This window comes from Adiantum capillus-veneris, chromosome 1 (genome assembly GCF_014529385.1).
Source record: "Adiantum capillus-veneris isolate H3 chromosome 1, ASM1452938v2, whole genome shotgun sequence".
NCBI classification, from domain to species: Eukaryota; Viridiplantae; Streptophyta; class Polypodiopsida; order Polypodiales; family Pteridaceae; genus Adiantum; species Adiantum capillus-veneris.
In genome coordinates this window covers 67,359,679-67,431,767 of record NC_140931.1, presented here as the reverse complement: position 1 = coordinate 67,431,767, position 72,089 = coordinate 67,359,679, and the positions used below count along the sequence as shown (strand labels likewise).

General features: G+C 44.6%; 1 protein-coding gene across 2 annotated transcripts; it reads right to left on the bottom strand.

Moving 5' to 3' along the window:
- Nucleotides 1–16,037: 16,037 nt before the first annotated feature.
- On the bottom strand, nt 16,038–51,388 carry LOC147464924 (binding protein). Of its 2 annotated transcripts, XM_086517097.1 has the most exons (16): nt 51,231–51,388; nt 50,817–51,087; nt 50,451–50,532; nt 50,058–50,322; nt 49,816–49,973; nt 48,505–49,732; nt 48,166–48,357; nt 47,463–48,092; nt 47,173–47,349; nt 47,004–47,071; nt 46,609–46,931; nt 46,412–46,530; nt 46,180–46,237; nt 45,935–46,086; nt 45,152–45,841; nt 16,038–16,410 (listed from the first exon to the last, which is right to left on the bottom strand). In XM_086517097.1, the coding sequence occupies exons 2-16, from the start codon at nt 50,971–50,973 to the stop codon at nt 16,360–16,362; spliced, it is 4,350 nt and encodes a 1,449-aa protein (XP_086373223.1). In that variant the 5' UTR covers nt 50,974–51,087; nt 51,231–51,388; the 3' UTR covers nt 16,038–16,359. The 2 variants fall into 2 exon arrangements, with proteins under 2 accessions (XP_086373223.1, XP_086373225.1); XM_086517099.1 differs by lacking the exon at nt 51,231–51,388 and having other exon boundaries at nt 50,817–51,206.
- Nucleotides 51,389–72,089: the final 20,701 nt, after the last annotated feature.

The following is a 72,089-nucleotide window of genomic DNA, read 5'->3' as shown; positions in this document are numbered from 1 at the left end:
CTTCACCATAGATGGTTTGTAGATTTTGCGATCTTATCTTATACGTCTTCTCACAACCAGATATGACTATGCCTATTCTCGTCAACGGTTTTCCTTCTGAATATTGTTTTTTTCTTCCTTTCCAAGGCCAAGGATTTCCTGGTTGGAAAGCAATGATGCTGTTAATTCTTGAAGGCGATGAACTCTCTAATGTTCTCCTTCAAAATCGTGTATATTCGTCTCAGCCTACTGAAACGGATCATGACAACGTGATTATCACTGAAGGACCTGTATTTGAAGATTGACATGTTGTGTATACAGATCAGTAATGACGTGATAAAGTAGCTCTTCGGTATATTGTTTTGCTCTTTTTCATTTCCTTTTGATTGATGTGTATGAACTGCCTACTTTTCATGATGTATGAAAGTACCTTATTGTAAACTTTAAGAAGAAATGTGTTATATAAATACTTTATTTGAGAGGTTTTCTTAGCAAGTTACAATATGAAGTTGATACTACAACGACGGGACATATTGAGTCTTTCAAATCCATTATTAATCAACTTGTTGCTGCTGCGAGTAATCATGTTTCACGAAAAAAAATTGATTACACTTCTCCTTGATACGATGAAGGACTCTTTCTATGATAACATTGTTACCATTCTTTCTAACAAAGATGGTCTCGATTTGGACCGAGCCTGTATATCTTTAGTTGAATACTCTCAACGTCAAGAATGACGTAATGCTGGTCATGATACAGCTATGATTCCACAAGAGTAGACCAAGTCACAACAGATGGAACATGCTCTTTATGCTCAAAGGCGTCCATTTCAACGAGGAAACCGCATAGGTGGCCGTTGCGGTAATTTTTTTTTTGTCTCATATTTTCTAATAAGAACTGTTCTTACTCCAATAAAAATGGCCATACTGAAGATGATTGTTGGGGATGTCAATACGATGAAGGACACAAGATTATCTCTAAACTATCAAGTTTGTTTAGAGATTTTTCTTCTTCTTGTTAATACTATGGACGATCTGATCACTCCACTCATATGTGCTATAAGTGTCGAATTCGACACAGATCTTAATAGAGCATATGTTATTGAACATCGAAACAATATTGTACCAGAAACAAGTTGTGCCATACGTTCAATTGTACCAAATAGAATACTCCATGTACGTAATGAATCACTTTTTATTATCGATTCTGGTGCTACAAGAAATATGACATATCAATCTAAGTGGCTCCATAACTATCATCCACTACTAGTTCAACGTGTTTTTTATCTTGTTGATGATACAACTTGTCAAGTAAAGGGTATTGGAGATTTATATCTTGGTACCTTACCTTCTTCCACTTGAATTTTGCGAGGATTATTGCATGCACCAAATCTTTAACATAATCTTCTTTCAGTTGCTGGACTTGCTGATCTTGGTTTCTTTGTTGGATTTGATCATACCAAATGCCAAATTAAGAAAGATGAACAGACTATAGCGACTGCTTCTCAAAACGGTAATTTGTTTGAAATCTCTCTCAATGATGTTGTAGCAAATGTTATCACTGCTCCATGTGATCATGATTGCAAGGTATGGCATCAATGTTTTGTCCATGATGATTTCTCAAAACTCCTTCATCTTCAATGTCGTGATCTGTTTCATGGCATGGATCTGAAAGCCCATCCCCATATGGAAATCTGTGAGTCTTGTGCTCTTGGAAAACATAATTGTAAACACTTTCCTCTCTCAAATACATCTCATTCTCATGACATATTGACTCTTGTTCATACTGGTATATGTGGACCTCTACCTTCTTTGAGATCGCAATATCGCTACTTCATTACGTTCATTGATGATTTCTCACGGCGTACGGCTGTATTTCTACTTAGATAAAAAATTGAGGCCGTATCTGTTTTCAAACAATTCTACAAGATTGAGGAACTTCAAACTGGTCGTCACCTCAAGAAGCTGCATAGTGACAATGGAGGCGAATATGTTTCTCAAGAGTTTGTGAATTATTGTGTTGACAATGAAATTCATCATGAACACACTATCCTATATTCATCTCAACAGAACGGTGTTTTTGAACAAAATAATCGCACTATTCTCAATGATGTAAGATGTATGCTGATTCATTCTGGGTTATCCCGTGTTTTCTGTGTTGAAGCTACTTTGATAGAAATATTTATTCAGAATCGTCATCCTACTACTGTACCCTTAGTTGAGATACCCATCAGAGCATGATGTGACATTCCTTCTATATCTCATTTTCGAACCTTTTGATGTATTGCTTATATTCATGTTCTCAAAGAAACACGAACAAAGCTTGATGCTCGTGGTCTTAAAGTTATTTCCTCTTGACAACCATCCATTCCAAAAAAATTCAATGATGATATTGATATTATTGTTGATCTCCCTATTGATTTTGAACATGGTTCATGTCATGTTTATAATGACAATATTGTTGATAATGCTTTCTCTACTTCTAACAAGATCGTTACTTATAATGAAGCTATCTCTTCACCACAAAAGGATCAATGACAAGAGGCTATGGAAGAAGAGGACGATTCTTTTATCTCTAAAGGTACATTGACACTAACTAAACTACCTCCTGGTTGTACACATGTATGGAGTGCGTAACGAGAAGAAAAAGTTGAAATATGCGAAAAAAGGAACATATAGAGTATGCAAAATCACCCCACAAGGTACCATTCGCGTGGAAACTCTTGATGGAGTTGAAACCATGGGATTCCTCAATGGGAGTAAATTTAAAAGATACTATGATCCTTTAAGCCAAAAGAAGCTACGTGCCATCCATTAAAAAACAAAAGCAGCCAAGGCACAAGAAGAATTGAAAAAGATACAAGCTCAAGCCAGTGAGGCTAAGGAGCAACAACAAAATATAAAACGCCAGCAAGAGGCCAACCTTAGAATTACACATGCGTTGAAACAGAGGATGATTGTTTGGACTTTGACACACCTCTACGATACCCTATTGAGTTAAATAGTACCTATGGGAAAGTGCTATATAATGCCTTATTGGACATAGAAGCTAAATATAATTTGCTATCATGTGGAGTGTGGTGTAAGTTAGAAAAACCGTCTCTAGCTGAGAGTACTATCCAAGTCAAGGGTATCAACAAGAAAAAAACTACGATTTTTGGAATCTGGCACACTTCTGTCACTTATGACAACGGGGTTGTAGCTCAAGACTTTTTGGTCATGCCTATCGGAACTATGGAAGGTAATATCAACATAGGACGTGCGTGGATGATAGCCACCAAATCCACTATTGATTGGGAGACTGGGAGTGTCACAACACAGAAACCAACTCGTAGCCCTTCCACTCAAGCGATAGTCGCTGAGATATCACCTCGTGAGAAAATACAGCCCAAAATAGTGCATGTCCAAGAGGTTGAACCATCTGTAACTATAGCCCAACCCTCTAGAGCTTCAACTTCTGTTGCTGAAACAAAACATGCGAAAAACAAGACTCAGTATAATATAACAAAAACAACATACAAATGGGTCCCTAAAGCTTCTTTAGCGACCATTTCTGATGCATAAAAATAGAAGCCTTGTAAGAGACGCCCTACTCGCTCCAAGAAATATAAGAAAATGTTGCATTGGATTCCTATATGACTATTGGAAGCTCAAGGCTACTATCAAGGGAATGATCCAATATGGGTACCAAAATGTAAACTATGCTCTTATTGTCACCTATAGACCCGTGTGAGTCAAATCTTGTAACGATAAAGCCGATTGAAGATCATGGGAAGGGAAAGATCACAGAACACTATACACCTTATCCGGAGCTAGTTTGGATACCCAAGCAAGAAAGGCTTGTTTTGCTCAGCTCAATCATAGAAAAAACAAATGAAGCTTCTTGGTCTTCATGTACTTCTTCAACATAAATACAACCTTCAACACAACCTCCACCTATTATTGTAAATATCCATACAAACAAGAAAGAATTTTCACCTCCTGTTGTAAGTTCACCACCTACAACAACATTGCAAGTAAAATCATGGGAGAGTACCTTACCACCCTTGCAACTAGATGAAACGCCTAGGGCAGTCAAAAATTATTGATCAAAGTCTTCACCCATAATAACTTGGAACAATTGGTTTCAAAAGGTGACGACGTCGTTCCAAAAGGTATAATCTACCCAAGGAAGGGAGGAGTGTTTGCTAAATTCCATCATCTAATTGCTCCCTCTTAACCTTCCTCCTTGACCTCTCAATCTCCCAATCTTAGGGAATGTATATATATAGCCTATACTCAAGAAAACTAAAATAAAAAAGTAAAAGAGCCACCAAACAAAAATCTGGAAACCTACAAATTCATAATAACACGTTATGAACAAGGACATGACCTTTTGACATGACCCTTATAATATTTGCACTCTAACCAAAATCTATCCGTGTGTACAGATATGGCTAGTACAATAGAGTCATCCACTCCTACCTTGGGTGAGAGGTACCCTCTTTACTTTTCACAAGTGTTTCGCACTCTACTCGGCGCTTGTCTGTGAATGGGATTTGGTAGATACGCTAGCGTGTGAGAAGAATTTTGAGGAATTAGAATGGATAATACGTCTCTTGACCATGAATGATCCCTACTGAGTAGAGAACATCTCTTTGATTTCACACGCTTACCCTTTCAACCAAGATGACTATACATGTCTAGGGACATTCTTAGTGAACATTTGTGCCTCTAATAATGAGGAAGATTTATATGATTACACGGATTGCACGTATGGTCTGACGGATGATGACTTTGTTTTCCTCGACGATGATGAGGATAGGGGTTTAGACCTAGGGCTACTCCCATCTATTCAATGTATCATGTTCCCTTGACTCTCTAGGGGGTGCAAATAATTAGGTTAGGGTTCCTTATGTTGTTTGATTGTGTTCAATAAAGGTTGGTGCCTCTTACTGATCTGCCTCCTAGATATATTCCTTGTGTTTTCTAGTGTGTAGAGGAACGTGTTGCAATAGTTGGGATTTGAACTTCATGGAATCTTTGTCTCATTCACTCTTTGAATCGAGTGCGATCATCAACACGAACAGGTGTTTCTTGTCCATTAGCATTATCTCTTGTCTTTTTTTTAGCATCCATGTTTGTCTGCTTTAACTGTGATTGATAGCACAATATTCAACACAGTTTCTTAGTATTAAACATTAGATTCAATATAATTTTTTGTCATAGTCCCTTGTTCTAGGTTTAAGAATCAAAGAAGTCTGACTAAGCTAGTTTGACCCATATAGACATTAGAGATCTTCTATTAATACCATGGAAATGCCTTCCTAATTGTCAATGGTTAATTTAGGTTCTTAATCCAATTTAAGCAGCATTGTGTGCAATGTACTAGTGCTTTATAGAGGGCTTAATCTCTCTTGACCTTTAGTTTAGCTATTATAAAGGGAGTTTACTATTGTGATGAGCCTGGGGAGGGTAACAGTGTCAATATGACCCCCCAAAGTTACAAAATTGAAAGGCAATGATAAACAAACAAACAAAAAACAAAAGTACCAACAATGTAAAATCTTAATTTGGAACTTCACTCACATATATTGCCTATGGTACTAGAGCCCTAGAGGTTTCCAATGTGGGCGCTTTTCCTTGAAAATCAAAAAGCCCAAGGCATACAAAATAAGCACACACATCAAAAATTGAATCAATGTGAAAAAATATGTGCGTCAAAGAAAAGAGAATAATTTAGGCAATGATTTCATAAACAAATTCTTTTATCATAGCTTAACTAGAAGGTCTTCTAGGTATAGCCTCTAGTCAGTCCTTGGACATGAAATACTTTGCTCTCGTGATTAAACAACTTAATTGACCAGAGAGAATTGAGAAGCTTGCCCATGGTATTAATAGTTGACCTCTAGTGCCTCTCGACCGTTAAATTAGTGACCCCAGACTTATTTATTTTTTGACCTTTACAAGTGCTTATGCGTTTGATTATATTACACTTTAATGTTTATGTTGACAAATTGTTTATTATTCTGTTACCAATCAATTTGTGTGCCTACTCACTACATATGCTTTTTAATTGTATATGAAAATATAATTATTGTGCCAATTTTGGTTGATTTTTCAATGTTTGAAGAAGGCTAAGGACATTCAATCTCAGATGCTCTTCCACCTCAATGAATGGGCTACATCTCAATAGCTTCCGAGGATAGACTCTACATCAAGAAGGGGGACATGTTAACCCTCACGAACACCCTATCAGCTTCGACAAACGCCTTATCATTTATTTGAGTCATAGGTCGAGCTTGTCGATCCAATAGGTGTGTAGGTGATCGCCAATGAGAGGTGCACCACTTATCTTATTTTTATAGTATTTTTGTAACGACCGACCATTGTGGATACCCATGTGTGAACGGGTCATACTCTTATAAAAGGTCCATTTTGACCTAAAATCCTCATTCTTGGACGTGCATGCTAAGAAGTTCTCTTGCTCTGCCTCTATCTTCTTCTCCTTTGTGTACTCACCGGTGTGTGTGTGTGTGTGTGTGTGTGTGTGTGTGTGTGTGTGTGTGTGTGTGTGTGTGTGTGTGTGTGTGTGTGTGTGTGTGTGTGTGGCGACGAGGAGGTTGAGTGCGGTGGCAGTAGCTCCTCCTTCGCGGCACAGGATCCTTCACGATGAAAGCATTGAGTGGTGAGTGACACACCATTGCCCCTTCGAGATTGCTAGGACTGTTTAGTTGTGTGCTTGCAGCCATTTGTGGCTTCCACATGGTGTTTTGGCAAGTTCCCAATCTCCGACACGTGCGGCAAACCACACAACCCCAATTATCTACCAGCTTACAATGAGCATCACATGCCCCCATATAATTGAGCCATTTTGCGATAGATTTCTTTTCATTTATCCTAGCACGTACATTTGCTCGATATTTTCGCCTCTTATATTGCTTACTCCTCTTGTCTAATTTTTTATTATGGCCGGTCTCTAGTGCAAAGTTGCTAGATGAATTGCTACTCGTGTCTTCTCCTCTCCAAGGTAGATTGTCATCTAGGGTACCACTGTGTCTTGAATGGTTTTTCCCCACATTTGCACCAATATTTGACGCAGATTCTTCATCCTCATAGTCAATTTCAATTGATGATTCCAACTCCAAATCGTGTGGGCTATAGTCTTCTAAGACTCTACTGGTTCCAATGTTAGTCAAGCCTTCATCTCGTAGGTCATCAGAAGCTATATGCATTGCTCCTATCATTTTTAAAGGTACGAGTTGTGGCGCTTCGTCCCCCTCAAGTGTTACCCAAGTCATCCCTCTATTTTCCCAATTGTCTATGGTTGCCACTAGGTGGACCCAGTCCACGTTGTTAGACTCAGCCATTCCAAGTAGAACATCCATATAAGGGGAATCTTCCCCAACATCGGTGTTCCTCTTACATGTGTAACAATACTGCAATGGGGCCAAGAGAATTGTGGTGTCATATCAATGGCCAATTATAAATCTGTTTTTCCTAGAGGATGTGCTTAACCAGTCACAAGATCAACTCGAATGACAGAGTCTTGGAATTATAAGTAGACATGGTTTTTAGACCAGCCATGCACCATTTTTGCTTCCCTCATGAAAGGACATCCTAAGATCATTTCAGATGACATAGTGTGCTTGGAAAAATCCACAACAATGAAGGTGTGTCTTACCTTTTGCCCAAGGACCTTGATCTTGAGATCTTCTAGCATCCTAATAGGTTTCACAATGGTCCCATTGGCCATCTTTACCACTATGTTTGTAGTCCCAAGGTATAATTTTTATTTACAGTGCTAACCCCAGTGCCACCATCATGTATTCCCTTTACATTTAATCCTTTGATAGTGATTGGTAGGTCGCATTGGATTCATCGCCTTCAAAGTATTGTCCTAACTTGTTGATAGGTATTTCTCATTCTCATCCAGGTTGGGTTGTGGATCTAAGGTTTCCTCCTCTACTGGCACTTCATTAGACCTATCAATCGGTAAAAATTGTGGTACCCGACCTTCAGTTCTCCATTGAGGAATAGCTCGGGGTCTCCATATAATTTAGACATGATGGTGGTTCTAACTTATGAAGTCATGAAATCCATCAATTTGGTAATATTTACTGGAACTTTTTGGGCTTTAGTCCCTTGACATGGGAAAATTGGGATCTCCATTCCTTCAATAGGGTCAAGTAATCCCTTTGTAAACATTCTCCCCAACAAGAAGGGAGTGCGCCCACTTCTCGATGACTTAAAGTCACTTTATTCTTGGATGCACTAGGTATGGCTAGTGGTCTATGGTCTTTGTGAGGTTGATTTTGTTAGGAAACATTGTGTCTGTAACTTGGATCTTCCTAGGTGTTGGTTCTAGCTCCCTTTAAGTCTCATCTACCAAAATCCTTGATTGCTTGACCCGCTCGATCTCCTCTATAGGGTTTGGGTAAGTTCCAATCTTCTTCCTATGTTCCATGGGTCGTGTCCATTGCGGCTGATCATGATCCTCCTTGTTTTTTTCTTTTCTAATGGTCGTTTTAGTCTCCATGGTCTCACCTGAATCAAAATCATTTTCAGCGTTGTTCATATACACGGGATTGTCACCAGTCCCTATGCTAGTCTTTGAACTGGGGTTTGACTTTGTTACCTTTTGTGATCTCTTCCTTCGTGTTTTCTTCTTCTTCTTGGATTGGGCGATCGATGCCATGTCTCTTTCTTCAAGAATATAATTTTGGTTTTGGAGCATTGATCATGTGAGTACATTTACTGGTACCACCAGTGTACTTTGTGATGGCACCTTAGTAATCTCAATTAAGTTCAATGGCGTGATACTTGGTACATTCGAATTATTAGGACTACACATGAGTATCAGCATTGTAGATGTGCTCCCTTGATTGGTATGCACTAGTGTGGCATTCTTTTGTAGTCTAATAGGACACTCAACTACACGATGTGGACCTCCACACTCATAACATTGAAGAGGTGGTCTCTTGGCAGTGAGATTGATATTTTGGCCTCTTGCTGCAAGAGCAGCTACTAAATAAAAAAATTTGACTTGTTCCTAGTGGTCATCCATGTAGTATTGGAGACATTCTTCAAATGCATCCATCCCATAGGCGATAGTAGGGTCCATATCTTCCTCACAGCCTTCCAAACAAGCACTAGATGACTCGCAACCCATATGATTTACATGCGTGATTCTTGGATTTGGGGGTTGTGGTCCTAGCATTAGAGGTGGTAGTGGTGTAGCTTGAGCAACATTTTGGGCTCTAGGAACCATGTGTTGTGATAGTTGTTCAACAGGTGGGACAGGCATTGATAGCCGGTTTTTGGAAATCAAGAAAAAAAAAGAAAGAAGTCTATCTTTTCTCTGTCCAAAGCACAGTAACACCACCGGAGGGCTCGACAATTCCCCGGTCAATCGATGAGCCACGAATTCTCTCTCGTTTTCCCCCCCTCGCCACGGTCCATGCGCCCCAGCTCTAGCGGTACCCCTGGTCATGGCGCATCACTATCCACTCATTAGCTCCGTTTTTCGAAATCGCGGCCGCAAAAACCAACCCCGATCAAGGAGGAGCACATTACCGGAAAAAAACGATAAAAATTTGTTTTTAACAATCACCAACCCCCTTCTATGCTTGGCCACAGCGGGCCATTATCACCAGAAGACAAAGGTCTCTCTCTCTCTCCTGCTCGGCTCCACCAATCCACCATCTCTCTCTCTCCCTTCTCTCTCTCTCTCTCTCTCTCTCTCTCTCTCTCTCTCTCTCTCTCTCTCTCTCTCTCTCTCTCTCTCTCTCTCGTCCTTGAAACAAAACTAGCAAAACATGTCTTAATCCCAAAATCCACATATGTATCAAAAAAATTTATTGCAAGAAATTCTTAAAAAATTTTGACAAAGTCTTTCTTGTAAATTGAGCAAAATCTCAACCAGAAACCGTATCAAAGATGCCAAAGTGGGAGATCACCTCAACTGCCATACAGCCATAACCATGATCAATGCATCAACCTGATGCTTGCATATGCAACCTATAGCTCAATGTAGGCCACTAAACCAAGAAAAAACCACGCATAAGCAAGTGTAGAGGGATAACGTAAAGACAAGCGATATCATTGTAAGCAAGGAACACCAAAATCCGGATAAACAACTCCCATAAGAGCATAAAATTCATAACCATATGCATAAGTAGTGAGCACACATGATGTTGAATACGCATCTCAAAAGTCTATGTGCAAAGTCTAAAAATTGTGTATAAATTGTACTTGTAACTTGTAGAACCAAAACTTGTGACTACTTGTAACGTGTAGCCACTACGAGCATACAAAAATCTCACTCCTGGGAGAGTGGATACAAGAACACAAATCTATCTCCAAAACTCATAAAATGTGTCAAAAGTGAGAGTGAAACTGAATCACTGTCAAAGTTGGAGTCACACTCAGTCACTAAACCATCAAAGAGTAAGCTAAAACTATGTGGAAAGTATAGTGAGAATCTATGAAAAATTGGGCAAACATTCATTTGAAATTTAAGCAAAATATTAAAAAAGATCACCAAAGCCACATAGACTATAAACAGACACTCAATGTCTTAGTAGCAAATCCACATATGGTATACATAATTTGCCAAAATCTTGGCAATCTAACTCACTCCTAAACGAGCAGCTTTGTGGACGATTGTACCTATCCAAAATCCTTGTAAACCTATGAATCTGCCACCTACAAGTTGTCACTAGCTCACTCTCTATGCGCATATGCATACATAGCAAAAGATTGCACAAAATTGTGTTGGAACTAGTCTCTAAAGTAACCCACATAGTCATCCACATGAGCACAAAACCTGTGCATCATAATCCACACTGGAAACATGCAACCGATGAGCAGAAAACCTCGGTTGAAATGTCCATCGGCCAAGAAAACACATAGGTTGTAACATGTATTTGAGTAATCAACAATGGTTATGCACTAGCAAAACCACATATAGCATAATAATCTATAAATTAGTGCATGTGGCACATAAACCAATGCTCCATGTGAGCAAAAACTTTATAGATTTCTACATGTGCTATCAATGCCAAAATCTACACCTCGACCAAAAAGTGATCCTCGATCAAAACTCCAATTATCTCCACCTATGTTGTCGATGCTGACTCTCTGCCTCTGAGCAATGTGCTCCAAAAATCGGTCTCTCGAGAGTGTCGATCGTAGGCTAGAAAAGGTCACCAATGCCGAAGGAAGTTGATGATGAATTTGATGGCTTCTTCTGCCACCAAACGAAAATACCGTAGGAGAGCCCAAAAATCCACTCTCTCTTGCTCAAGGTTTAATATCAATCATGTGTTTTGATGCTGAGAGCTCTATGTGTCGAGTGCCCACAGTGAACCTAAAAAGTAAACCACCCTACAATCCAATGCAAATATTTCCCAAATTTGCTCAAAATTTGCAAAAACTTCTGTCTTTAGAGTTGAAGAGCACAAAAAATTATATTACGCTGGAGGAAATGAGCATGAAAAGCGGATTCTAAGTGGGAGAAATGTGAGTTGCAAAAATATTATATTGTATACCTATGACATGCAAATGGTATGAATAGTCTATAGCAAAATTGGTGAGGAATTTGGACAAAGTTGTAGCCCTCAAAATTCAATCAAAAAATTGCAAAGCCAAAATGAGATCTTTACACTTGGCAAACAGATCTACAAAGATGGGCTGAAGTTTAGGATGCAAATCTTTCTGCACATACACTCCCAAATGCTCTTGTGAACCAAATTCAAAGGTCATAAATTCTCCTATACTCATTGTGAGGTGAAATCAATCTCACCTAATGCTTCTCCACTCCAATCTACTCCTGATTTAAGTGATCTCACATGCACCAAGCTCCAATAATGAGCTCTGGAATGGCCACCTACTCATTGATGCACCAATGCACTCTACAATGAGATCTTTGCATAGAACCGTGCTTTGATACCAATTGAGAGAGAGAGAGAGAGAGAGAGAGAGAGAGGAGAAGAAAGAGATTGTGAGTGGTAGAGTTAGCATCTCAAGTAGAAGAGGAAGAGAGCCCCTTATTCTTGTATATGTACAAATAATAAGGGGAAAGTAAGTGGACAGCAGGACATTGTATCTGGCCCAGGGTAAGTCACACTACCTTTACCCTAACAACCATGAAAAATCCTCTCCAAAGGAACTTTGTTTCACCACCTTGGGGCCCCACTAGGGATAGAATTCTTGGATAAGCAAAATTTTCAATGGGTCATGGACAAAATTATGAGCCAGATGAGAAGATGGGAGTATGTGCTTCTCCCCTTCCACGGTATGGTGAAGATAGTCAACTCATTCATGATCTCGTACTATCGTTCTTCTCGTCAATCCTGAAAATGACCAAAGAAATTGGAAAGAGTTATTTAAACCAATGAAGCGGTTCGTATAGGGGGAAAAAAACCAACGATGTGTTATCGTGGCACTAAGGACATTGGGAGTGGGTTACTAGACCTAGGAAATTGGGATACTCAACCCGGTGGTGCATGCAGAGGCCCAATGTACCAAGCTTATGGTATAGCTAACAAGCCAAGATCAAGCATGGGCCATTATGGCATGGTATATGGAAGACAAAGTAAATCTAACTCTAGAATGGGAGGAATCAACCATACATTTCATCAAGAAATCCATTACCCACTAGTCCCCTTACCAAAGATTGGAGGAGGCTCTCTTAAGCCCTTATAAAGAAAAGTTGGTGGAAAGATTGATAACAAAGGTTTAGCACATCTAACTCAATTCTTGGACAGGAGGAGCCTAAGCTAGAAGCAAGCAAATCAATTGGATACCTTGCTCAACCTCAACAAAATTGAAAGTCCACTGGTCAACAGTGGTCAATAGTCTAAGATTTGTTCTAGCACCATTTATGAAGCCAAATTTGAATGGAATTTATGGCGCTGGCCCAAGAATATGAATTTCTCTCTACCACAAACCAAGGGACCATACAACAAACTTATCTACAGAGCGAATTGGTTCTCCTTGCTCAAAAAACAATGGAGACTGGTGTGGCCTAAGTCAAAATGGGTGCTAGTTGCAAGTAACATCTAGGATCCTCCATCACCTAGCATAATGAAGTTTTTCCTTTGGAAGATTCTATGGAGGGGAATACCTATTGGGATCAAAATAAAAGCAACACGGATAGGCATGAAACTCTACTCGAGATGCAAATGAAAATGCATCTCAAATTGTAATTGTGTAAATGTCTATCTAAAGGCCCAAATGTGTACCCTTGGGTATCGTTTGGCTCCTCAAGGTGTGGGCTTTGCTTGAGGTTTTATATACATTCTTTTATGAGATAATATAGTTCTTCTCTCACAATTGTGCGTATGGCACCAAAATCAAGAGGTAAAAAAAAGACAAAAGTATGGCATTTTGATCAAACTTACAACCTTCCTAGTTGTAGATATGCAACATTGTGAGCCAAAGTTCGGAAATTTATTATGATGGTGCCATTGTTTGAGCATTCTCTTGGTTCATTTGCCTTCGAGGTACTTGTCAAAAAATGGAAAACCTGAAGCTTGAAACTTTTGCCTTCGTGTGTGCAATACAAGTAGACCATTAGAAGTGCAAAAGAAATAAGTGCAAAAGTAAAGAGGATTGTCTTGGTTTTTTTAATCTCAAGATTTAACATTGAATAACAAACAATGATTTTGAAGGTCTCCGCTTACAACCATCATTGCCTTATCTCCAAAGCTTTAAGAAAACCTACCAAGGCCTTTGCCATTGGCATGCCAAAGAATAGTGAATTATAAAATTACTACTTAAAGATTCAAACCAACTTTACATTTTTATAACTGGAGAGTGTTCTATTGGTGACAATCAATATAATCAGTGTAGACTGACACTACCGCCTCCATAATATCAAATACACGCTAAAAACAAAAGTGGTTTCTGTCAAGTCTTATCTTCTCAACTTTTGATTGCCTACTACTATTGCAAAATACTTAATATGTCAACATGTATCTCATAAATCAGGGCACTTTGACAATGGCAACAACTATAACAAGTCCTCTTCTCTATGTCATAGCATAACTCTATAAGTAAGAGCTTAATGTTGCAATACACAATGTTGACTTAAGGCTCTTCCACAACTAGTGCATAAAGGCTTATCTCAATGCTGAATCTTCTTGTGCCTACTTAGCCTTGTCAACCTTCTTACTCAAAACTTTTCTTAAACACGACCCATTTTCAATGCATAAAGTATACACACATTTCAGCTCTTTGGCTCTTTGTTAAACACTTTCCCTACCACAATCACTAAACCTAGGAATCATAAGCCACCCCACATGCACTCAAATCTAGTGCACATAAGGAACAAATTGCAATGAACAAGAACAAGAGCTTAGCACACATCAATCAAACCCACAAACTAATTAGTACTTAAACCCACATGAACCACACTAGCAAGGGAACACTTAAAAAGAGGCAAAAATACAAGCATGCATGTTTCTATACTCAAGGCCACACACACATTAGTCAATGCTCAAGCCCACACCCACCTACAGCTTCACCACCACTCAAAACTATTGCCAATGAATCGATCAAAATTTCAAAGTTGATTCATCTTAGTGGATAATGCTTTCCTGAATCAAAAATGTGAAGCGCTACAAAATATAGCATTGTTATAATCTAAGTTCACATTTGACAGTCATATTTATCTCTATATATTGAATATTGTCATGATGCCCCATCCTTAACATTATAAAACAGTAAATGGCATATTATCAATCTTCAATCAACAATCAACAATCAAACACTATATCTTTGAGAGAAAAGACGTGGCATAACAATCAATCTTATATCCTATATCGCTTCCATTTACTAGCATTTTTATCTTGTCAACATTGAAGTGCACAAGTTGTTCCTTCTAAGCATAATGCAAACTATGTAAAAATGTGCTCCCCACAAACAACATTGTGGGCATCTAATTGGCATTCGTAAGAGTGGAGAATCTATGCAAATGATTAGTGATGTGTGGAACCAATTTTTTGAGTGTTTAAGTAGTTGGCACTATGTGGTTGGTGCTACAAAATGCCGCAATTATATTCATCATACCACATGGAGAATGAAAGATGCTAGTTTTGGCATAAGAGATCAAGGTGATGAAGGTAGTGATATGACTACTAGCTTGAGAGGAGAATTAAGTAGCAAACTATCCCGAGAGAGAGAGAGAGAGAGAGAGAGAGAGAGAGAGAGAGAGAGAGAGAGATTTTGCATCGGTGATAGTGTTTTAACAATTGCATCCCTAGGTAAATTCGAAAAGGCCAAGTGCAATATCAACCATAGCCATACTTTCTGCAAGGGTAAAAAGTGGGGTTCTTCTTGGAGCTAGTGTAGCTAGCAAAGCTTAATATGTTTGCTTCCTAACCTACCACTCACCCTAGTGGAGGTTCAACATTCAACACATAAAACACCCATATCCAAGGCTTATTGAATTGAGACATCCTCAATTGTAAGCCCCACTTTTGGATATTTTTCAGTATCCCTCAATGAGGAAGCCCCTTCTTGATAAAAGGATTTGTTCTGCAAATGGGATCCATGATCATTCCCCTTCTCAAGAGATTGTAGCATTTAGAGTGATAATATGGTGAGTTACTAGAGGGCAAAACTCGTCTTTGCAAATCATCAAATAACCTCAACACCTATTACCCACATCTGCACACTAAAAATAACCCTAAATTCAAACGGCAACTCTCACAAATGCAAAACTTCCATGCTTCCCTCTCCAGCACTAGATACATGGCTCTTGCATAATTGCCACCGCTGTGACCAAAATCCTCAAAGACATCCCACTGGCTCCAACACAATCCCTCAGACAAATGAAGGTTGGCAATCCCTTCTTGCAAACAATTCTCAGGGCACAAGTAAGTTGATTAACCCAACAATGAATGCGAGAGATGGATGAGTACCATGGAAATACGAGAGGCGGATGCAAATTCACAGAAATCTCCCTGTCCTTGATGAAGAGAGTCAGACAAAGAAGCAAGATGCTGACTACCATGAGTAAGCAAGAGCAAAGTTGATTGATTTCATAATGTCCTTTGAGCAGAGTCAAAAAGAAGCACGATATTAAACCACTATTAACGACATGTTACAAGGGAGCAATAGAATGGCCATTCTTATCAAAGGGATGAGCAGAAGCTCACCCATTTGTGCTTACATCTCCACCCAACCAATTAACACTTTTTCATAACTTGCAGTCCTAGAGCTAGCATCTTTGCTTGCTCTGTAAGTTAATCAACTGGGCATTCTCTCCTGTACAACAGATGTTACAACTTTGAAAGGATCTTCTGTCACCTTAATTGCACAAGAAGTGCAACTAGAGAAGGTCTATTTTTCACACAGCCCTTAGCTTATTGGTAGAAATCCCTCCGCTCCTTGTTCATTTCTCTGAGACGCACCGCCTCCTTGGCCTTGACGCTGGCTTTGAGACCTGCATAAGGGAAACCAACATACAAAACTAGGAGACTTAATATAGGCAGGCTCTCTCTCTCTCTCTCTCTCTCTCTCTCTCTCTCTCTCTCTCGACAGGCAGGTTTCAGGAGGGGTTTCTCAACTCTTGACCATATTCTGACACTCAGAGCTATCATTGAGGAGGGCAGGTCACATGGCATAGTTACCACGAACGGGAAAGTGGAACGGGAACGCGGAACGGGAACGCGAAACAAAATGCCATTCCTTGTTACGAGTACTCGCGTTTGAAACACGGAACGGGGATTCGGAACGGGAACTTGGAATGGGAACGGGGAACGGAGACCTGAAAACGGCCATTCCCTGTTACTATGTCACATGGGAGACGGATTTATTGTAGCTTTGTGGATTTCCGCAAAGCATTTGACATGGTACCGAGAGCTCGACTGATGCGCAGACTGCAGGAGATGGGGGTGCCCACAGTGTTGATTTGGGGGATTATGGCTTTATACAGATCAGTGATGGGACATGTACACACCCCAGAGGGGATATCTGACTTAGTTCACTCCACTATCGGGGTGAAACAGGGTTGCCCATTGTCTCCTACTCTATTTGGTATGTATGTTGATGAGGTGTCTGATTACATTGACAGAGAGGGTGATAGAGGTGCCCAGCTGGCAGGGACGTGGATCCCATTGTTGTTATATGCTGATGATATTGTCTTGATCTCTGACTCACCAGAGGGTATGCAGCGACAGTTGGATGCATTACACAGTTTTGCAGAGGATAGTGGATTGTCTGTAAACCTTGGTAAAACCAAGGTCATGGTGTTTAACACCACACCGCAGTGGATCAGGAGATCGGCACCGACCTTCACGTATGGTCAAGAGATTGTGGAGTATACAGATGCATACACTTACCTTGGGATAGTCTTCACTGGGCCGAGGTTTTCTTTGGGGAGAGCAGCAGAGACTAGACTGACCAAAGCTTATGCGGCCTTGGGAGGCTTGGAGAGGATGTGTTTGCAGGTTCAATTCCAGGAACCTCGGACAAAGTTATGGCTCTTTGATACTTTAGTAGCCTCAGCTATGATGTATGGGGAACAGGTATGGGGACCTTCTGTAGGCCAAGATGGTTGGAGACGTATGGAGAGGCCCTTGGTATCTATGATCTCCCGATTGATTAGAGCCAAGGCCTCCGTACCTCACGCGATCATTCGAGCAGAGCTAGCTGTCTCCACCATGGAGATTGAGGAGCTTACCAGATCAGTGTCCTTTGTGCACAGCCTATGGGATACTACTAGAGACAGATATGCTAGACTAGCCCTTGAGTCTTCCAGACAGTTAGCTCTACAGGGGGACACTTCATGCTGGTATGCACAGATGACTTCATGGTTTCAGACGCATGGCTTCACCATGGACAGGTTGCCCCCTTTCCAGTATTCTCTTCAGGCACCCTCGCTGTCTCTTACACGGGTGGAGATCACTAGACTCATTCGTCAGGACCTGATCCAGCTCGACACCAGGAGGACATGGATAGAGCCGCCTCAGGAGTTGAGCACGAAGATGGCTTTCTATAGAGAGCATCTTCTCCACCTCACAGGAGATGGGTTTGTGATTCGACCCAGCTACATGGACACACATATGTCTCATGGTTTGCGTTGTGCCATTGGTCAGATACGCACATCCTCACATCAGCTCGAGATTGAGACTGGTAGATTCAGAGGGATACCAGCAGACAGCAGGATATGCCGATTATGCCAGAGAGAGCCAGAGACTGAGTTGCACTATATATGTCATTGCACAGTGTTCTATGAGATACAGGGGCGTTTCCACTGCTTATTCAGAGAGGGTTTTGGTCCTCTATCTAGGGTCATGAGTTATGAGGATCAGAGATGTCTTGGACTATATCTACTTGAGTTACACAGGTGTAGAGACACTTTACTGGGGAGAGCTAGAGAGAGGCAGTCCCAGAGACACATTACAGATTTCTTTTCACTAGATATGGGACAGCCAGAGGAGCAGCCACCACTGCAGAGCTCGTCCCACACTCATTCGACCACTACTGGCACTCTCATCGACCGAGCATTGGAGCTACAGAGATACAGACGACCGCGACTGAGGAGAGGAGCTACACAGCATCGACGGAGACTACAACAGAAGATTCGAGCCATACTCTCTCGACATCCAGAGTGCAGATGAGGATGGATCCTCACCATTTCTTCCATCTTTGTTTCACACACTGTTACATCCAGTTTACCGGGTACCTATTGTATCAGCTGCTACACCCACGTAGTTTTAGATTGTAGTAGTAGTAGTAGTATTTTGTTCCACTTCTAGTTCTTTTCTAGTTCTTTTGTACCCAGACATGGTATTAGATTCACTATTTTGTAACTGATTGGTCTCATAGGTCATTTTGGCCTTTTGAAGACGTTAATATAACATTTCATTTCATTTTCATTTCTCTCTCTCTCTGTGTGTGTATGCAAATATGAGGAAAGAATTGGATAAAGCAATGCTTGGTAAGCATGATGAGATGTATCTATCTGTGAAAGGGGAGATGCCGGCTCTAATGCAGGCAGAAGTGAATGTAATGGAATGTATTATGCAGAAAAAGTTGGATGAGGCAATTGCAAGCTTTGAATCTTGGAAAACCAATGTGGAAAAGTGCATGAAGGAAAAGGATGCAGTGATTGAAGAGCTTAAAGGGGAACTTGCAACTTGCAAAATTATGCCCAAAATGGAGGGGGGAAATCAACCCTCGATATTAAAGGAGCTCGAAGAAATTAACGAGCAGGTGAAAACTTTGCGCGAAGGGGAAGAACAAAACTCGAAAGCGGCTTCCTCATGGGCGGAGCGCCTTTTTAAAACACACGAGAAGGTTGATGAAGCAGAAAAATGGATTGAGGGTGCAAAGAAAGGGAAGGCCCGAATGCCAGAAGCCGCACAGACTTCTACCATCATCAATATGGCCATTGAGGAGGAACATAAGAGGAGGAATAGAGCCCTCCATGTGCGTATTACAAGTATCAAAGACACCGAAAATGTAGAAGAAGAAGTGAAAGAACTCTTGCAACGCATGGGCATCACGGAACCTATGCACACAGGTGCCTTAGAGTAGGAAAGAAGGGAGTGGATGAGAAGGGAAACGTCAAAGAGAGAGCACTTATTTTGTGTTTCCCGACTTTGGAAACAAGGAAGGAATTCCTGAAGAAGAGACCAGCACTTAAGAAAACTGGGATATTTTTGGGGGATGACCTTACTTTAGCACAAATAGCACATATGCAAGAGTTGATGCCAGAGATTAAGGTAGCAAGGGAGAAGGGAAAAATTGCCTTTTACAGAGGAGGGAAAGTAGTGGTTTTGGAAAGACGCACAGCATGACGATGCGAGACATATGGGACCACACTCCGGATGGCGGCATGGAATTGTAATGGATCATATAGGCTGGATGTGGGTGCCTTTGAGGATAGCTTCAGAGATAGAGACATTGTCTTTTACTCAGAGACACATCAGAAATCTGGACAGTTGATGCCACGTGTGACTGGTTATTCATGGGAGACAACTTGTCGGCCAGACACTACATCCCAGCATGGGAGTCGAGGTTCAGGAGGGGTAGCAGTCTTATTCAGGGAGGAGTTGCAGCCGCTATTACAAATTGTCCGAAGAGATGACCAGGTGAGATACATGTGGGTGAGACTGAGAGCTGAGACGGGCAGATTCTTATACATTGCTATATGTTACTTTTCCCTAGCACATCAGTCTATACCTCACCTAGAGGGCAATCCCCTTTCTCTATACTTGATGATGACATATGGGAGTTCTCTAGAGATGGAGATATCATTCTCTTGGGAGACTTTAATGCCAGGACGGCCAACCTCAAACGGTATTTTATGATACCTCGGAGGAGATGCTTAGAGAGATGGATATATCGGAGATGGGGCTTGACAGACACTCACAGGATAGAGAGCACACAGAGTATGGGAGATATCTCATGGAGATGACGACTACGCATGGTTTGGCCACACTTAATGGTCTAGAGATTTTTCCTTCATCTGGGGGATTCCCATGCTTTCCACACAGACATGGGGCCAGTACAATGGACTATGTCATGACTTCACCGAGCTTCATCCCCAGTATTCAGGATCTCAATGTGGGACCTAGACCTATTGGAGTAGCAGTGGACCATGCTCTCTTAAATTTTTCAGTCTCTTTCCAGTACAGTGCCTCTCAGACACCACAGAGGATTGCACACACACGGTATACTTTTACACCATAGACGGACTCAGTTTATGTGGAGGAGATTTACAGTCAGATGTGGGCAGCCGAGCCTATATATACCGTGGAGGAGATCGCCACTCTATTGACGAAGATCTTGCATGGGGCAACAGCAGAGGCATACCCACACACTCAACCAGATCAGAGAAGACGTTCTGGGAACATGCCTCACAATAGTTGGTATGATGAGGAGTGCAAAGAGATGATAGTTCAGATTTAGAGCGAGCTTATACTTGGAGTCATTACATATAGACAGTCTCGGATTGCCCTTCGGCATTTAGTCCGACGGAAGAAGCGGGCCTTTTTAGGCCAGATGGAATGTGATTTGTATCAGCTCTTTTTGAGTCGAGATTCAGGTGAGGCCTGGCGTCTCTTCAATGAGCACTCACCTTCTCTAGTGATTACTTCTCCCGAGATTTGGGATCAGTATGCAACATCATTATATACAATACATGGGCAACCACCATTACCAGACCCTCTAGAGCCATGTCCAGCCACTAGTACCTTCTTTACCATTGAGATGGTGAAGAACGCCATTGACAGGATGAGGACTAGGAGAGCATATGATCATGATGGTTTGGTGGCAGAGCATTTGATACATGCTAGAGATTTACTGTCAAAGGTTCTTGCGCGGTTGTTTAACCTTTAACCGTGTCATGTGTGAGGGACTACCCGAGTCTTGGAGATTATCTACTATTGTACCTCTCTTCAAGGTAGGGGACCCCACGGTGCCAGGGAACTACCGTACTATTATGATAAGGCACACATTGGCACGGTTGTATGCATCCATTCTTGAACAGCAACTGAGTAAATGGGCAGAAAATGAGGGCATACGAGCAGCAAGACAGGCTGGATTCAAGAGGGGTTTCTCGACTTTGGACCATATTCTTACACTCAGAGCCATTATTGAGGAGGGTCAGGCACATGGGAGACGGATGTATTGTTGCTTTGTGGACTTCCCCAAAGCATTTGACATAGTGCCGAGGGCCAAATTGATGTGCAGGCTACCGAAGTTGGGAGTACCCACAAAGATCATATGGGGGATCATGGCTTTATACGGCTCAGTGACTGGCCAGGTACGCACTCTTGAGGGGATTTTTGACATTGTTCATTCGACTATTGGAGTGAAACAGGGGTGTCCTTTGTCCCCTACACTATTTGGTATGTATATAGATGAGGTCTCTGAATACATTGACAGAGAGGGCGACAAAGGAGCTCAGCTAGCAGGGACATGGATCCCTTTGTTATTATATACTGATGATATCGTGTTGATATCAGAGTCACCAGAGGGCATGCAGAGACAGTTGGATGCATTGCACAGCTTTGCAGAGGATAGTGGATTGTCTGTGAACCTTGGTAAAACCAAGGTTATGGTGTTTAACACCACACCATAGTGGGTCAAGAGATCGGCACCTAGACTCGTATATGGTCAAGACATTGTGGAGTACACAAAGGAACATACATATCTGGGGGTGGTATTCACGGGACCCAGGTTTACTCTGAGGAGAGCAACAGAGACTAGAATGTCCAGAGCCTATGCGGCATTGGGAGGGCTAGAGAGGATGTGTTCACAAGTTCAGTTTCAAGAATCACGAACAAAGCTATGGCTCTTTGATACTTTGGTTGCTTCAGCTATGCTTTATGGGGTCCAGGTTTGGGGACCATCTGTGAATCATGACAGTTGAAGGAGCATGGAGAGACCCTTGGTATTTATGATATCCCGGATGATTAGAGCCAAGGCCTCCGTACCACATGCGATTATTCAAGCGGAGGTAGCCGCCCCTCCTATAGAGATTGAGGCTCTTACCAGATCAGTGTCCTTTATGCACAGTCTATGGGATACACATAGAGGCAGATATACTAGATTGGCTCTTGAGTCCTCTAGACAGTTAGCGATACAGGGAGACACATCATGTTGGTATGCGCAAATGACCTCATGGTTTCAGAGGCATGGTTTCAGCATGGATAGACTGCCTCCTTTTCAGTATTCCCTGGATGCACCCTCACTGCCAGTCACACGGACGGAGATCACTAGACTCATTTGTCAGGATCTTATATAGTTGGACACCAAGAGGACATGGGTAGAGCCGATGCAGGAGTTGAGCACCGAAGATGGCTTTCTACAAAGAGCATCTTCTCCAACTTTCGGGAGATGGGTTTGTGATTCGTCCGAGCTACATGGACACTCATTTGTCTCATGGTCTGCGATGTGCTATTGGTCAGATTTGCACATCCTCACACCAGCTGGAGATTGAGACGGGTAGATTCAGAGGGATACCACCGGAGTCTAGGATATGCCAACTATGCGATAGAGAGCCAGAGACAAAGCTACACTACATATGCCACTGCGCTGTGTATTATGAGATACGAGGGCGCTTCCATTGCTTATTCAGGGAGGGTTTTGGACCCCTAGATAGAGTCATGAGGTATCAGGATCAAAGATGCCTTGGCTTATATCTACTTGAGCTACATCGACATAGAGATAGTCTGCTGAGGAGACATGGAGTATGACAGGCACAGGAACAGATCTTGCTGCATTGGCGATGCTACCAAGCCAGCACAAACAGCTTGCTTTTCAACACTCTAGTTACCCCCCTATGATCTGTGCAACAGCAATTTGGGCACCTGAATTTACAGCCTCTTGGTGGACCAGCTTTGGATCCCTTTTTGAGAAGGTGAAAGTCATTTCTGATAGGGAGAATTCTACATAAATTTGACTTTTGACATAAAATCTTGAAATTTGAATTGGCATTAAATCCTTCTTGCAAAGTCCACCATTTTTTGGTTTGAATTAGTTTTGGTGAAAGCAAACCTACCTTTCCCAGAGCCCTGTGGTGGACACAGATTGAGAAACCACAAGTTAGATTGCACTCATCTTATTCTCTGTCCCACATATATCATCAGGACAAATCTGGCCACACCTATGGCAGTGCAGGCGCTATTTCAGACAGTATGCTTCATTCAAAGACTCAGGTATCCAAAACGCTTCCTGCGGGTCTGAAGGTGTCGCTGTTCTCTTCAGACAGAAGTGGGGCAGAGCAAGATACAGGTTGAAGCACGAGATCTATAGGCCCGTTTCATTTGGATCCACTTTAAAGATTACTCAAGAACAGATAATATGCATCGCCCTTTGTTACTTTCCGCCTACAGGCTCCAAATTTGCTACCACTAACCAAGGGGAGCGAGGTGGGGGGAGTCATTGTACGCATGCTAGTAGAGGGGATTATGGAGTACTCTACATTCGGCAAAATTTTCCTCATAGGAGACTGCAACACTAGGACATGCAGCCACCAGTGTGAGACCTATGCTATCGAGGACCAAGAAGTACTACATGCTATAGAGGAGAAGAACCTCATCCGCGTCTCAACAGACAGCCCATCCCACTGCTTATCAATGCCATTTACTCACAGTGGGCTCCCAACATTATCTTGTTATATATAACAGGTTGCACTTCAGCCTACATTTGGAGGTCTGACATGCATGCCACATGGAGTCACAAACGGGAGGGGGGGGAGGGGGAGGGGGAGGGGGACAAGGGATTATATTATGGCACCTCAGGAGTCTATACATCTCATTGGCTCTTTCATCATCCCACCCATCCACATCGGAGCCAACCATGCATACCTCTCTCTTTCTCTCACTGGAGCCTATGTACAGCAGTCAGGCCAGGACTCTCAGTGGAGGAGATCACCACTTTGCTGACTGAGACATTACATGAGGCAGCGGCGGAGGGATACCCACACACTCAGCCTGATCAGAGACGTCGTATTGGAAGTATCCTCAGAACAGTTGGTATGACGAGGAATGCAGAGAGACAAGAACACAACTTCAGAGGGAGCTAGGGGTAATCGATCACAGACAAGCTCAGATAGCCTTCCGGCGCCTTGTGCGAAGGAAGAAGTGAGCGTTTCTAGCTCAAATGAGCAAGACTTATATCAATTGTTCTTGAGTAGAGACTCAAGAGGCATGGCGCCTCTTCCATGAGCACTCCCCTCTCCCAATGATTACTTCCCCTGATGACAAACACCACACCCCTTTCAGATCCTCAGGAACCATGCCCACCTATGAGTACCTTCTTTTTCGCTGAGATGGTAAAGACAGCCATTGATAGGAAGAAGAGCAGGAGGGCGTATGACCATGATGGTCTAGTAGCAGAGCACTTTACACATGCTAGAGATATGTTGGCAGAGGTTCTTGCAGTTTTGTTCAATCACGTCATGTGTGAGGGTCCGCCTGACACTTGAAGACTATCTTCTATTATGCCTATCTTCAAGGCAGGTGGAGCCTAGAAACTACCATACTATTATGATTGAACACACACTGGCACGGTTGTATGCATCTATCCTTGAGCAGCAGTTGAGCAGATGGGCAACAAGTGAGGGCATACGAGCAATGGGACAGGCTGGTTTCAGGCGAGGCTTCTCCACCCTCGACTGTAATCTGACACTCAGAGCCATCATTGAGGAGGTAGGGCACATGGGAGACGGATTTTTTGTGACTTTGTGGACTTCCGCAAAGCATTTAACATGATGCCCAAAGCCAGATTGATGCGCAAACCGCAGGAGATGGGAGCATAGTTACAGGGGACGGGGGGGACGGGCCCTAGGGCCGGGGAACGGCCGTAACCGGGCCGGGAACGGCTGGGAACGCCGAGGGACGGACGGAAAACGGGCCGAACGGGCGGGTCGCAAGGGGGACGGCCGGGGCCGGACCGGGGTCGGACGGGGACGGCAAGGGTCGGCCGGGGTCGGATTCAAAAAAGTGACCGTTTTTTACCGTTTGCAACGGCTCTGTGCAGCCCCAATTGCCATATTTTTTAAGCCTTGGCCCTTGGGAGGCTATAAAAGGCTCCCTTGGGCCTCTTAATACTCATAGTCTCAATGCTCAATGCTCATTCCATTTCCCTCAAGCTCAAGGCTCAAGGCTCAAGCTCATTCCATTTCCCTCAAGCTCAAGGCTCAAGTTTGAACTTTGAAGCTCTCCTCTCCCTCTTCTACCCACTTTGAAGCATTCCTTTACTCTCTCTCCACACAAGCTCTCCTCTAACCCTTCTAACTTCTAAGCTCTACTCTCTCGAGTCTCTCCACCATCACGTCATCTCAAGCCAACTCCGCTTCTCAAGCCGCTTCTTCTCGAAGGAGGCCCGCCGTGCAAACGTGGTCGTGGTGGGATGAAGTCGACTTTAGCTCGCGTGGCAAAGGTGGCGGTGCAAGACCATGGACGTGCAAGCTATGTCCATACAAGAGATCGGGTGGTTCAAACAAAGTGCGAGCCCATCTTCTTCATGAACCCGGTCACGAGGTGAAGTTTTGCCCTCATGTAGCTCCCGAGAAGAGGTTGGATCTTCTTGAGAAACTCACGGTGTATGAGGTTGCGGAAGCGGCCAAGAGGGGCCGTTTTGTTGCCGTTGATCCCTCCGCCACGGCGACACCGCGAGAGCAAAGGGAAGCCAACCTTGACGACATCTCTCGAACCTTCAAGAGCCATGGATCTACACCGTCCTCTTCCCTTCCGCATCGCCAAACCACTCTCAACGAAAATTGGAATCCTAAATTGAAGGAAGAGGTAGATAGGTCGGTTGCCCGATTCTTCTTCCACGACCACATTGCCTTCCATGCTTCGCGGTGAGTTTCCCTTGGCATATGCACATTGCAATCTTCCATTTTGTATTCATAATGGGTTATAATTTCTCGACTCTCCATACTAACGCAACATGCTCTATTTTGTGTGGATAGGTCTCCATACTTTCGAACCATGGTTACGAAAATAGGGGAATATGGCTCCTCTTATGTGCCACCTTCATCGGAGAGGCTTCGCACCACCCTCCTTGACAAAGAGAAGCTTGCCGTGGAGCAAGCGGCCCAAGCAACAAAGGATTTGTGGGGGACCAATGGCGTCTCTCTTCTTGTAGATGGATGGAGCGACACCCGCAAGCGGTCCATCCACGGGGTGGTGGCCTACTCTCGGGGGGAGATGTACTTTGTGGAGTCACATGATGCATCCGATAGTGGCAAGGCCGCCGAGATGCTTGCTGCAGAGTGGACAAGCACCATAGAGATCACCGGTCCGGAGAATGTCCTTTGTATGGTTGCAGATGGAGAGGCGTCAAATAGGGCAGCCGGAGCTATCATTGAGGGCATGTATCCCAGCATCCATGTCACATTTTGCATGGCGCATTGCCTCAATAACCTCCTCAAGGACATAGGGAACTTGTCATGGATTTCACCCACCATTGGTGACGCCTCTCGAATTGTCTCCTTTGTGCTCAACCATCAAAAAGTGCGCCATGAATTCTCAAAGAGGAGCCACTTGTCTTTGCTCAAATATTCAGAGACAAGATTTGCATTCAATTGGCTTATGCTAGGCCGCTTGTCTACATGTGGCGGAGCCTTAAGGGGCCTCTTTCTCAGTGATGAGTTCCAGGCCATGCCGGAGTCTACATCAGCAGTAGGATTGAAATGCCGAGAATGGGCCGACGACGCCGCTTGGTGGGAAGAGGTGAAGACTCTTGACGCCATGGTCAAGCCTATTCTACACCTACTTCGAGTGGTGGATGGCTTGCAGCCATGCATTGGCAAAGTCTACGAAGCCATGGATCGGATGATAGAGGCACTTGAGAAGCTTGTGCCTGACCCTGTTCAGTATGCGGAGATTCATGGCTTGTGTGAGTCGAGGTGGAATGGATACTACTCTCCACTTCATGCGGCAGCTTATGTGCTTGACCCTAAGTTTCAAGGAAGGCGTCAAGAGACCGACAAGGAGGTGAGCAAAGGATGGCGGCTTGCATTGGAGCGCCTTGAGCCTAGCAGTGACATTAGGCGCAAGATTAGAGACGAGCTACTCAACTACAGGCAAAAGAAGGGCTCCTATGGATGTGTAGATGCACAGCTTGATCGCAACAAGATTGGCTCGGTTTTGTGGTGGGAGGACTATGGAGGAGATGGCCCACATTTGCAGCGCTTGGCTGTTCGTGTCCTTAGCCAAGCATGTACCACTAGTTGCTTGGAGCAACTATGGAGTGTGTACAGCCACATTGCCTCTAAGAAGAGGAATCGCCTTGGCGTTCAGAGGGCCAATGATTTGGTGTTTGTGAGCGCTAACTTGCGCATGCTTGCCAAGAGCGTCACACACAAGGCAGATCCTTTCACTGAGTGGGAGATGGCACAAGAGAATCCATCTATGGCCGATACTCTTTTGGAGGAGCTAGAGGAGGATTTCGAGCCTCAATGCGAGCCTCCCGAGCCGGAGCCCTCATACGTTGTTGACGACCTCGACTACGACGACGATGTGGAGATTCAGCAGGCGAGCACTTCTTGAGTTTGATGATCATTGATCACTCGACTCTCGAGTCTACGACTCTACCTACTACATAGCCCTTTGTACTTTTTGTTATCCTTGAGGCCTCAGGCTTGTCCTAAGTCCTTTAGGCTTTTTGACTCTTGAGCCCTTGTGGCATGCACTTCTCATTTTGTATCCGTCGATCATCGATGTTTTATTAGCACATTTCAGCCTATATGACTCGTGTTCTTTGGTCTATTTAGTGTAAATTTATGGTCAAAGTGATGCTCTATGTGTGTGGCATGTGTGTAGGTCAAAAAATGCCAAAAAAACTCTCTTTTTTTTTTGCCGTTCCGACCCCCGTCCCCGTTTCCTGACTTTTGCCGTCTCGACCCCGTTCCCGACCCCGACCCGCCGTCCCATGTAACTATGGATGGGAGTGCCCAATGAGTTAATATGGAAAATCATGACTCTATACAGATAAGTGATGGGACATGTGCACACTCCAAAGGGGATATCTGATTGGGTTCACTCCACTATTGGAGTGAAACAAGGTTATCCATTGTCTCCTACCTTATTTGATATGTATATGGATGAGGTTTCTGACTACATTGACAAAGAAGGTAACAGAGGTGCCCAACTAGTAGGGACATGGATTCCATTGTTGTTATATGCTGATGATATTGTGTTGATCTCTAACTCACCGGAGGGTATGCAGCGATATTTGGATGCATTACATAGCTTTACAGAGGATAGTGGATTGTCTGAAACCTTGATAAAAACAAGGCTATGGTATTTAACACCACACCGCAATGGATCGGGAGATCAGCATCCACATTCACTTATGGTCAAGAGACTGTGGAGTACACGATGCATACATCTATCTGGGGGTAGTCTTCACTGGGCCAAGGTTTTCCTTGAAGAGAGCAACAAAGACTAGATTGACCATAGCGTATGCGGCCTTGGGAAGATTGGAGAGGATGTGTTTGCAAGTGCAATTCTAGGAACCCCGAACAAAGCTCTGGCTCTTCGATACCTTGGTAGCTTCAGCTATGCTCTATGGGGTTCAAGTTTGGGGACCCTCTGTGGGTCAAGATGGTCAGAGAGGTATGGAGAGGCCCTTGATATCTATGATCTCTCCGCTCATTAAAGCCAAGGCCTCCGTGCCGCACAAGATCATCAGAGCTGAGTTAGTAGCCCCCCGTATGGAGATAGAGGCGCTTACCAAATTAGTCCCTTTATGCACAGCTTATGGGATACTACCAGAGACAGATATGCCAGATTGGCTCTCGAGTCCTCTAAATAGTTAGCTTTACAAGGGGACACATCATGCTGGTATGCACAAATGTCATCATGGTTCCAGATACGTGGCTTCAACATGGACAGACTATCTTCCTTCCAATACTCCCTTGATGCACCATTGTTGTCTCTCATGAGGGTGGAGATTACTAGACTCATTCGCCAGCCTCCAGGGCCTGACCCGGTTGGACACCAGGAGGACATGGATAGAGCCAACACAAAAATTGGGCACGAAGATGGCTTTCTATAGAGAGCATCTTCTCCAACTCATAGAGGATGGGTTTGTGATCCGATCCAACTATATAGATACACATGTATCTCATGGGTTACTTACGATGTGCTATCGGTCAGATACGGACTTCCTCGCACGAGCTTGAGATTGAGACTGGTAGATTCAGAGGGATACGAGCAGCCAACAAGATATGCTGCCTATGCCATAAAGAGCCAGAGATGGAGATGCATTATATATGTCAATGCACAGTGTATTACGAGATATGGGGTCGGTTCCACTGTCTATTCGGAGAAGGCTTCGGACCTCTCTCCAAAGTCATGAACTATCAGGAGCAGAGGATTCGAGCCATCCTGGCTTGACACCCAGAGTACATATGAGGATGGATTCATCACCCATTGTATCACCCTCTTGTATTGGGAACCTATGGTATCAATGATCACACATCCCCCACACAACTAGATAGTACCACTTATTCTTAGTACCTCTTTTTTGTACCCAGACATGGTATAAGATTCACCAGTTTGTAACAGTTTGGTCTCATAGGTCATTTTGGCCTTTTGAAGACGTCAACATATCATTTCATTTCATCTCTCTCTCTCTCTCTCTCTCTCTCTCTCTCTCTCTCTCTCTCTCTCTCTCTCTCTCTCTCTCTCTCTCTCTCTCTCTCTCTCTCTCCGTCGTGCTGCCTCTGCAACCCCCCCCCCCCCCCGCCCCCCCCCTCGCGCTTCGCCTGCAGCCCCGCCCCTGCTCACGCGCTGCCCCTGCTCCCCGCCGCGCCACTCCTGCAGTCCCACCTCCCCTCGCGCCACAACAGATGGGAGTACCCACAGAGCTCATTTGGGGAGTCATGGCATTATACAGGTCAGTAGTGGGGCATGTACGCACCTCAAAGGGTCTATCCACACCGGTTCACTCCACTATTGGGGTGAAGCAGGGTTGCCCGCTCTCTCCTACTCTATTTGGTATGTATGTGGATGAGGTTTCTGACTACATTGAGAGAGATGGTGATAGAGGTGTGCAACTGGCAGGGACATGGATTCCACTATTGTTATATGCTGATGATATTGTGTTGATCTCCGACTCTCCGGAGGGGATGCAACGTCACTTGGATGCTTTGCATAGGTTTGCCCAGGAAAGTGGTTTGTCCGTCAACCTTGGTAAAACCAAGGTCATGGTATTTAATACCACCCCACAGTGGATCAGGAGGTCAGCGCCCGCATTCACATACGACTAGGAGACAGTGGAGTATTCAGATGCTTATACTTACCTTGGAGTGGTTTTTAGTGGGCCAGCATTTTCATTGAGGAGGGCAGCAGAGACTAGATTGACCAGAGCCCAAGCAACACTGGGTAGATTGGAAAGGATGTGTTCACAGGTTCAGTTTCAGGAGCCTCGGACGAAGCTCTGGCTCTTTGACACTCTGGTGGCTTCTGCATTGCTTTATGGAGCTGAGATTTGGGGACCTTCATTGGATCACCACGGGAGGACAGGCCGCACTGATGGATGGGGGGACATGGAGAAGCCTCTGGTCTCTATGATCTCGCGGCTCATTAGAGCCAAGGCTTCTGTACCACGTGCCATTGTCCGAGCAGAGCTAGCTGCCCCCCCACTAGTGGTTGAGGCGCTCACCAAATCTGTTTCCTTCATACACCGCGTGTGGGAACTTCCCAGAGACAGATATGCCCGCCTTGCACTTGAGTCCTCTCAACAGTTAGCCATGCAGGGAGATACAGCAAGCTGGTATGGGGAGATGACATCATGGTTTCAAGCACATGGGTTCAGCATAGACAGTTTGCCTCCTTTCCAGTACTCACTGGATGCACCCTCTCTGACTCTTACACAGTCCGAGATCACCAAGCTCATCCGCCAGGACCTGACTCAGCTAGACACGAGGAGGACATGGATACAGCCAACCCAGGAGCTGGGCACGAAGATGGCTTTCTACAGAGAGCATCTTCTCCAGCTTACGGAGGACGATTTTGTGACGAGGCCCAGGTACATGGACACCCACTTGTCTCATGGGGTCCGATGTGCTATTGGCCAGATACGCACATCTTCACACCAGCTACGGATCGAGACTGGGAGATACAGCGGAGTACCAGCAGAGGCCACGACATGCCCCCTATGTGACATAGAGCCTGAGACAGAGTTGCACTACACATGCCACTGCCCCGTCTATTACGAGATACGAGGCCGCTTCCACTGCTTGTTCAGGAGGGCTTTGGACCACTCTCCAGAGTCATGCGGTACGAGGATCAAAGATGCTTGGGTTTGTTTTTGCTCGAGCTGCGCAGACACAGAGAGAGCCTGATGAGAGGAGAGGCTAGCCAGCATCAGAGACAGATCACAGACTTCTTTAGAGCAGACACTAGACACCCGGAGGAGTTACTACCACAGCAGAGCTCGCCGCCTCACACCAGAGGCACACTGATCGATCGGGCGACCGAGCTGGGGAGATCCAGACGCTCGCGACTACGGAGGACTACACAGCATCGACGGAGGCTGCATCAAAGGATTCAGATCACTTTGGCCCGACATGCACGACGCCCGGTCAGACTACTGACCATGGAGGAGATTGATGAGATCCGCCAGCGACCGATGCTGGATCTCTTGTGATTTTAGCTATCCCAGCTAGCTGATTAGTTCACACCTTGGAGTTTAGGATTCCATAGTAGTCATTTAGTCATTTTGTCATATTGTCATTGTCATTTTCATTTCATTTTGTTACTTTTGTTACTCAGACTTTGTATCAGATCCACCACATTGTAACTTTTAGGTCTCATAGGTCACTTTGGCCTTTTGAAGACGTTAATATAACATTTCATTTCATTTCATTCTCTCTCTCTCTCTCTCTCTCTCTCTCTCTCTCTCTCTCTCTCTCTCTCTCTCTCTCTCTCTCTCTCTCTCTCTCTCTCTCTCTCTCTCTCTCTCTCTCTCTCTCGTCTGTACTCTATCGCTACCCCTCCCTTGCCATACCTCCTCACGCTCCCCCACTCGCCCAGCTACCGCGCCCGCTGCTAGTGTGAGTGCACACGTACGTTTAGTGACTCCTTTGCGGACGGCGATCAAGCATGAGGAAGCTGAACGATAAAGCCGACCCCCTAGAGGATGCCATTCAAAAGTGCAAAGAGGAAATGACGAAGATCATTACCAAGATGAACCGCAATCTCTTTAGCACAATAAACATGCTCGAAGGACGCGTGTTGAACCAAGAGAGCAAGATAAGTACGCCAGAAGACCGAGTGACGACTCAAGAGGAAGAGATTCCGTCACTCAAGAAAGATCTTGCCGAAGCACGATCAAGAAACACACTGGAAGAGGGCGAACTGCAACCCTCAGTAATCGAAGAAATCAACACGATCAAGGAGCAAGTACGGGCCATCAAAGAGGGAGAAGAGCAACACAAAGAAATGACGACTTCTTGGGTGGATGTTCTTACCAAAACTCAACAGAAGGCGGATGAAGCCGAGAAATGGATCAAGGTGGCCAAGAAAGGAAAAGGCAAGGAGATAACGCCCACGTCCACACCCACTATCATTAATCAGACACTAGAGGAGGAGCAAAGAAGACGGGTATGCACTTTACATGTGAGAATTTGCGGTCTTAAAGACAAAGGCAATGTGGACGAAGAAGTAAAAGAACTCACAGCCTTGATGGGGGTTCATGAGCCGACGCACACAAGGGCATGGAGAGTGGGCAACATAAAGAAAAATGGAAGAAGTGGAGAAACCTCAAAAGAAAGAGCATTCATCCTCCGTTTTCCCTCCATGGAAGCGAAGAAGTCCTTCTTGAAGAAAAGACCAACTCTTAAAGAGACTGGCATCTTTCTCGGGGCTGATCTCACCCTCTCGCAGATCACTCATATGCAGGAAGTAATACCGGAGATTGGAGCGGCAAGGGGAAAAGGCAAGATTGCCTTTTACCGAGATAGAAAAGTGGTAATACTGGAGCGACGCTCCACATGACGGTGCGAGACTTATGGGACCACACTCAAAGTGGCTGCTTGGAACTGTAATGGATCTATGCGTCTTGATGTGGGTGCTTTTGAGGATAGCTTTACTGGAAGAGACATCATCTTTTACTCTGAGACACACCAAGCCCCTGGGCAATCCATGCCCCACATCAGTGGATACAGGTGGGAGACAGCTTACAGACAGGAGACACGCTCAGAGCACAGAGGGCGGGGCTCAGGGGGAGTGGCAGTGTTATTTAGAGAGAATCTGCAGCCACTGATACATATAGCTCGCAGGGATGAGCAGGCTAGGTACATGTGGGTGAGATTAAAAGCAGAGACAGGCAGATATCTCTACCTAGCTATTTGCTACTTTCCCCGAGTACATCAGTTTATGCATCACCCAGAGGACAGTCCCCTTTCTCTATTTTGGATGATGACATATGGGAGTTCTCTAGGGATGGTGACATTATCATCCTAGGGGACTTCAATGCTAGGATTGCCCATCACCAGGCAGTGTTTTATGATACTTCAGAGGAGATGCTAAGAGAGCTAGATGTTGTAGAGACGGGACTGTCCAGACTATCACACGATGTGGAATATACTGAGTATGGGCGACACCTGATAGACATGGGCACCGCACATGGATTGGCCATCTTGAACGGCCTACAAAGATTTCCTGCTATACGGGAGGTTTTACATGCTTCCCACACAGACATGGAGCCAGCACAGTGGACTATGTCATGACACAACCGAATCTCATCTCTAGTATCCAGGATCTCACAGTTGGGCCCAGACCGATAGGGGTGGCAGTGGATCATGCTCTGGTTTCGATGACCATCTCCTTCCAGTTCAGTGTAGCACACACGCCACAGGTAGCAGTCCCTACTCGCTACACATTCACACAGGAGACGGATTCTGTATACCTGGACGGGATCTACAAACGCCTATGCATTGAGGACCCGGGGCGAGACCTCTGGAGGAGCTAACTACTATACTGACACAAACATTACATGATGCAGCAACACAAGCATACCCACACACCCAGCTTGAGCAGAGCCGCCGATCAGGGAGCATGCCTCAAAACAGCTCGTACGATGAGGAGTGCCGCCAGACTAGAGCCAGACTTCAGAGGGAGGTGCTTTTGGGGGACGTCACTCACAGACAGTCACATATTGACTTCCGACGCCTGGTGCGGCGGAAGAAGAGTGCTTTTTTGGCTCGACTCGAGCAGGATCTATATCAGCTATTCTTGAGTCAGGACTCGCGTGAGGCGTGGCGGCTCTTTCATGAGCAATCCCCCCCCCCCCCTGCTATTTCCTCCACAGACCTGGGGTCAGTACACAGTACTTGGACAGCCGCCCCTCCCCAACCCCCCCGATCCATGCCCACACACATGTGTTTTTTTCACCGTTGAGATGGTGAAGAAAGCTATTGACAGGATGAGGATTGGGAGAGCATATGATCATGATGGCTTAGTCGCTGAGCATTTCATGCATGCCAAAGACCTACTAGCAGAGCTTCTAGCAGTTATGTTTAATCGTGCCATGTGTGAGGGCCTACCGGACACTTGGAGCCTATCTACGATCGTACCTATCTTCAAGTCACGAGACCCCATGGAGCCTGGGAATTATCGCACTATTATGATTGGGCACACACTGGCACGGTTGTATGCATCCATTCTTGAGCAACATCTGAGTAGATGGGCAGAGAGGGAAGGAATGCGTGCAACTGGGCAAGCAGGGTTCAGGAGAGGCTTCTCTACTCTTGACCATGTCTTGACACTCACGGCCATCATCGAGGAAGGCATATCTCATGGGAGACGGATCTATTGTAGCTTTGTGGACTTCCGTAAAGCTTTTGACACAATACCCAGAGCTAGATTGATGCGCAGATTACAGGAAATGGGAGTACCCACAGAGCTCATTTGGGGGATCATGGCATTGTACAGATCAGTAGTAGGGCATGTACGCCATAGTTACCTGGAACGGGAACGGGAGGGTCCGGAATGGGATGGGAACAGGGAGGAGGAGGGAGGGCCAGAACGGGAACGGGGCCGGAACGGTCGACTAAAGTAAGGTTTGAATTACCTCCATTCAGCTTAGTCCCGAATCAACTCCTAAACAGCCCCCAAACTACCCCCAAAACCTGCCCTCAAACTGGCCCAAATATGTCCCCCAAACAACCCCAAATGCCTACTTTTACTCGTCCCGCCCAACGTTCCACCGTTCCACCTCATGTTCAACCCCGTTCCCCCCCATTCGGGAACACCATTCCGGTTACACCCCACTCCGGAACGGCGTTCCGTTCCCGAATCCGTTTCAGGAACGAGACTCGTTCAGAACGCCGTTTCGGAACGTTTGGGCTGTGTTCCACCCATTCCCTGTTACACTGATGTACGCACCCCGGAGGGACGTTCTACACCGGTTCACTCCACTATTGGGGTGAAGCAGGGCTGCCCGCTCTCTCCTACTCTTTTCGGTATGTATGTGGATGAGGTTTCTGACTACATTGAGAGCAATGGGGATAGAGGTTCACAGTTGGCAAGGACATGGATTTCACTTTTGTTATATGCTGATGATATAGTGTTGATCTCCGAATCCCCCGAGGGAATGCAACGTCAATTGGATGCTTTGTATATGTTTGCCCACGAAAGTGGTTTGTCTGTCAACCTTGGTAAAACCAAGGTTATGGTGTTTAATACCACCCCACAGTGGATCAGGAGGTCAACACCTACATTCACATACGGCCAGGAGACTGTGGAGTACACAAATGCTTACACTTACCTTAGAGTGGTTTTTAGCGGACCTACATTCTCACTCAGAAGAGCAGCAGAGACCAGACTGACTATGTCACAAAACGGGAGCGTACACGAGCACTTAGAAATCTGAAAAATAAATACTTTGCAAATGTGAGAGAAGGGAGAAGATCGACACATTATTGGGGATCAGAAGATGGGCTGGTCCCCCCCCCCGTCAAGAGTATTTTTTATTCAAGGAGAGTCGTATACAAGCACAAGAACCCGAGGAAACCCCTCCGTTCTGTAATCTTAGACCCGAAGGTCGTTCTTTCCCGTAAAGGACTTAGGCACGAGGCCGTACTTTCCCGTAAGGGACTTAGGCACGAAGCCGTACTTCCCGTGAGGGACTTAGACGCAAAGGTCGTACTTCCCGTGAGGGACTTCCCGTGAGGGAGGATTCCTGCAAAAACAACTACACAAAGCAACAACTTGCAGTGCGTATCGACAACTTATACCTGTCGCTCCTCGCTCGGACAAACGACCTCCGTACTCCGTCGTCACACGAACCCTCGCAGATTCCCGTCGCCACACTTTGCTCCAAAACCTCAACGCTAGCACTTCTTGCTACTCCTTGCGATCTCCCTAAAAGCTGAACGCTACCTGCCTCTTTATAGGCCTTGGCACCCGACGGGAATAGGGCACAAAAGCAAAAGCTCTGGCGCTTCTAGAGAGAGGAGAGAGAGAGATCGTTGTTTTCAGCCCATCCATACAGCTTGCGTAGGTTTTTTACGTAAGGATTTGGGGCTGCTTTATTTTATTAATAAAAGGGACCGGTCACTTAAAAGTGGCCGGCCACTTATAAAATAAAGTGTGAACCTGTTCAAACTTTTAAAAACCACTCCGTTAGTGAAAACAATGCTACACGAACACATTCCAGGCGTCCCCGGGTGCAGAACACCGCACAGATGCAATGCAGACATAAATTCCTCGCGGGAAAGCATCTGCCCTCCCGCGAATGTTCTTGCTTTTCGTAAAAAGCTTCTTTGAACCCATCTTTATTCTTGTGCTTGCGTTCTTACGCGTATTTTCTTACTCAGTTCGGATTTCCTCCTCAGCTTACGGAATGCCCCCTTTCTAATGCACCCGTCACCCATCATGTGACGCATCAAGGGCACTCGTAACCTGGCCCTTTCCACCGAACTTACGGAAACTCCTTCGCGATGTTTACCGTCACCCATCAAATGACACATCAGAGTTGTCTGTTCTTGATGGCATTTCTTGTAACTACAATCTTTTAACAGTTCTTAGTGTACACAATAAAATATCCTAGAAAAAGAAATTAATCATTAAAAATAAGAAAATAGTCCAATTAGCAACATCCCTCTGGCTTCTAAACAGTTGACCTCAACTGTAGTGCTTGGCCATATACCTCTAGTATCTCGGGATAAGCTGCTTATTCCTCCTGCGTCATCCACTGAGCATCTAGATTCGAATAGTTCTTAAACTTAACCAAATACTTCTGTGTTATTTTTCCGGACTTGAGGGGCCGCTCCTGATGACTTACTATCTGCTCCGGTTGGAGTATTTCTTCTGTTTCCTCAACCTCAGGAGGTTCCTCAGCACTAGGCTGACTCGGAGGCGGCCCCACATACAGCCGAAGTAAACTGACATGGAAAGCATTATGGATCCTCCAATTAGGCGGTAGCTCTAATCGGAATGTGACATCATTCACTTGCTTAGTGATCTTAAACGGCCCATAATAACGGGTAGAAAGTTTTACCACCTTCCCCTTATGAGACGCTTGTTTCTTAAGTCTTGCCTTCTCAAACTTGAGTAAGACTAACTGTCCGACTGTTAAGTCTAGATTCCTCATGTGCTTGTATGTAGCTTTCTTATGCTTTTCCTGAGAGCGTAGAATAGCTCTCCTAACTTGCCCGTAGGCTGTGTCCAAATCCCAAACAAATTCATCTGCTGCAAAGATCTTATCCTTAGTTAAAAGGATCGGTGGAAGCAAAGGCTTACCATAGAGAATCTCAAAAGGTGCTTTCCTCGTCGATGAGTGTATGGTATTGTTATACGCATACTCGACAAGGGGCAAATATTTCTCCCAGTCAGATTGCCGTTCTGACACATAAGCTTTTAACATATCCAATACTGTGGAATTGGCTATTTCACTTTGCCCGTTCGTTTGAGGATGGTAGGCACATGAAAAATTCAACTTCGTACCAAGATTATCCATCAAGGCACGCCAAAAATTTCCTGTCATGCGAGGATCTCAATCACTCACAATAGACTTAGGCATTCCATGATGCTTAAAGATCTGTGCCAGAAAGACCCTAGCCATATGATCTGCTTTGATCGTTTTCTTGACTGGTATAAAGTGTGCTTGCTTGCTAAACCTGTCCACAATGGTCCAGATCGCGTCATTTCTAGTTTGAGTTCTAGGGAGGTCCATGATGAAGTCCATGGCAATACTTTCCCAAGGTTCATTAGGCACAGGCAATGGTTGTAGCAACCCAGGCGTCTTATGCCGATCATACTTCACTTTTTGGCAAACCAAGCATTCCCTGACATACTTATCAATGTTTGCTTTAAGGCTAGGCCAAAAGAAATATCTTTCCATTGCTAAGGTCGTAGGGAGAATACCCCGATGACCCGCATAAGGCGAAGCGTGTGCTTCATCCATGATCTTCTTTCTTATTGGTTCCGCCACACATATGGCCTGATGGTGGTAGAGATAACCGTCCCGAATGGAATAGGGAAACTCATTCTCTCCACGATGTAGCTTTCCCCAAACGGTGGAGAAGTCTGGATCATTCGGATACAAATCCGGTAGTGCTTCTAATTCTTGGTGATACACCGAAGTGATAGCGTTCACCCTTGGCCGCCTAGACAATGCATCCGCGACCACATTCTTACTCCCAGCCGTGTGAAAGATCTGGAAGTGAAACATAGACAAAAAATTTGCCCATCTCATTTGCTTCTCAGATAGTTTCCTTTGCGTAAGAAAATACCGCAAACTCTGGTGATCAGTCTTGATCACAAAATCCGCTCCTAGAAGATAGTGCTTCCAGTTGGATAAGGCGTGAATCACAGGCGTAAGTTCCTTTTCGTAGATTGATGCATGCAGCTCTGCATCCTTAAGCCGTCTGCTTTCGTAGGCCACTGCATGGTCTTCTTGGTTTAACACTACTCCGATGCAATCGCCTGAAGCATCGCAGTGAACCTCAAATGGTTTCCTTAAGTCAGGCACTATCAAAATAGGTCCATGGCTTAGCAAGTACTTGAGCCGATCAAAAGCTCCTTGTTGTCTCGATCCCCATCTGAAAGGAATCTTCTTCTTTGTCAAATCATGAAGTGGTCCTGCTACATGGGCAAATCCTCGGACAAACCTTCGATAATACGAGCATAATCCCAGGAAGCTACGTACATCATGTACCGTAGTGGGAATAGGCCAATCTTCTACCACTCGGATCTTGGCAAGATCCATACTCACTTGATTGTGAGAGACTATATGGCCGAGATAGTGTATCTCTGAGAGAAAGAACTCGCTCTTCTTTGCATTCACATGCAACTCATGCTTTCGCAATTCTTGAAACACTAGGTCCAAGCGCTTCCGATGTTCCTCTTCTGACTTAGAGAAGATGAGTATGTCATCAAAGAATACTCCCGTAAAAGCTCGATACGGGCTGAAAATGCGGTCCATCATGCGATTGAACGTCGCAGGAGCATTGGTCAAGCCGAAAGGCATTACCAAAAATTCATATAGTCCAAAGGTTGTGCGGAAAGCAGTCTTATGGACATCCTCAGGGGCGATCCGTATCTAATGATACCCACTCTTCAAGTCTATGCGACTAAAGACACTTGCACCCTGCAACTTATCAAGTATATCATCAATCCGAGGGATCGAAAAGCGATTCTTGACCGTGATCTTGTTTAAAGACCTATAGTCTATGCACATTCGAAACGTGCCATCTTTCTTCTGCACCAGTAGAAATGGAGAGCGGTAGGGTGAAGCACTTGGCCGTACTAACCCTTTCTCTAGAAGCTCGTTGACTTGCTTCAAAATTTCCTCTTGCTGAGCAAGACTCACCCGATAAGGGGGTTGATTGGGAGGCGAGCTACCCGGTATGAGATCTATGCGATGATCTTCCGAGCGTACCGGAGGTAGTTCATCAGGGAGTGTTTCCGTGAAACAATCTTTGTACTTTTCAATAAATTGAAAACGCTTAATTTCCAGACTAGAGAATGAATCCCCACTAGTTTTATCCTTCTCACGTGCAAAAATCAAGTAAGCAGAAACACACTTCTTCATTTCTTTCTTAATGGAGATATGACTTACAATTGGGAAATGCCTATCTCCTACATCAGCATGAATCTTTATTTTCTTACCCCCATGATCAAAAGTGAGGGTCTTTTCCACATAATCGGGGACAGGTGTCATGTGGAAGTGCCATGGCATACCCAAGATGATATCACATCCCTCGATGGGTGCCATCAAAAATGATTCGCGGTCCTTGTACTCGCCAATCCGAAGATTGAGCTGTCCTTGCACGGGAGTTGCATTGGTTGTCAACCCCTCGAATGCCGATCCGGATGTAACCGGTGTGCCAAGCTGAGCCGGTGTGAGGCACAAACGTTCCGCAGTATCAAGGGAGATGAGGTTATCTGTGGATCGGATCATAAAGAATCAGTACTCGCTGGTTGTTCAAAGACCCCCAGCCCTTCAGAAGCTGACGCTTCCCTTTCTCCGTTTCTGTGTTTCCTTGAACATCTGGAATTGAGTTCGAGCTTGGTGGAGCGGGTTCCTTCCTTGCTTTATCTTGCCTCGTAGGGGCGTGTTCTTGCCATTGCTGCTTTAGCGGGCAATCCGGTTTCATATGTCCTTTCTCACCACAGTAGAAGCATCTTCCTTCCTCTCTGAAAGTTTGAAGTTGAGTAGGAGAGAGATACTTAGTTCGCTTGCCATTGCCCTCTGGCTTCTTAGAATGATTATAGTCCCTAGATGGAGGACGTTTCCTTCCTTGGCCCCCTTGGTCATCGTAGACCCCTCTTTGTCTCGCACGGTAAGTGCTATGCTCCATTTTTCTGGGCGTCCCAGTTGAGTGCAAATCCTCAGCAATGATTGCTGACTCCATCATCCTCTGAAGAGTGTCATGCGGATACACCTTCATACTCTTTCGAAGCTGCGATTGGAGACCCGCTTGGAACTTTCGTTTCTTTTCCTCGTCGGCAATCTTCATGAAGGGAGTGACCTTCAGAAGAACCGACCAATACTTGTCCACATAGGTCATTACTCTCTCATGTTCCTTCTGGGCGAGCCAATCCCATTCCTTTCGTATGTCCTGCTCGAAGTCAGGCGGAAGAAACTGTTCATAAGATTCAGATTTGAATCTCTCCCAAGTTCTGGCCTGAGAACCTTCCAGAATCTTGGCTAACCACCAATTACTTGCCGTTTCCTTGAGGTGCATCCCCACATGGCGCAATTTGGATCTTTCTGTGAAGTGCCAATTGGTAAAGGCGACTTCAAATTGTCTGATGAAGGACAGTGCTTTGGAGATATCTCTCTGTCCGTTGTAGGTTTCGAACTTGATGTCCTTGTCGCCCGATTTGAAGACTCTCATGCGATGATGAGACTTACGACCATGCTTCTTGAATCGGGGCTTATCTTTAGGTTGATGTAAGGTAGTAGTAGTAGCGGCTTCCTTCTTTTGGCGAGAAGATTGAGAAGTAGAAGTATAATCAGGAGAGTAAGATGGAGATGAGATAGAGATGTCCTTGCTCTCGTCTGGCAAAGAGAGCGCTTTTTCCTGGCCTTTCCTTGGAGTTGGCCGTTCATTGCGATCCGAAGATCCTTCGTGCACCTCGGCACGTTCTTCTTCTCTTTCCTCCTGTGGTCTCACGCCAACAGTGTGGTCTGGATGCCCGGCTGCATCGGTTCCATTCGTTCTCTTCATTCCGCCCAAGAGCTTTTGGACATCTTGCAATAGTAAGACTTGTTGCAAATCCGCAAGCTGAGCTCGCACTTGTTGAAGCTCCTCTTCAACGCTTCTCCCTTGACTCGACATGGTTCTTCCCGTTCTTCCCAGAATCGTCCTTCTTTGCAGAGAAAGAGAGGAGTCCGAGCTCTGATACCACTGTCACAAAACGGGAGCGTACACGAGCACTTAGAAATCTGAAAAATAAATACTTTGCAAATGTGAGAGAAGGGAGAAGATCGACACAGTATTGGGGACCAAAAGATGGGTTGGTCCCCCCCCCCCGTCAAGAGTATTCTTTATTCAGGGAGAGTCGTATACAAGCACAAGAACTCGAGGAAACCCCTCCGTTCTAATCTTAGATCCGAAGGTCGTTCTTTCCCGTAAAGGACTTAGGCACGAGGCCGTACTTTCCCGTAAGGGACTTAGGCGCGAAGCCGTACTTCCCGTGAGGGACTTAGACGCAAAGGTCGTACTTCCCGTAAGGGAGGATTCCTGCAAAAACAACTACACAAAGCAACAACTACACAAAGCAACAACTTGCAATGCGTATCGACAACTTATACCTGTCGCTCCTCGCTCGGACAAACGACCTCCGTACTCTGTCGTCACACGAACCCTCGCAAATTCCCGTCGCCACACTTTGCTCCAAAACCTCAGCGCTGGCACTTCCTACTACTCCTTGCGATCTCCCTAAAAGCTGAACGCTACCTGCCTCTTTATAGGCCTTGGCACCCGGCAGGAATAGGGCACAAAAGCAAAAGCTCTGGCGCTTCTAGAGCGAGGAGAGAGAGAGAGATCGTTGTTTTCAGCCCATCCGTACAGCTTGCGTAGGTTTTTTACGTAAGGTTTGGGGCTGCTTTATTTTATTAATAAAAGGGACCGGCCACTTAAAAGTGGCTGGCCACTTTTAAAATAAAGGGTGAACCTGTTCAAACTTTTAAAAACCACTCCGTTAGTGAAAACAATGCTACACGAACACACTCCAAGCGTCCCCGTGTGCAAAACACGGCACAGATGCAATGCAGACATAAATTCCTCGCGGGAAAGCATCTGCCCTCCCGCGAATGTTCTTGCTTTTCGTAAAAAGCTTCTTTGAACCCATCTTTATTCTTGTGCTTGCGTTCTTATGCGTATTTTCTTACTCAGTTCGGATTTCCTCCTCAGCCTACGGAATGCCCCCTTTCTGATGCACCCGTCACCCATCATGTGACGCATCAGGGGCACTCGTAACCCGGCCCTTTCCACCGAACTTACGGAAACTCCTTCGCGATGTTTATCGTCACCCATCAAATGACACATCAGAGTTGTCCGTTCTTGATGGCATTTCTTGTAGCTACAATCTTTTAACAATTCTTAGTGTACACAATAAAATATCCTAGAAAAAGAAATTAATCATTAAAAATTAAAAAAATAGTCCAATTAGCAATAGACTAGAGCCCACGCAGCATTGGGTAGATTGGAGAAGATGTGTTCGCAGGTTAGTTTCAGGAGCCCCGGACGAAGCTCTGGCTCTTTGACACTTTGGTGGCTTCAACATTGCTCTATGGAGCTGAGATATGGGGACCTTCATTGGATCACCGCGGGAGGCCGGGTCGCACAGACGGATGGGGAAACATGGAGAAACCTCTCGTCTCTATGATCTCGCGGCTCATTATAGCCAAGGCATCAGTACCACGGGCCATTATGTGAGCAGAGCTAGCGGCCCCCCCACTAGTGGTGGAGGCGCTCACCAAATCAGTCTCCTTCATAAACTGCACATGGGAACTTCCTAGAGACAGATATGCTCACATAGCACTTGAGTCCTCTCGACAGTTAGCCATACAAGGAGATACAACATGCTGGTATGGGGAGATGACATCATGGTTTCAAGCGCATGGGTTCAGCATAGACAGGCTGCCACCATTCCAGTATTCATTGGATGCACCATCTCTCACTCTTACACAGTCAGAGATCACCAAGCTCATCCGCCAAGACCTGACCCAGCTAAACACCAGGAGGACATGGATACAACCAACACAGGAATTAGGCACGAAGATGGCTTTCTACAGAGACCATCTTCTCCAGCTTACGGAGGATGGTTTCGTGACGAGACCCAGATACATGGATACCCACTTGTCTCATGGGATATGATGTGCTATTGGCCAGTTACGCACATCTTCTCACCAGCTGCGGATTGAGACTGGGAGATACAACGGAGTACCAACAAAGGCCAGGACATGCCCCTTGTGTGACATAGAGCCTGAGACAGAGTTGCATTATACATGCCGCTGCCCCATCTACTACGAGATACGAGGCCGCTTCCATTGCTTGTTACTCTCAAGAGTCATGGGATACGAGGATCAGAGATGCCTGGGTTTGTTCTTGCTCGAGCTGCGCAGACACAGAGATAGCCTGATGAATGGCGAGGCTAGCCAGTCTCAAAGACGGATCACAGACTTCTTCAGAGCAGACACGGGACAGCCGCAAGAGCCACTCCCACAGCAGAGCTCCCCCTCGTCTCACACCAGAGGCACACTGATCGACCGAGCAACTGAACTGGGGAAATCCAGGCGCTCACGACTGCGGAGGACTACACAACATCGACGGAGGCTACGTCAGAAGATTCGGAGCACTTTGGCCAGGCATGCACGACGCTTGGTCAGACTACTAACCATGGAGGAGATTGATGAGATCCGCCAACAACCGATGCTAGATCTCCTGTGATTCAGCTATCCCACAAGCCGCCCATTTTTGCTTAGTTCACATCGACCAATCTAGGATCCCATAGTATATATCTTTGTTTTGTACTGTTGTTATTTTGTTACTCTGACTTTGTATCAGATCCACCACCTTGTAACTTTCTGGTCTCATAGGTCACTTTGGCCTTTTGAAGACGTTAATATAACATTTCATTTCATTTCTTCTCTCTCTCTCTCTCTCTCTCTCTCTCTCTCTCTCTCTCTCTCTCTCTCTCTCTCTCTCTCTCTCTCTCTCTCTCTCTCTCTCTCTCTCTCTCTTATGATACCTTCACATCCTTCTGGGCAGCTCTTGATTTGCTGTTTTCAACTGCTTTTGTCTTCACGTTTTCCCTCAACACTTGCTTGCTCATATCTCCATCATCACCAACCTGGATTGAGTTTCGAGCATCTGTGTTCCTGCTTTTACCTCCATCAGGGTTCAAATCATCACCATTCAGTGGAACATCAATCTCTTTCTTAACGACCTGCAAATCTGAGTTTACTAGCAGTTCTGGTTGATTAATTTCTCCATTGTCAGACATATGTTGGTCCAGGTCTTTATCAGTGACCACATCCATGCAAGCATCAGATTCTTCTGGAGGAGACACATGTTGATCCAAGTCTTTATTAGCATCCAGATCCTTGCAAGCATCAGCTTCCTCTTCTACAGCTTGTGGTGTGGGATTATCTTGAAGCTCTTCCTTGTTGGTCTCGCCCCCATTGACATTTTGTATCGAATTGCTGCTAATAGTAGACTGACCAGCATTCTCTGAACCAGTGGCAGTGGCTTCACTTGCCCCACATATATCAACCTCATCTGAGGGAAGGAGTTGTTTGGTTTGGGCTTGAGCTGCTAGATGAGATAAAGCATTGTGCATCGTTGCCTCCTGGTCTTTCCTTTCTTCATGACATTCAATAATTTTTTGCTCAAGTTCATCAATGGTAGCTTTTACCTCTGCTTTTGCAAACTTCTTGGCCTGCCCAGGGTTTTTGTACAGCACATCTCAGTGCAAGTTCTTTGTAGCTCAAAAAAGTGGCTTGATGAATCAGCAGTTGAGAAATAGACTTACCTTTGTCACTATCACCTTAAAGTGATTCAATACTTCTTCTACAGCTAGTGCATGTTGATAGCTCTTCAACAGATCGGCAAGCTTTTTTATGCCCTTATCAGTATATGTTAGCTGTGAAAGGCAGTAGGCAATATTTTGCCACTGCTTTGGCTCTGTAATAGGATACAAAATTTTGTATTAGGAGTTTAGCTGCAGCAAGCAATTATTTTGAGTACAAAGGAAATCCATGATCAAGAGTATTCGACCTGCAGTGCCAGAAAATCTGTGGCAAAGTTTCTCAATCAATCCTTCCATTTGTTTGTCCTGCTCACAAGCAACCCATTTTGTATCAAGTACCTAAATGTTATTAGAGGCCATCATCCTCTTCTCAACTCTCAAGATCCAATGTCAAACTCATAGAGAACCAAATTCAGAAATTTTTCTACCACTTATCCAGGAAAATTCAATGAGACAAGATATGGCACAAAGCAGGCTTACCTTCTTAATGGAGCCAATAAGAAACTGCATGATATTGTTAAATGTTTCTTGCTGAAGATCGTTCATGCTGGAAAGGCGACTAAGAATATCAGGCAGAAGATTGTATATGGGATTGTTTCCTGTTCCAAGACACTATTCAATTCACAGCTCATGTAAGCCATAGAATAAAGTAGACCACAAACTTCACGCTTGAATACCTTTCTTTGAAAGCTCGTGAAAGAAAAGCTTGACAGAGTTAGAAATGCTCAAATCTGTGTCTTCTAACCGCAGGGTCATTTCTGTGATATGACCCTTCACTTTCATCATGTCATTCAGTATAAGGTGCGACAGAACCAAGACGGCATTCTTTCTTACTGACTGGGACTTATCATGAAGGCGGGCATAGACATGTTCAGTCCATGGTTCAAGAAGATTTGGGAACCTCACTGTAAGATCCCCAAGGGCTATTATAGAGTTTGAACGAACTGTCTCGTCGTCTGCATTTTGAGCTACTGTGAACAAAAGTTGTAAGTTTTGTTCACTGAGAAAACAGGTCAAGCATATCAGTACCTCGCAAGCTCCTTGACATTAAGTATAAGCATACTGAGCTTACCAGAAATCTGCATCAAGTACCATCAGCTTGCACAGAGCCAGCATCGTGGAAGATTGGAGTAATGGATACTGCTCATATCAAACAACATTGAGATAAGAGACCCTGAACAACATGCTGTGATCAAAACACCTATAGCCTCTTGTTATGAGAATTTGTACACATTAAATACCGCTTGCAAGAGGGTGAAGTTCCTGGCCACTTTTGCAACTAATGGAGCACAGGAACCAATCAAAAATTTTCTGGATTGCCCTCCAGAGAGAATATCCTTCTCTGTTCTCTCATGAAGGATATCAATTCTGACATCTTCTGATGCAGCCACTCCCAGCTCAGCATTTATATTTTCCTCCTGCAGACATGACAAACAGGAGGGTGAAACTAATAGACTTAAAAACAACAAAATAGCAGTTATGTCATGAGACTTGGTGATCAAATATCTGCTCCGTTGTAGAAGAATACTACCTTATTCACATCGTTTTGCATCTCACAATCCTGACTCTGAGCTGCTGCTCTCTCTTTATCATTCTTTTGCTTGCGGATTTTGCGAACACAAGATTCAATGTAGACAAAATGCTTCAAGGCGATGTGACCCACAAGGAAAAGGAATCTGCTTAGTGAATTTACAGAGACTGCACACTCTGCATCTCTTTCCTCTCCTTCATTTTGCATGTGACTGACACTGAGCAAAGATGAGTGGAATCTTCGTAAAAGGTTAGATGCGAATGCTTCTGGCATCGGATGCAGCAAATAAATGGCATTGACTGCCTGCTCAGCTGTTGCATACCAACTCTCTTCAGGAAGCCCTGATGTGATGATCACATTTGTCAAATTGTTGAACACCTTATGACTGGAAAGAAGTGAAGTATTATTTTCTCCTGAAAGCTGTTGAATGATATTACAGGCAGTCCTCGCTAGCAGCATGTCTTCTTTGGCCCAGCGACCAAACCCAATATCGACAACATTCTGCAAGTGTGAATACAGTATTTTTGGAGAAGATTTAGCAACCATTGCCAATACAACCAGCGCTCCACGACTTTGCTCTATGGTTGCACCAGGGGCATTGAAGGTAAAGAAATCCCACAAAGCCAACACCTAAACAAAGCAACTCAGTCTAAGAGACTTATTGTTGGATACCATGCATTAAAGACAATTAAAGGTACATCACCGCATTTTGAGAAACATCCCCTTTTGTGACCAAAGTTCCCACTATCTGCTCCATTGATGCAAGATCTCCAATACTGGCTTCCACTGTAAGGTTAATAAGATTCATAGCTGTCTCAAATGAGTTCTTTTTCACATATATAGTGTAAAATGCTGCTTCAACAGCATCATGAATTGCTTTTTCTTGAGAAAATATCTGGACAGGTGATGAAGAGAAATGCGCCCATGTTAAGTTTTCTATTCTGACTTACAAACTGTGATTATAATTAAGATAGGACACTGCAAAAGATTCAGATAATTCAGTAACTGAGACAAAAAAAGCATGACTGCAGAATTATCTTACTAAAGGGAGCATTTTTCGCAGACAAGACTCCGCCCCATCAACATTGAATTGTCGGGCACACATAAGCAGCTGAATGGTATATTCCACATCGCTTGCATTAGAGGATGCAAGTAACTGAATGAGGATGGGCATGGTTGATGCAGCACACTTTGTGAAGTATAAGCCTGCTTCCAATGATGCAACAAGTGCCCGGGTTTGTTCTAATCCTCCCACATCAGATGTTTGTAAGCAAGGCTGAGTCTGATCCACTGATTGGGATGGGCCACTATCTTCATTCACTGACTCCACATTTGACTGCATGGCATCTGGACACTGATCTGCATCAGGCACAGTAACTTCTTTCTCTCTCTCCTGGTGGACAGCATTCGCTTCTGGCATTTCATTGGAGTCTAAAGTACTCTTGATTGTTACTGCAGCATCATCCACTTGAGACTGTGAGCTCATACTTTCTAATTGTGTTTTATACTTCTCAAGAGTAGCCTCAAAAGCAGCTGTACGAAGCTGAGGCCCAAAAGGGTTGTATTGTAAGAGAGTGGCAAGTAGCTGCAGGGCACTCTTTCGGACAATTGCAGCTTTGTCTTCCAGCCGCCCAGATGCCATGTCAGCAACTTGATTCCATAATCCAATAGAAAGAGCATGCTCTTCACAAAGCTCTGCCCATGTTTGCAAAACCTTGCTCCTTGTATAGGCAGACACGTCCCTGCTTCTTTCCATCATAACATCGATCATAGCCTGTTTGCTACGTAGGCGACTTGTCTCACTAGCACTATTTATATCTACTTCTTTTGATGCTTTTGAAACCAACTTACCAAACACTGAAATTAAAGCACTGCGTATTTTGTATGATTCACCACCAAAATGAGGCATCAACACTCCTACATTTGTTGTGACAAGCCTTGGCAGCCGTTCTGCAAGTTCCACAAGGAATTTTCCTACATTATCTGCTCCTACACCATCACGGGCATAGTCCTTTGGATTCAATCTCCCTATTTCTCTTATAAGAGCTATTGCTAGGCTCCCATCATGATATTTCTTCTCTGCAAAAGCTACAGCCTCTGCTAGATGTACTGGTAAGTGCTCATGTTTGTGAAGGAGGTGAAGTATTGATGCTGTAGACTGGGCAACATAATGGTATTTGGTAGAGCAAGATCCAATCAAAGAGTATATAGCATCCATGGTGTCCTTATCTTTTACAATTGCAGGGTCTGCCAATAGAGAAAAAGCCCCCCTAAATATCACAAATCGGAGCAAAGTATAAGTATACAGTTGTTACATAGAAATCTTAACAAGCAAATGTTCTAGGGTACTGACTTAGCAATATAGGCAAGTAAAGTTTCCTCAGGTTGTGCTGCCCCAAAAAGCTGCTTCAAGTCTTCTTCTAAAGCTGCAGCAAGGAGGCGGATAATTCTGGCTCTTTGAGCTTCCCAATCCCATGGTTTTGGTAAATGCTTCTTACGGTTTGGTCTAGCCTGTATGCATCACAAAATAGTTAATATCAGCCCAGCATTCACATTGTTTTTTTTTCTGGCCAAGCACATAGCTCTTCATGCCACCTTTGCAGTTCCACGTGCAACTGGCTTTTCTTTCTCCATATCTGCTCCTGCTTCTTCTACAAAAGCTATGCTCTGAATGAAATAAGAGTAAATCCTGAAAGCATTTCTATGCGAATTTAAGTGACCTCCCAACGAGGAGGCATCAGTTGAAGCATCTTGGGCAGACTTCAACAAAGAAGTGATGTTTGGAAGCAGCACACTGAAATTTGAGCTAAGGCTTTCAATCAAGGCTCCTCTCATTGCAGGCTCCAACGATGAAAAGCCCCTGCATGTTAACAAAATATATTTCATAAGTAATAGCCGAGCACTTTGTCAGAATCAGCCACAAAGGCACTTGCCTAACAATAAACAAAAATTGATGCTGTTTCAAAAGGATCAAAAGTTTCTACTTACCTCACCAGAGAGTAAATATTATCGAAAATGTCCTGCTCTTCAACACAAAGAACTTCTTTGTCGGCCAGATCAAATGCCAAACCTATGTAGGAATAAGGGCAGAAGAGTGAGTTATGTAACCTAGCTTGGTCACATTCACATGAACATAAGTAAGATCCTTGAATGGATCGTGTTCAAGCCCACACAACCAAGATAATCCTTGCTTCACACTGCAATAAGAGGAAAACAGGCTACCCAAACATGCATTCAGGTCAAAGACCAGAAACTTGAAGTTACTGGACACTTTTGTTAGAGACCTCTTTCAAATATTCAGTAATCACAAGTGAGGGGAAATTCGTACAACGTTTTGCCAGGGCTTTTGAGTACCTTTTATTAGCTGTTCAACCTCTTCAGACTGCAAAGCCTCAATGTCGACAACCTTATGAGAAAAGAGTCGATGCCCGTCATCTTCTGGGGGAATCTCAAGTTCTCTGAGTGAGAGAGGAACAACAAAAGGAGGAGCTGAACTATAGCTAGCTTGCATGATTGCAGACAACCAAAAGCCTCGCAGTGGGCTTGAGTGCGTATACACTGCCTTAATTCAGCTGTTCCAGGTTCATGAGAGAAGCTCCGATCTTTACCATTCAGAGCCGAAAGCCTGCAGATGGAGCAATTGAAAGTTTTCTCTAAGTTGGGTTTGCGAAAATATCTCCATCTCTGTGATCCGGAGGTCCATGTGCCCCAAAAACGGAAAGGCGAGTTAAGAAATGAGCGAATTTTTGAAGCAGGGCAATGAGTTACCTGTATTTTTTTCCGAAAACTTCTCGCCTGAGAGAGGGGAAGACAGCATCACTGCAAGCTCGGGCTCCACGGACATTAAACGTCTATAATTTCCGGCTCATTTAAATTTTTGAATGCTGACTTTGGGAGGGAAAATGTGGAAAAGCAACGAAACAAGCTCACTATGGCCTACATAAGGCTATGAGAGAGAAAACAAAAAAGCCACACTAGTATTTTAAAACACTAGCTCGCGTGGTCTACTTTAAGACTAGGAGGCAGCTCAGGAGAATTGGTAAGAAAATGCAATAGAGCAGCAGGAGTCTTAAGGTGGGGGGAAGAAGCCAGATACTTCAAGAACTCCATCCTACATTGGTCCCCTTGGCTCTCCAATGTTGTGGATCTGCCACAAACTCCCTATTGGATTGAGACAGCCAAGAAGCTGAATAATAAGGGTCTGAACTGACTTGAGCACTTTTGGGACAGTGGCAACAAGAGTTGGAAAACCATTGACCTTATGGTTACCCAATACCAACTTAATAGCTTGGAGGTCTTGCTTGTCCACAAAGTGATGAAAGAGCTTGACAATCTAGTGATGCCAATCTGTGATTCGAAGTTGGACTGGAATGCCTTGAAATGGCCCGGAAGCAGTCTCTTGTGGAAACCCCATACTAAAAGCATCTATCAGACAATGATGCAAAAGAAGAATTGGTATAGCCCCCTTAACAAGATATGGAAAAAGCAATGGCCGGAGGAAAGGTGGGAGCATGTAATGGAGAACATATGGAAGCCAAAGGTTCCGCAGTACATGAAGGTTTTCTTATGGAAGGTTATTTGGGGTGCTCTATCGACGGGGGTGAAGATTCAGGAGAGAGGGATTGGGTCAGATCGATGCTTGGGGTGCAAGGTAGCTAGTGAAGATCTGGCCCACCTATTCATGGACTGCCCAGCTATCAAAGGCCTCGCAGGGAAAGTATGCAAGTGGGTCCAGAGATCATGGAAAATTAGTTTTTTCAAGACTGACCTATTCCTTGGAGGTAAAAATTCAGGTAGTCCTGCACTCCTCGTCAGCACTCAGATCGTCAAATACTTCTTCCTTCATAATGTATGGCAAACAAGGAACCGCCGTGTTTTTGAAGGAGGTTTTGAGGTGGCAAGCTTCGCAAAAATTATACAAGAAAGCAAAGTGCTAATATGGGCACTCAGGCACAAGCATCACTCGGAGGATTGGTCTAGGACTGCTTGTGCCTTGTTATCAGCAGATGGAATGCATAGGATGGGGCAAATCTTGGCCATCGGTAAATAAAAAATCTCAAAATGACAAGAGTATGGACCTTGTGTGTATCAAGGTTGTGGAGGCGGGTTCGTAGGGGTGGCTGCCCTGATAGCCGATGTAATTATGATCCCTGGATGTTGTCATGGCTTAACATGAGCATGACAAAACCTTGTAATTTTTTGGGCTGCTCAATATAATCCACTCACAATTGTGAGTTTTGCTAATAAAAAAACACTAGCTCGCATGACCCGTTTTACGGCAGGCGCTCTTACCAACAATTTTGAATGGCAACCTTAGGTTGGGTTCACATTAGGCAGCGTAAGCCATTGCCTTGAACCCTCCAACCAGTCATGCTTTTGGAAAGGCGGCCAATTGTTCACACAAAGTGGTGGAAGAGAGGAGTATTCTTGCCACGTCATGGAAGAATTCTCCTTTTTCTACCCCACACCCCCCCCCCCCCCCCCCCAAAACTCTTTCAACCCCTCCCCCCTTTCATAGAGGCTCTTCCACGCTAACACGAAAACTTGCAACCAATCGTATGCTTCATTGAAGTTCCTTCCACATGATGTGAACAGAAGTCCGGTGGAAGGAGTCGTCTATCTGCCTTCCGCCTGGAAGCTCTTCCAGCTCAACTTTCTTCCACCTGGTTGATGTGAACCCAACCTTATACAGTTTCTCAATCTCACACATGAGTATACATAGAAACACTCACGATATCTCTCTCTCATTTCTCTATTATCGTATCGATGTCTCTATTTATTTACATATGCATGTAAGTATGTATATATATGTGTGTGTGTATATGTATATGTATATGTGTGTGTCTATCTTTATACATCTCCCCATGACACACTTGGTATTTATAAGGTGTGAAAAAAACTTTCTTTTAAAAGCTTGTGTAAGTAACATGGTATCTACCCGGCTTTTAATTGCTGATATTTGGATTTAGAGCTTCTTGACTCATAGCTCATTGGCGCATGACCACGTACGAAGTAGATACCTAATGCATGACCACGTACAAAGTGGATACCAAATGACCACATTCTAGATTGAATATTATCTAAGTGCCCACTTCCAAGATTAAAAGCTTATTGAAAAATGAGTGTCGTTTTATATCCATCATCATCCCCATGTTAAGTCTGTCATTGAATTCACTCATTCTTATAAGGGCCCACACCATGGATAGGAAGCTTTCTATGTATAATACACTCATATCAACTAAGGCCTCATGTCTTCATTTTGCAGGCATAAGTGATTGCATTTGACAATAGGTCCTCACATCACATAAGGTAAAAAGAACCTAGCACTTCTTTCCTACTATTAAAGCTTTTTTGCTTCTCCTTGCCCCCTCTACCTTGAGAAACAAAGATAGATAGAGAGATAGAGAGAGGAATATATCTGAGTAGTACTCTTAGTCGTGTTTTTTCAATGTGATTAAGTATCAAGATGGAGTGCACTATTCTAAGCCGCACATGTAACAGCAGGTAGACAATTTCGAATACTGTAATTCGGATCTAATCTTGTGCTCAACCCAATCCAAGCATTTAGTATTGTTCATCGACCAAGCCAACGGGTATCTAAGATTCCTCACTATTTGATCAAGCTTTACTATTTTACCTGGCCATAATATAGAATGCCATTCCTTTTGGTGTAGTGGTAAAAGCTTAGATTTCGGAAGTTCACATGAAGGCTAGCAGCCAACCCATAAATGTGCAAGGCATCTATGATACTACGAACATTATTTGGATGATTTCTAGGCCAAACATGGAATCATTTGCATATGTTTGCACCACAAAATGATTACAAGAAGGTAGTTCCAATCCATGCAATTGACCAGATGATGTCAAGGAGTCCAAATAAAGTAGTAGAGGATGAGTGGCAATAGCATATAACATGGCACTCAACAAACATTCTTGCCTAACTAAACAACAGAGATTCCATGACTGTGTAAGCACACTATCAATTATTCCAAAAGATTGACTATGTTCATAGAGAAAGTAAACCACACGATGCATTTCCAATTCAAAACCTAAGCCCGCCATGATCAGTGCAATAAATCCCACTAAAGAGTATCAAATGCTTTCTCTATATCAACTTGCATGATGAGCACATCTTGGCCAGTATACTTTGCATACTCAATGCTGATGAAAGTATTAACAATATTATCCATCCTTTGCTTGCGAGGAATTGTAGAAGGCGAGGACAGTCCCAGCAGGTGGGAACTACTCCTTAAATGACAACCAGCAGGAACAACTACACTGGTATTAATTACAATAGCTACTGCAGTAACTTTGTAAGCCTATAAATAGGAGTTGCCACAATGTCTCCGGGGCTTTTTTTGGACTTTTGGCTTACGGGCTCTTGCTTCTAGACTTTTAGCTTCATAATCTTTTAGCTTTCAACTCTGTAATCACTTATTCTTGTAATCAATCCTCAAACTTCATCTGAGCTTAAGCCTGTTGTACACTGTACTGATTATCTTTGTACTATTGATTTGAATCTATAATACCATTCCCAGTCTTCCAGTTTGTGTTTTCCATTTCAACACATTATTCCAATTCAATTCTTAGTTTCAGTCCAGTACTTAATTCCAGTCCTCACTAACTCAACCGCCTAGATAATCAGTAGCTCTGAACTCTAACACTAGAATAGCTGTCTGAAGAGACCATCTCTCATCCCATTTTGGCGATCACGGTAGCTAGAGTTGATTCCTCTTAGACCAACGAGCTTTGTCTCCCAGTTAGAATTCTTAGCATGCCGCCCAGAGTCAATCGTGGTCGAAAATTGTCAACCCGATTTCGCACTGATTTGGGGACGGTTATGGAGCGAGCACAACGGAGCGAGCTTTGGAGCAAACTTTTTTTTTTCCATCCCACCACCACTACCTCCCATTGTTGCCCCTTAGCACCCATTGCCACTAGCAGCTTAGCCCACCAATGATGGTTAGTGGTGCTAGCTTACTAACACCATGTGCCACCCCTAATCCGACAACCATAGCCCATTGCTGCCCCTCCCTCCGGTAAAGTAGCCAAGAACCTCCTCCTCCTTTTGTGTGCGTGTATGTGTGTGTGTGTGTGTGTGTGTGTGTGTGTGTGTGAGAGAGAGAGAGAGAGAGAGAGAGAGAGTCCCTACCCCCTCTCTCTCTCTCTCTCTCTCTCTCTCTCTCTCTCTCTCTCTCTCTCTCTCTCTTTGTGTTGGCCCCTTCCCTTCTCTCCCCCCCCCTTCCCCCTCTCTCCCTCTCATGATCCATCTAATCCATCCCCTCTACTACCCCCCCCCCCCCCCCCCCCCCCCCCCCCTCCCTCTCTCCCTCTCTCTCTCTCTCTCTCTCTCTCTCTCTTTGTGTTGGCCCCTTCCCTTCTCTCTCCCCCCCTCCCCCTCTTATGATCTCTCTAACCCATCCCCTCTACTGCCCTCTCTCTCTCTCTCTCTCTCTCTCTCTCTCTCTCTCTCTCTCTCTCTCTCTCTCTCTCCCGCGTAGGCCCCTCCCCTCCCGCTTCTCTCTCTCAATCCCTCATCTTTCTCTCCCCATACCCTCCCCTTATCTCTCTCTTTCCCTCCCTCCAGATTTTCCCTCTCTCTCTCTCTCTGAGTTGTGTGTGTGGGTGTGGGTTTGTGCGTGTGGGCGTGCGTGTGGGTGTGGGTGTGGGTTTGCATGTGTTAATAAAAAGAGGAAAACGGTATAACCTTTCTATCACCCAAGTGTGGTAGATTGGTTATGTCATTTCCCTCTTGAATATCATCTCTTGAGTTCAACTACCGTACCTTTGAGGTCTCTTGGGATAGTTTCCTACGATGTTAAAATCCTCTTTTTCTTGGGTGTGTGTGTGTGTGTGTGAGAGTGTGCTAATAAAAAGAGGAAAACGGTATAACCTTTCTATCACACAAGTGTGGTAGATTGGTTATGCCATTTCCCTCTTGAATAACAGGTCTTGAGTTCAACTCCCGTCGGTTGAGTTCTCTTGGGATAGTTTCCTATGACGTTAAAATTATCCACTTCTTCTTCTTTCCCTCCCTCCATATCTTCTCTCTCTCTCTCTCTCTCTCTCTCTCTCTCTCTCTCTCTCTCTAAGGATGGTGACATTATCATACTAGGGGATTTCAATGCTAGGACTCCCCACCACCAGACAATATTTTATGATACTTCCGAGGAAATACTTAGGGAGCTGGACGATACAGAGATGGGTCTATCCAGATTATCACAAGATGAGGAATACACAAAATGTCATAATAATCAATATCTAATTCTCCTAAATGATTTTCTCATATTAAACTGATCATTTAATGTGGGGAAGGCCAGGGGAGAAAAAGCTAGAATATTGGTTAAGCTAGCAGACCGGCCACAGTAGGGATCCAAAGGAGGGAAAATAGGGATCCAAAGGGGGGGCCATCTGCAAAAGAGCCATGTGCAACAATGGGCTAAAAAGACCCTAAGGTTCAGCCCATTAAGACTTCCAAAATGCTAAGGTTCCAAAATTCAAAGGTTGTGTCCAAAAGGTCAACCCTAGGGAAAATTGGATGCTTAGTGTGTGTACAAAAGTCTTCTTCAAAGCCTACAAAGGAGGGGGCAAGCCCATTTAGTAGGGGATGAGAGAGAAAGCCACACACACACACACACACACAGGCTCCCTTTACACAAAGGGAATTAGGGACACATGTCAGCTCCCTAGGCCAGATGCCCACAAGGGGTGCCCAATTCCTATTGGAAGACCCTTGAAGTGGACCAATGAGAATTAAGCTAGAGTAAATCTAGTTTAATTAATTTAAAAACATTTAATAAAAGAAACCAATGAGAATTAAGTCTCCTAGAAGACTATTGGGCAGTCTCCCAAGGGGTCCAATGAGCATTCAGGAGCCCAATGGCTTGCCTGATTCCTATTGGCCAGGAGGCAAAGGGGTCCAATGAGAGTTTAGTTTACTTATTTAATTACCTAAAGCTCTCACAAAAGGGGAAAGGGGGACACATGTCAGAAGGCTATCACTTATGCTGCTTAACACCCATTGGCTTGACTTGGGGAGGTCCAATGAGGCAAAAGCCAGACCAATTTAGCAGGAAGGGCTCGCCCAAGAGAGAGGGGGGGCTGATTTTTGCTTGGTATTGACACACACACACACTCACACTTGACCATGTGTGAAGAAAGAATACTCTATCTCCTCCCAAGCTTTAATGGAGAGCTCATCACCTACTCCAAGCTTGTGAGATAGAAGCCTACATCAACACTCTCTTGGCATGTGGATGCAAATCCAACCAAGAGCAAAGCTTCAATGCATGCTCATCTTCTCTACCAAGCTAATTACTAAGCTAAGCTATGCTAATATGAGTGATTATGTGAGGAGATGTACATCTTTCTCGTAAGATACTCCTTCTTCCTCTCAATCTACTCTCATATCCTGCTAGCTCTCACCATCTTCGAAGGTGTGTGAGGTCTTGAGTCTGAGAACGGGGATAATTCAAGTTGTGTTTGATTAAGTGTTTTGCTTAGTGCATGAAGCTTCCATCTTCATTGCACTAGCTAGTCTTGAAGGAACACAAAGAATTGTATTGTACAATGTCTCTCTTGATGGGAGAAACCATAATACAAAGCCTTTTGGAGGGGGGACCGGCTCCATGCAAATCCGGTCCTCAACTGTTGTCAATAGCTTAATTTCTCTCTCTTTTGAAAGTATTGTTGATGCTATCTAACTAGGTGTTATGCTTTTTGTTGCTCTCTCCACCCAAGCACTCTTGTAATTCTCATTAGGAATCTATTCTAATGAAATGCCCACTATGTTCATGCTAATTTCCGCTACACATAAGTTATTAGGCCATTAAATGTTACATTGGTATCAGAGCTCAAGGTTTCTCTTTTCTTGCTCAAGAAGGGAGGTCCTCAAGCTAGCTACAAATGGTTGGTATTATTAATTGCCTGTGAGTAAGTAGAATAGGGATTTTTCGAGCCTTGCAGTGCGCCTGCCTTCGTGCAGTTAACGGGGCATCACCGTCGAGAGCTATGGTCTTAATAGTGGAGTCCTACGGGGCTTGCCTACGGCTTAACCACTATTGAGCTATTAGAAGCTTGACAGGAGCCGGTGCTGTTTTGGTGTCGAAAGACCCTCTCTTCTATTCCTTGCAATTAATGGTATTCGAGCCACGGGTACAGTAGCTTGAGTGCTTTTTCTAAAGGGGTAAAGAGGAGTAGCAACTAGGGCTTGAAGTGCCAAAGTACACCTAAAAAGTTTACACCTAAAAGTTGTTAGAATGGCTGACAATAGTAAAGAGAGTGAAATTAATGTTGATAACTTTGATTTTGCTCATGAGCAAGCTACTAATGATGCTTCAATGCTTGCTAACTATCTTGTTTCTAGGCTTCAACAAGCCATGGGCAATCCATCTCTCCAAAGTGAAGTGCAACGGCAGCTCCGTGCTCACGGGATTCTCCAAGCTAATCACCATGACGAGAGAACACCTAGGAAGCCTCCTTGTGAGACTACCAAAAGAGGTCTCTCTCCGATTCGGGAAGAAGAAGAGAATCCTTATGAAGGGCTCAATAATTTACTTCTTGATGATGTATCTCCTTCCCAAAGGAGAACTCAAGAGCCTCCATTGAAGGAACGAGAAAGAAGCGAATCTCCCACCACCTCGGCGGAGATGGCTCCACGAAGACGGCGGGCTAAACGCTCTCCATCACCACCAAAGCGGAGAAGACCATCATATTCTTCTCCCCACCACAATTCAAAGAGGGATGATAAAAAGCAAGAGAAGAAAAAGGCGAGAAAGAGGACACCCTCTTCTCCATCTTCTTCATCCTCTTCCTCTTATGAAAACTATGGTGAAGATGACAAAGATCAAGACAAGAAAAAGGCGAGAAAGAGGTCACCCTCTTCTCCACCTTCTTCAAATTCTTCACCCTCTGAAGAAAGTGATGGTGCAACCTTTGAACCATCAAAAAGAAGAGGCCATAGGAAATCCTACGCCGCATGGAAGAGGTCGTCCAAGTTGAAGAAATTCAAAGAGGGAGGGAAGAGCATCTCTTTCCTTACCTATGATGGTACCTTTGGTGCTACGGACAAAGTCTTGGCCTTTATCCAACAATTCGATGCGACGTTTGGAGATGAGGGCTTCACGGAGTCCTCTAAGCTACGCCATGTAGCTATGCACTTTCAAAAGTCCACCAGACAATGGTGGTCTAGCCTACGAGCCAATGGTGAAGCTCCACGAACATGGAATGCTTTAAGAGCTTCCATTATGAAGCAATTTTTGGCCACCGATGCCAAAGACAAAGTACTCACCGAATGGCGAAGCTCAAAGCTCTCTTCCAATGAATCCATCCACAAATATGTAGAAAAGTTTTGGGACCTACAACTCAAAGCCACTGTCTTCAAAAGGTTGGATTTTGGAGAGCAAAAGCAACAATTTTGTGCGGGCTTAACGGAAGAAATGGCGGAGTATGTCAACTCCCAAAGACCACGTACCATATCGGCGGTAATACACCACACTATGGTCGCCTCTCGAATCAATTTCCAAACGGGGGCAAAAAGAAATATTAAGCCCCCGGAAAACAAGGGTTCCAATGAGCCTAAGGGGAAGGACAATGTCCAAAAGTCTCCTAAGGGCAACTCCAACAAAGCTAAAGAGAAGGGAGTTTACAAAGGTAAGAATAAACTCTCTCCTGAAGAGCTTGAGCGTTATCGTAAGGATAACCGGTGTTTCAAGTGCGGCGAACAAGGGCATGCGTACCGCGCTTGTCCCCAAAAGAACAACCGCCAAGATCCTCTTAGAGCTTCCTTGGTTGAAATCCAAGAGGAGGAGACTCACCAAACTCACCACAAAGGATCTCCTCTATGCCATGCTTGGGGAAAGGTAAGAGAACATGATGCTTTTATTCTCTTTGACCTTGGTTCTACTCACAATTTTATATCTATGGAGTTAGCCACCAAGCTAGGCATACAATCCTACGAGATGGGAGACGTCCTACCCGCAGACAGTGCCTTCAAGGGGCAAGAAGCTTCAGTCACTCCCTTAATTGGGAAATTTAGGCTTCATGTCCAAGGCTATGTGGACAAAGAGGACTTCTTTATCTCTCCTCTCAAGCATGAGGATGTAATCCTAGGGGCACCATGGTTTGACCGCCTGGCTGCCGATGTTAAATTTCCTGAAAAGAGAATCTCCTTTAAGTTCAGGGAAAAAGACATGTATATAGATGCTAAGGAAATGGGCAACACCATCCCCATTGTACATACACCAGCTTTCAACAAAGTCAATAAAGAGCTCTATTTTCGTGTACATGATTTTTGTTAAAGATTCTCAAAATGAACCTAATGCTTTAACAAACGAAAATAAAAGCAACCAAAAGGAATTAGAGTTATCCAATTTTCTCAAGGGGTTTCAAGATGTTTTTATTGACGACATCCCTTGTGAGCTACCTCCTAAACGAGGTAATGATGACCATGCAATTGAACTTCTTCCAGGAAGTTCACCGCCTAATAAACCTCCTTATAGAGTTTCTCAAGCTCAACAAGAGGAGATTATGCGGCAAGTGCATGCGTTAGTTGAGAAGGGCATGGTTAGGCCTAGCTCATCTCCATTTTGCTCACCTGTGCTATTAGTGCAAAAGAAAGACGGCACATATCGTATGTGTGTCGACTATAGAGCACTAAATAGGATCACTATCAAGAATAGGTTTCCCGTTCCACGGGTAGAAGACCTATTTGATAAGCTACAAGGATCGACCTACTTCAGTAGGGTTGACCTAAAGAGTGGCTATCATCAAATAAGGATAGTTGATCAAGACATTGTAAAGACTGCGTTTTGCACTACATTTGGTCTTTACGAATACATTGTCATGTCTTTTGGCTTGACCAATGCACCAGCCACATTCAACCGCTTGATGGAGAAGCTGTTCAGGCCTCATCGAACCTTCACTGGAGTGTTCTTTGATGATATTATCATCTACTCTAATTCATTGGAGGAACACAAGCAACACCTCCATGTAATATTTCAAGTTTTAAGAGAGAATAAACTTTATGTTAATCGAAAGAAAAGTGAATTTTTCTTGCAAGAGATTCAGTATTTAGGTCACATTATCTGTCAAGATGGCATCCAAATGGATCCATCCAAGTTAGAGGTAATAAAAGGATGGCCTAAACCAAGGAATCTTCATGAACTAAGAAGCTTTATAGGTATGTGAGCATACTATAGACGCTTCATAGAAAAGTTCTCACAAATTGCGGGACCATTACATGACCTAACAAAGAAAAGCGTTAGGTATACATGGTCTGCTAAGGAGAACAATGCTTTTGAAAAGCTTATCTCTCAACCTGTGCTTACACTACCGGATCTCTCAAAACCATTTGAGGTCCAATGTGATGCTTGTGGTGATTGCCTTGGAGCTGTTTTGCTCCAAGAAGGGCACGCCATAGGCTATGAGAGCCGAAGGCTCGACCCTGTTGAGCAAGCTCTAGGCATATACGAAAAGGAACTCCTTGCAGTTCTACATGCCTTAGACTCATGGAAGCACTATTTATTGGGGACTCCTTTCATTCTGCGAACGGATCACCGAAGTCTTAAGTACTTCATGACGCAGACCAAGCTCTCCGACAAACAAATGAGGTGGGCAAATTTCCTTTCGCAATTTCATTTTCATATTGCTCACATTGCTGGCAAGCATAATCAAGTAGCCGATGCACTCTCAAGACGGCCGAGAGTGAATGCGGTTTCCATAGCAACTCACAATGATCTATCTTCAATGATAGATGAGTATGCTATTGATCCCGATTTTAGAGATGTGATTTCAGCCCTTACATTAGGGAAGAAAGAAGAACCATTTACTTTACAAGATGGTTATCTTCTATATGGCAATAGACTATGCGTTACTAACTCCATGCGTGAGAAAGTAATGTATGAATCTCATGCTCCCCCGTATGCGGGGCATAGAGGGATTCAGTCTACCTTAAAGGGAATTGAAACATATTTCTATTGGCCTACCATGAAAGTGAACATACAAGAGTATGTTTCCAAATGTGTGGTATGTCAAAAGACAAATATTGATAGAGGGAAGCAACCTGGATTGCTTCAACCCTTGTCAATCCCTAATTCACCATGGGAGAGCATATCCATGGATTGCCTAAGTCTATCCATGGGAATACGGGAATATGGACGATAGTAAACAGGTTCAGTAAACAAGCTCATTTTATACATGTCAAAAATACTATCAAAGCCCATCAAATGGCAACCCTCTTCATTTCACAAATTTTCAAATACCATGGCTTGCCAATGTCCATAGTGTCGGATAGAGATCCTAGAATGACCAGTAATTTCTGGAAGGGTTTCTTTGAGAATTTAGGGACAAGGCTAAATTTCTCTTCGGCCTATCATCCACAAACGGATGGCCAAAGTGAAATAGCTAACCTAACAATTCTCGATCTACTAAAAGCCTATGTAACGGAAGTAGATCAAAGATCCCAATGGGAGAAGTACTTACCCTTAGTGGAGTATGCTTACAATAACACTGTACATACTTCCACGGGAAAAGCACCTTTCGAGGTAATTGAGGGAAGATCAAAAAGTCCCTTGCTACTTAAGGTACATGGGAAGATCTTCGCTGCAGATGAGTATAGCCAAGACCTACAAGAATCTTTTCAAAAGATTAAAGATGCTATCTCTATCTCACAGCAAAGGCAAAAGGCTGCTGCTGACAAGCACAGAAGAGCCCAAGCCTTTAAAGAAAACGATTGGGTCTTGTTAAAGTTTCCCAAGGTTCGATTAAGGCACACGACGAGCAAGAATCCTACGGGCCACCAAAAGTACTATGCTAAACTAGCAAAAAGGTACTATGGTCCCTTCCAGATTCTTAGGCCAATCAATGACATGGCCTATCAACTTAAGTTGCCCAATCATTGGCTCATACACAATGCTTTTCATGTGAGCCTATTAAAGCCTTACAAAGGAGAGCCACCTCAAGAACCAACTATTGAAGACCCACAGGAGATCGAGGACCAAGAGGAGGTGCTGCAGCCCGAGTCCATTCTCCGACATGAAGACAAGGTATTAAGAGGCGGTAAGACTATCCGACGATATCTTATTAAATTTAAGAATTATCCTTTTGAAGATTCTAGATGGATGCAAGCCATACAATTAAAGGATAACCTAAACCTTGTCAATGCTTACAATGCTTCCCAAGAGTAAGCAAATGTACAAAATGTTAAAAATGAACAAAATTTTTGTCTTATAAGACTCTCTTTTTCTTTATTTGTGCACAAAAATGAAGTAGTATGCATGCTTAGATCAAGTTTGTGGAGACGATGTCTCCCAAACACCAAGTAGAGCTTGTCACTCTACTATGGAAGACTGATAGGACTGATGTGCAGACATGCTTGCGACAGCCTCAGGCTCTCAAGCGCCAAATGGACTAGTCATCCATTATGGAATGATGTCGTAGGGTAACATAGGGATCCTCTACTCGCTAAGAAAACGACTCATGAACATGCTTTATCTTCTCTACACCATAGTCGAGGACGACTATGATTTCAAGAGAGAGGTAATGTCATAATAATCAATATCTAATTCTCCTAAATGATTTTCTCATATTAAACTGATCATTTAATGTGGGGAAGGCCAGGGGAGAAAAAGCTAGAATATTGGTTAAGCTAGCAGACCGGCCACAGTAGGGATCCAAAGGAGGGAAAATAGGGATCCAAAGGGGGGGCCATCTGCAAAAGAGCCATGTGCAACAATGGGCTAAAAAGACCCTAAGGTTCAGCCCATTAAGACTTCCAAAATGCTAAGGTTCCAAAATTCAAAGGTTGTGTCCAAAAGGTCAACCCTAGGGAAAATTGGATGCTTAGTGTGTGTACAAAAGTCTTCTTCAAAGCCTACAAAGGAGGGGGCGAGCCCATTTAGTAGGGGATGAGAGAGAAAGCCACACACACACACACACAGGCTCCCTTTACACAAAGGGAATTAGGGACACATGTCAGCTCCCTAGGCCAGATGCCCACAAGGGGTGCCCAATTCCTATTGGAAGACCCTTGAAGTGGACCAATGAGAATTAAGCTAGAGTAAATCTAGTTTAATTAATTTAAAAACATTTAATAAAAGAAACCAATGAGAATTAAGTCTCCTAGAAGACTATTGGGCAGTCTCCCAAGGGGTCCAATGAGCATTCAGGAGCCCAATGGCTTGCCTGATTCCTATTGGCCAGGAGGCAAAGGGGTCCAATGAGAGTTTAGTTTACTTATTTAATTACCTAAAGCTCTCACAAAAGGGGAAAGGGGGACACATGTCAGAAGGCTATCACTTATGCTGCTTAACACCCATTGGCTTGACGTGGGGAGGTCCAATGAGGCAAAAGCCAGACCAATTTAGCAGGAAGGGCTCGCCCAAGAGAGAGGGGGGGCTGATTTTTGCTTGGTATTGACACACACACACACTCACACTTGACCATGTGTGAAGAAAGAATACTCTATCTCCTCCCAAGCTTTAATGGAGAGCTCATCACCTACTCCAAGCTTGTGAGATAGAAGCCTACATCAACACTCTCTTGGCATGTGGATGCAAATCCAACCAAGAGCAAAGCTTCAATGCATGCTCATCTTCTCTACCAAGCTAATTACTAAGCTAAGCTATGCTAATATGAGTGATTATGTGAGGTGATGTACATCTTTCTCGTAAGATACTCCTTCTTCCTCTCAATCTACTCTCATACCCTGCTAGCTCTCACCATCTTCGAAGGTGTGTGAGGTCTTGGGTCTGAGAACGGGGATAATTCAAGTTGTGTTTGATTAAGTGTTTTGCTTAGTGCATGAAGCTTCCATCTTCATTGCACTAGCTAGTCTTGAAGGAACACAAAGAATTGTATTGTACAATGTCTCTCTTGATGGGAGAAACCATAATACAAAGCCTTTTGGAGGGGGGACCGGCTCCATGCAAATCCGGTCCTCAACTGTTGTCAATAGCTTAATTTCTCTCTCTTTTGAAAGTATTGTTGATGCTATCTAACTAGGTGTTATGCTTTTTGTTGCTCTCTCCACCCAAGCACTCTTGTAATTCTCATTAGGAATCTATTCTAATGAAATGCCCACTATGTTCATGCTAATTTCCGCTACACATAAGTTATTAGGCCATTAAATGTTACATTGGTATCAGAGCTCAAGGTTTCTCTTTTCTTGCTCAAGAAGGGAGGTCCTCAAGCTAGCTACAAATGGTTGGTATTATTAATTGCCTGTGAGTAAGTAGAATAGGGATTTTTCGAGCCTTGCAGTGCGCCTGCCTTCGTGCAGTTAACGGGGCATCACCGTCGAGAGCTATGGTCTTAATAGTGGAGTCCTACGGGGCTTGCCTACGGCTTAACCACTATTGAGCTATTAGAAGCTTGACAGGAGCCGGTGCTGTTTTGGTGTCGAAAGACCCTCTCTTCTATTCCTTGCAATTAATGGTATTCGAGCCACGGGTACAGTAGCTTGAGTGCTTTTTCTAAAGGGGTAAAGAGGAGTAGCAACTAGGGCTTGAAGTGCCAAAGTACACCTAAAAAGTTTACACCTAAAAGTTGTTAGAATGGCTGACAATAGTAAAGAGAGTGAAATTAATGTTGATAACTTTGATTTTGCTCATGAGCAAGCTACTAATGATGCTTCAATGCTTGTTAACTATCTTGTTTCTAGGCTTCAACAAGCCATGGGCAATCCATCTCTCCAAAGTGAAGTGCAACGGCAGCTCCGTGCTCACGGGATTCTCCAAGCTAATCACCATGACGAGAGAACACCTAGGAAGCCTCCTTGTGAGACTACCAAAAGAGGTCTCTCTCCGATTCGGGAAGAAGAAGAGAATCCTTATGAAGGGCTCAATAATTTACTTCTTGATGATGTATCTCCTTCCCAAAGGAGAACTCAAGAGCCTCCATTGAAGGAACGAGAAAGAAGCGAATCTCCCACCACCTCGGCGGAGATGGCTCCACGAAGACGGCGGGCTAAACGCTCTCCATCACCACCAAAGCGGAGAAGACCATCATATTCTTCTCCCCACCACAATTCAAAGAGGGATGATAAAAAGCAAGAGAAGAAAAAGGCGAGAAAGAGGACACCCTCTTCTCCATCTTCTTCATCCTCTTCCTCTTATGAAAACTATGGTGAAGATGACAAAGATCAAGACAAGAAAAAGGCGAGAAAGAGGTCACCCTCTTCTCCACCTTCTTCAAATTCTTCACCCTCTGAAGAAAGTGATGGTGCAACCTTTGAACCATCAAAAAGAAGAGGCCATAGGAAATCCTACGCCGCATGGAAGAGGTCGTCCAAGTTGAAGAAATTCAAAGAGGGAGGGAAGAGCATCTCTTTCCTTACCTATGATGGTACCTTTGGTGCTACGGACAAAGTCTTGGCCTTTATCCAACAATTCGATGCGACGTTTGGAGATGAGGGCTTCACGGAGTCCTCTAAGCTACGCCATGTAGCTATGCACTTTCAAAAGTCCACTAGACAATGGATGAGATATACAGGAAGCTATGCACCCAGGAGCCAGGACGGCCACTAGATGAACTCACTCAGATACTGACAGAGACGCTCCATGATGCAGCATCCGAAGCATACCCCCACAACCAGCCTACACGGAGACGATCTGGAAAAATGCCCCAGAACAGTTGGTATGATGAGGAGTGTAGAGAGATGAGGATCAAGTTACAGAGGGAAGTGCTCATGGGTATTACCACACATAGAGAGTCACAGATTATATTTTGCTGCCTAGTGCGACGAAAGAAAAGGGCTTATTTATCCCAGCTAGAGCAAGATCTATATCAGTTATTTATAAGTCAGGACTCGGGCGAAGCATGGAGGCTATTCCATGAACATTCACCACCACCAGCGGTCACCTCCACCGAGACATGGGGAGAATATGCCACATCTCTCTACACAGCACCAGGACAACCACCTCTACCGGACCCACTAGAGACATGCCCGGAGACATATTCTTTCTTTACTGCCGAGAGGGTAAGGAAAGCTATTGACAGGATGAAGACAAGGAAAACACATGATCATGATGGTATGGTAGCAGAGCACTTCATCCATGCCAAGGATATGCTCGTAGAGCTCCTGGCTATGATGTTTAATCAAGCCATGTATGAACGCTTCCCTGATACTTGGAGTATGTCCACGATTGTGCCTATTTTTATGTCAGGAGATCCCATGATCCTTGAGAATTATCGCACCATCATGGTTGGGCACACATTAGCTAGGTTGTATGCATCCATTCTTGAACAAGAGCTGAGTAGAGGGCAGAGCGAGAGGCATAAGAGCACCAGGGCAAGCAGGTTTCAGGAGAGGTTTCTCCACTCTTGACAAGATTCTGACACTTAGAGCTCTTATTGAGGAGGGTAGACACCATGGCAAGAGGATATATTTTTGCTTTGTGGATTTCCACAAAGCTTTTGACACAGTGCCAAGAGCCAAACTCATACGCAGATTACAGGACATCGGTGTGCCTACAGAACTGATTTGGGGGATTCTGGTTCTATACAGGATAGTGATGGGGCGGGTACGCACCACTGAGGGAATTTCGGACATGGTCCTCTCCAATATTGGAGTAAAGCAGGGATGCCCCCTATCCCCGACTCTTTTTGGGATGTATGTGGATGAGTTTTTGGACTATGAAGAGCATCAGGGGGACAGGGGGGCTCAACTAGCAGGGACATGGATTCCATTGTTACTATATGCTGATGATATTGTGCTGATCTGTGACTCACCAGAGGGGATGCAGCGTCACTTGGATGCTCTGCATACATTTGCTCGTGACAGTGGATTGTCTGTCAATCTGGGAAAAACCAAGGTTATGGTGTTCAACACCACACCACAGCGGGTTAGGAGGTTGGCACCCACATTTATGTATGGCCAGGAGACTGTGGAGTACACAGATGCATATACTTATCTTGGGGTAGTCTTCGGTGGACCGGTGTTTTCACTAAGGAGAGCATCAGAGACTAGATTGACGAGAGCATATGCAGCTTTGGGAGGATTGGAGAGGATGTGTTCGTAGGTTCAATTTCAGGAACCGCGAACAAAGCTTTGGCTTTTTGACACTCTAGTGACTCCAGCTATGCTCTATGGAGTTCAGATATGGGGACCCTCAGTAGACCACCATGGGAGATCTGGCAACACAGATGGATGGAGATGTATGGAGAGGCCTCTGGTCTCTATGATCGCTCGGATGATTTGGGCTAAGGCCTCAATACCACATGAGATTATCCAAACCGAGCTAGCCCCCCCCCCCCCCCCCCCCCGGTGGAGGCATTGACGAGATCAATTTCTTTTATGCACGGTCTATGGGATCTCCCCAGGGACAGATACGCTCGGCTTGCCTTGGAGTCATCTCGACAACTAGCTCTACAAGGCGATACAGCATGTTGGTATGGACAGATGACAGCATGGTTTCAGTCGCATGGTCCCAAGATGGATAAATTACCTCCGCTTCAATACTCTCTGGATGCACCCTCCCTATCTCTCACACAGACAGAGATCACCAGACTCATACGTCAGGATCCGATTCAGCTAAATACCACGAGCACATGGATACAACCGACACAAGAGTTGGGCACGAAGATGGCCTTCTATAGAGAGAATCTTCTCCAACTCACGAAGGACGGCTTTGTGACTAGGCCTGCATACATGGACACACACTTATCTCATGGGATAAGATGCGCTATTGGACGCACATCCTCACATCAGCTCCAAATCGAGACTGGCCGATTTCGGGGGTGCCCGACAGGAGCTAAGATATGTCACCTATGCAACTTAGAGCCAGAGACAGAGCTACACTACACATGTCACTGCCCGGCATACTATGAGATACGCGACCGCTTCCACTGCCTGTTCAAAGAAGGGTTTGGACCTTTTTCTAGAGTCATGAGATACAAGATTAGAGGTGTCTCGGATTGTACCTGCTAGAGCTGCACAAACTTAGGGAGATCTTGTTGAGAACATGAGAGGAAAGACAGTCTCAGAGACGAATCACAGATTTCTTTACACAAGCTATATAGGAGAGCCAACGGAGCAATCATTACAACAAATCTTAGAGCCTACTCATACTAGAGGTACACTTGATGTGATGATGTGCGCATCTGTCCAATAACACATCATAATCCATGGGATAGATGAGTGTTCATGAAGGCGGGTATGGTCACAAAACCATCCTCTGTAAGCTCAAGGATATGCTCTCTGTAGAAATCCATCTTCATGCCAAGCACACGCATAGGCTGTATCCATGTCCTCCTAGTGTCTAATTGAATCAAGTCCTGTCTGATGAGCTGAGTGATCTCGGTCTGTGTGAGAGACAAGGAGGGTGAGTCCATCAAATACTTGGAAAGGGGGTAATCTATCCATGTAGAGAGAGAGAGAGAGAGAGAGAGAGAGAGAGAGAGAGAGAGAGAGAGAGAGAGAGAGAGAGAGAGAGAGAGAGAGAGAGAGAGAGAGATAGATAGATAGATAGATTGTATTATCATCCACGGAGGTCAGATATAACCTATGGGACCAAACGCAAAACATTACAAACGTAGGGGGATTGTGGAATACATCTCAGTTAAGGACTGAGGGTCCAGAAAAGATCAGATAAGATGAACAAAATGACCAAAATCTATGTAGAAGGGGGTGAGGAGGGAGCCGATTTGGGAGTTTGAAACTTTTGAATAATGGATTTACCTCCTCGGTAGACTGCCCATTTCCCTGCTGTGCGCGCTTCTCGCATCTTTTGTAGTTCTGCCTTCTTTTGCCTTAGTTGAGCGGGTGTAAGGTCTTGTGCAAACCACATTTTGGTGTCCTTGAGAAGTCTCGATTGCTCAAGAAATTTGATTCGGTCCACCTTGGTTTTGAAAGTGTAGATTGCATGATTGGTGTGAGGCTCGTGTGCAAGAGAAGTGATTGTTGCTGGATCACACTGTACCATGGGGATTGCAGATTGGATGCGAGCAAAAGACTCGTGAAACTTGAGGTTTCCCTCCCTTCTCCAATCGCTTGGGAGCCCACCAATGCGAACATTGAGGGCGATATTCTCCTGCCGTTGCCGTTCACGCAGCGTGGATGTCACCCGATCTTCGACCCTGTGAGAGATTACCTCTTGCACTTGAGTTTTGACCTCCTTTGTGACGGTCGTTTCTACTTCTTCTTTGGCCTTCGTGAATTTGATTTCCATCTGCTTCAACTCCTCCTCCTTGCGGTTCTCTATTGTGGCAAGCCAGGCTTCGAAAGCTGAAAGCCGTTGTTTCAGCTCATCATTCTCCTTACAAAGGCTTTCGACTTCGATTTGAAGGCGAGTGATGTTGTCTGCCTTCGGAGGTGTTGCCACGACTCCGGCAAAACTGAGCTTACCTCGGGACGAGGCCCGGGTAGTCACGAATGATGCGCTGCTTACGTCGGAAATGTCAACCTTCGAATGTCAGAGAGCAAATCCCTTCGCAAAAACAGGGCCGACCTTTTGGTAAAGGCAAAACCTGTCTTGAACCTTAGGTTGATGTAACCCCAAGAAAACCCCTCTCTGTCGGACACACCGTTGGACCAGAAAATAACTGATCTGTTGTGTTGGCGTGGCTTGTTAGCTTGCACGGCAGAGACCGAAACTTTGTGGGGCCCGAGCAAGGGGTGAGACAACCCTACTTCAAATCTACTTGATTTCCCCAACGGGTGTACTCGAGGTCGGGGAGAGATTAGATGAAGCCGAGTACAATCGGGCCGAGTATGAAGCAAGTGGGCAGTGCACAGAGATTCGAAGCCGAGCCGCGTGCTGTGCAGTAGATGGAGCCGAGCCAGGCTGTGCAGTCGATGAAGTCAAGCGGGCTGTGTAGTCGAAGCAGTTGATGGAGCTGAGAAGCCGGCTATGCAGTCGATGCAGTTGATAGAGCCGAGAAGCCATAGTCGGCTATGCAATTGATGCAGTTGAGAGAGCCGAGAAGCCACTGTGCAACGAGACTGGTTGAGTTGAGGGGGGGCTAGGCTGAGGCCTAACGCCTCCCCAAGGGAAGCCCCCTCGCCCAAGGGAGGGTTGGGGAGGACGAGAGAGGAGTTAGGCGCCTGTCTCTCTAGGGGAGAGAGAGAGAGAGAGAGAGAGAGAGAGAGAGAGAGAGAGAGAGAGAGAGAGAGAGAGAGAGAGAGAGAGAGAGAGAGAGAGAGAGAGAGAGAGAGAGAGAGAGAGAGAGAGAGAGAGAGAGAGAGAGAGAGAGAGAGGGGGGGGGGGGGGGGGGGGGGAAGACCAGGGGGACAGAGGGGTGACAGGGGGTGCACACACACACACACACAAGATGAGGGGAGGGGAGGGGGGGGGGGAGAGAGAGAGAGAGAGAGAGAGAGAGAGAGAGAGAGAGAGAGAGAGAGAGAGAGAGAGAGAGAGAGAGAGAGAGAGAGAGAGAGAGAGAGAGAGAGAGAGAGAGAGAGAGAGAGGGGGGGGGGGGGGGGAAGACCAGGGGGACAGAGGGGTGACAGGGGGTGCACACACACACACACAAGATGAGGGGAGGGGAGAGAGAGAGAGAGAGAGAGAGAGAGAGAGAGAGAGAGAGAGAGAGAGAGAGAGAGAGAGAGAGAGAGAGAGAGAGAGAGAGAGAGAGAGAGAGAGAGAGAGAGAGAGAGAGAGAGAGAGAGAGAGGCGTGGGGCGGGGGTA

What these genes read in the sequence shown, in the direction of transcription:
- LOC147464924 (XM_086517097.1), bottom strand. Translation starts at nt 50,973, where the DNA reads ATGCAAGCTAGCTATAGTTCAGCTCCTCCTTTTGTTGTTCCTCTCTCA. An exon ending in TTACTTGCCTATATTGCTAA is followed by an intron (nt 49,733 to 49,815) that starts GTCAGTACCCTA and finishes TGTGATATTTAG; the next exon opens with GGGGGCTTTTTCTCTATTGG. An exon ending in GGGATGTTTCTCAAAATGCG is followed by an intron (nt 48,093 to 48,165) that starts GTGATGTACCTT and finishes TGCTTTGTTTAG; the next exon opens with GTGTTGGCTTTGTGGGATTT.